Raw genomic sequence first — 72089 nt, 5'->3', positions numbered from 1 at the left:
ATATTTTTATTCTTTATTAACGACCTCCCCCCTGTCCTTCACTTGCTCTTGCTTGTTATACGCCGATGACCTCAAGCTATTTTCCGCTGTTTCATCCCCAATGGATTGTTCCCCCTTCCCTGCAGGCAATCTAGATACTTTGGTCATTGGTGCACAGTTAATAAGTTGGCTCTTAATGTCACCAACCGCCATTCGATGTGTTACTAGCTTGAAACCTCTCCCACCCCTTTCTCCTATTCCCTTGGAGGTTGCTCTCTGTCTTATCTGAACTCGTTCCTCGACTTGAGCATAGTTTTCGACGTTAAACTCCTTTTTGACAGCCACTGCTTCTATATCAACAACCGTGCTTCCAAAATGTCTGGTTTAATACTGCGTTCTTGCACTGATATCTCCTCGGTCCATCCCTTCATAATACTTTTCAACTTCCTGGTGAGAAGCATCCTTGAGTATTGTTCCGTGATTGGGACCCTCTTTTGTAATTGCGATTGTTTTGCTCTAGAGAAGATACAGCGAAAATTCACCCGCTCGTTCTTCTTTAAGATAAGCCTCTGTCGTCTCCCTTACTTCTAACAACGTACAATCTTCCACGATCTTTGCACCCTCTTCAAACTCTCTGCCGGCCTAATGGACTGCTCCACCTCTACTGATATCGTTCCTCGTAATGCGCTTTACAACACGCGTAGCGCTGAAATTTTCGGTGTGGCAGAGCAGGGTGGGCAAGAGCTCGGACGCTAAGCAACATCTGAAGAAAAGTACGCAGCAACAACCAGCCGACGAGCCACGAACTACGAAATACTTCAGTGACGTGGCCAGGAGCCACTTACGTGTGGCGCTGGCGGATTTCGCTTTGGAAACCCTAGGATTCCCGTGGACCACTGGGTTGTTATCAAAGAGAAGCAACCCCAGATAAACAGCCAACCTTTTCTACCTCGTATAAACGGAGAGTACCTTGAGGCACTGGAAATGGTCGATAATAAAGTGCGGTGTGGAGTCAGGAATACAAAGGTAAAAGTGTTCCGCTCTGCAAAACCGCACGGCGGCCTAAATCTAGTCTACAGCACCAACGAGCTGCTGGAAAAGATGAGGATCGACAATCCGAAGTGGACTGACGAACCCCTCACGCAAGCAGATCATGGTGAGGGTAACGCAGATAAATCGAAGTGCACCTGGGAGGCGACCGAACCATCAAAAGGCTCCAAGCAAATATTCTAATTTATTCTATTTATTTATTCTAATTTATTCTAATTTAGCACAGTAGACACTGATTAGGACATGTATCCTCACAAGGAGTTCTAGCCAGCTAGTCGTGATCAAACTGGAGCAGACGGGGCAAAGGACGTGTATATTTCCTCGGTTTACATGGCTCACCACCGATCAGCTCCGCCAGAAGAACTGCAACATTTGACGAACACCATAGCAACAAAGAAGGCCAACCTGTTGGTAGGCTTATTACTACTTCAAACCTATCGGTGTGTGTAACGGGGGCAGTACACCAACCTTCCATTCCCCGGCTCGGCTACCGGCATAAATATTGACAGCCATACAAGGACTGCCTGAAGCAGTAAAAGTCGGTCATGAAGCGGTCCTGGTTGGGCTATTGTCAGAACATCAAAAGCACCAGCGAATCCGCAACGCTCAGCGAGATTCTGTCCAGGAAACATAAGAACTCATCCTTTCTTAAAAAGTCGGAAGGCTCCTTGACGGAATTTTCTGGTGAAACCTTGGAGCTGCTGGTTCAGGTGCACTTTCCCGCCAGCGAGGAGGACTGTAAGTCAGAGCCTTGTTTGGCGGGTTTGCTGCCACCCCAGCCGTGTGAGACTATCAAATCGGTAATTACCGAAGACAAGGTCAGCTGGGTTATATAGCTTCTCCCCATATAAATCTCGGGGCCCAGATGGGGTAATGCCAGTTATGCTATAGAAGCAACAGGAAGGGGTTGTGCTGTGGCTTGTTGAGATTTACCGGAGCTTGTCTTTTTACGATACGTGTTACAGTCTTAGAGCCACGCACGAGTGGTTTTCACACCGAAAGCGGGCAGTCCGCGAAGGACTTTCGACCAATCAGCCCCAGCTTTCGTACTGAAGACCCTAGAGCGCATGCTGGGCATCCACTACCTCAAAGGAAACTCCGCTCTCCACGAAGTAACTGGCACGGTTGAGCGGTCGCTGCAGCAGTATACCCTAGCTGCCTTTCTGGATATAGAGGGAGCTTTCAACAACGTTAGTACCAACGGTACCAAAGAAGAGTTGATCAGTATTGGATTAGAGGGGTATCTTTCGCATTGGATTATATTCATGCTAAGTACCAGGATAATCCAGTCGGATCTGGAAGGCAACCACTTGAGCAGAGCTGCAAATCTCTCCAGTGATCTGGTTAATAGTGATGGACGAAATACGAATATTGGACAGCAGCGGGGTGAGGTGGTCGCATATGCAACGACTTGTTGGATATTAGTGTCGGGGATGTTTCCGTCCATTATGAGCGAGCCTGTGGGCCGCAAGATGCGGACTCATCATAAACTTAACGAAAATGGAACTGATGCTATTCATTACCAACACAAGGATACCTGAATTCCACCTACCACGGCTGAATGAACAAAGATGGGTTTTTTCCTCCAATGTAAAGTATATGGGTTTAATAAATCCTGGAGATTGAACATAGAACTGAGGTTTAGAAGGCCTGTAACGCCCCTTATGCCTGCAAGAAAACCTTTGCAAAGAAATGGAGTCTCCGGCCGAGGATGTTCTTTGGATGTACACCGCTATGGTGCGTCCAATCATAACGTACGGCGCTATTGTGTGGTGGCAGGCTTTGAAAAAAATATAATAGAACGAAGTTTAATAGGATTCAAAGAATTGCGTGTGCAGGTGCTACTAGGGCAGTTGCAGTCCTGCCCGCCAGATGCTCTTAATGTACTTCAGCATGTCCTTCCCCTAGACCTCCGCATTAAATACATTGTAGCGTGCAGTGTCGTCGGACTACGTGAGTCCGGATACTAGACGGCAAGTTCCACGGCCATAGTAACATCCTAGACGAAGTATCTTGGGAAATCTGGGCAGTCCTCATGGGCTATGCCACACGCAAGCGAAACTTCACGAGAAACTTTGCTGTGGACTTTGCAACCAGGGTAAAGTGGAAGACTGGCGGCGTGTTGCAAGGGTATGACACAGTATTCTTTGCCGACGTATCAAAGATGGTCTATGGAGTCGGTGCGGGAGTTTTATCGAATACACACAGTGTATCCGAGTCGTGTAGTCTCCCCAGTTTCATTAGTGTATTTCAAGCGAAAGTATTGGCGATACTTGAAGTGTGTCGACGGTTGGAGCATGATCCGAACCCCAAGCGTAACATAGCCATTCTGACTGACAACCAAACGGACATCAAGGCCTTGTATTGAGGGACGACATCCTCCAGACAATGCGGAGACGCGCTGAAGAATCCGGGCAACTGTGAGAAAAGATCACCCCCTTCTCCGCCCTACGACGGGTACAGTCTGCAGGCCTTAGATGGTGAAGGCTTAGCAGCTGTGCCACGCCAACGAGAATTAGGCCCGCTTATAATCTATATCACAAGAGCTCCTGCGTCAGACGCATGCAAATGCATTAAAAATGACGGCGGTCTGCACCAGCCTATAGCGAACTATGCCGTCAGGCTTGGTATACCCTATAATTCGCATTGCCGAAGTTGCAGAGAAGGGGGAAACGTTCATATACTTTCCTCGCGATTGCCAAGTTCTAGCAAGAGTCAGGCTACGGACGCCGCGTAGACCATTCTTTGCGGACTTCAGGAAGATTTTTAGCTGCAGGGTGGGAGAGCTACTTTCTTTCGTGAATGCTACGGGCTGGCTCTGAAGATGCGAGCCGGCTGGACTCTGCCCCCCAGTTCTCATAATAGCAGTCACGGTCTTAGAAGTTTGTGCCATAAAAGCGACGAACTCTATGAGCGATATCATGACCGTCCGGTTGTGAGTAAAATCCGGCTCAATAGGTTACGGTAGGCGGGACCCTTAATCCGTATGGCTGAGGATGATACCACCCGGAAAGTCTATAAGGGCCATATTTATGGTTGAAGAAGAAGACGAAGCAGACCCTGCCTAAGGTGGAGTGCTGGCGTAGGTCAGGACGCCAGACAGCTTTTAGGGATATCGAATTGGTGGACCTCGGTGCAAAACCGGGATGTCTGGAGTTCCTTATTAAGGCAGGCCTAGACCGGATACCGGTTGTTGCGCCGTTGATGATGATGATAACATCAAAGCGGCGCATCACAACGCTAATTGGGCCCCTCGGAGAGGCCACTGATACCTACCTACCCGATACTCGATCGCTGTGAGTAGGGCTGGGAGATGTCTGGGTGGCTTTTTGGGGACTGTGGGAAAATTTATTTGACGATGGCACTTGCATATGCCGTGGGTCTACTTCCAGAAAAAACGATGTAGATGAGTAGCTCATTAACGGAATTACTACGGGGGAAAGACGTCTTGATACGGATTTTAATCCCGTTTAAAAAATCTTATCAATAGACTTAAAACGTATTTATAAAAGCGTTATCGGTGAGGTTCTTAATTCTACCTTGTCCTTAGGAAGTGGAAGAGTTCAATGGACGATGACATCTTTCCTCAGACACATCGACTATGCTGATGATACTTGTTTGTTCTCTCACCGGGTCATGGATCTTATCAAAATAGTTCTGGATTTAGGAAGAGGGGCAAGTAGATTTGGAGAAGAAGATAAACACGAACAAAACCAAGGTTCTTAGTGTGACGGGTCATCGCGCTCTCCCTATCTCCATTAATGGGCAGAGCATCGAAGGCGTCGATTAAATTGCATATCTAGGAAGCTAGGTTTCCGCGGATGGTGCCCCGAACTAGGTGTTGCCTGATGCACTAACAGCGGCAGATCGGGTTTGCCCTGTCTACAATCTGGAAATGCAGTTATCTCAATGCCGAGATCAAGTGGAGACTGTTCTGTATTAGTGTCCTTTTGTGTTGCTATAGGGAAGTGTCACTTGGAAAGTGAAAAAAAAAAGCTTTAAGCTTTCATGAGTACCTATCTGCGTCGTATCGTCGGAGTGCGCTAACCTGAAACGAGGAACTGCACAGGACTGGCATTCGTATGCCCTGTGATCAGGAAACCGAAGTATCAATGGATAGTGTACACTTTAAGGAGGGGCGACAATTGGGGGTGAGCGACGAATCGGTCGTCCCAAGGGAACGCAGAACAGTGTAGAGGAGGCGTGCGAGAGTCTCAGGATATCATGGGAGAGCGATGATGCGTAGGTGTCGTTGACACACTATACCCCAAAAAGGAGTGAATAGCAACCATGTATGTATATAGGAGGATGAATAATTCTATAGTTTATATATTAACGCAATTAATGAACGACACAGCAACCCTTTGGTCGTGGATAAAATCCGGCCGAATAGTCTGTGGTAAGTGGGTTACTTAACCTGGGTGGTTGAGGATGATCCTACCTGGAAAATCTACGGCCTCAATATCGATGGTAGAAAATGCAAAGTATATTACAATAAATAGGTGGAAACCATTCCCCCTTCTTTCAGAATGCATTTGACTGCTGCCAGGATACTGGCCATTCCATTTCTACTCCCAGCTAACGTAATAAATAGGGCTAGATTAATTGAGTCTGCAATCTACCAACCTAATCAAAATTGTAAGGAACTTCTAGCAAAAGTTTGAAATAATATTTGCTTCTGCGTTTTTTCATGATTGTGGATAACAACACACTCAAAGTGAGTTCTGCTTTCTACCCTCCAAACCTCACAATCACGGAATGCTTCTACAGCTACAATCAATTACATGCAGCCGTTCATTCACTTCATCCATCCTATTGAAACGGTCCGGATGATTTCCCAAGTCCTTTCCGTTTTTTTCCACTTTTGCAAGCATTTAGCCGGTTGATCCCGGCCCATTTACAGTAAAATAGAGCAATTGGGAAAATAAATCACGAAACGCCTCTTTCGTATGAGGGAAAGTGCACCATCACCAATAGAGCCGGAGGCAATTTTTCAAAAGAATACTCGTACACTTCTCACTTTTATAGCCAAGGGGAGGCCAACGAAGGACAATTCAGACGAAGCCAATTCCCCGTAAGTAGGCATGGCCCTGTTCTATCAGAACCAATTATTATTGATTTGGTGTTAAAACGGTCAGTCATTAAATTTTTTCAATTCAGTGCGGATGTCTGCCGTCTGTTAGAACTTCCACGTATGGAGTACAGTGGGGAAGTTAATTGTCTGCCTTTCAGTTTTGACGGCACATTGGCGACGGGCATGATTCCGCAATTTATCCTTTATCTTTCGCCTGGACGCACCGAAATTTTAATTGAGTACTCGGACATCAAGAGGGAAATTAGGAATGGGGTTTAGATAAAATTATTTTTATCGAAGAAGAGATCCAGTGTGGAAATTCTTTAAACAGTCTTTTTACCAAAAACCGTACTCCCTCTCTCACTTCGTACATTGGGAAGGGGCTGACAACGAAGTAGGCACACATAGAATAACTTTTCACATTCAATTACTCGCACAATACACAGAGGAATTTATTGCTTAAAATTCAGAGTGTTCCTTGGATATAAATCCTATTTTCAACAATAAATCCGCAACTTCCAATACCCTCTCCCGAACAAGCAGATACGAGGACACACTCAAAATTCATTTGCCTCTTACAAACCATGTACACGGAATTCCACTCCCAAATGAATATGTTTGGCGCATACACACATTCCAAAAGAGCCACAGCAAACAATGGCTCCAGGAAGAGCTTAATGTCTCGGAACTGTAGTGAAAAAGTTCAATAAAAGGAGCAAACTATAAATCTCTTCCTAGTTTGGGATAGTATTTTTAGAAGTCAAATAAATTGTGCCCATAGTTACAGAGTCAAGATTGATTGACAAAACTTGGCTGAATTTTATGACTTTGAATAAAATGGCCACGCTAGGCAGTCAACTGGAATCCTGTATGGAAAAAATCCCGAATCTAAGTCCTGTAAGCGAATTCTACTGGGTAGGAATTGAGTAATGGTTTTGACTTCAAAGTAATTTAGCTCCAATACTGAGTATGTTAGTTTCATTAGTAAGCATCAATTGGAATCAGAGTTTTCGGTATATTTTAGGTCCTACTTCGGAGTAAATTTGAGGTACAGCGTTGGTTACCCGGGATGCACATAGTAGCTCAAACTAGCAAGGACTGGTAATCCCGCTTACACGTCAATGTCAGTCTGCAGAAAGTACTTCTACCATATGTATGTTAGTTGGTTTTAAGGTTGGCCAGTTTAGAAAGGCAGACCTTAGTATCTCAGAACGATAGCATATTTAGAGCGATGAAGTATGTAATAGCAAGAAACGCAGAAATAACCCGGAAAGTAACGTGGCTCTATGCCGCTGTGAGTTGAAGTTTAAAAATACACTTAAAGTATCCCCTGCCTGCTGTAAAATTCCACTAAAAGGAGTGTACAATTTGCTACCGAAATGTCAACAATACCTCGGATTAGGAGTCATTTGGCGGCTATGACCTGTAGTAATCGAATACAATTTTATTGATTTCTGGAACCAGCAGTCTTCACGACAATGATATCGAGGAACCCCAGAATGCTCGCTTTCTGCAATAAACTGGACATTCTGGACTTAAGTGAAATGAGATGGTGAAACTCTCTCTTACGCCACTGCGCTTTTGTACCCTGGAAATCGAAATGATGACGGATTCGAACCCGGTTTCGCACTGCTGCTAACGGCTACCGCAAAGCCAACTTATGATAAGAGCCTGACTGTACGATTCAGATCCATCGCTCCATCTCAGGTAACATCTGCCTCATCTTCTTTTTCTACTGTAGATATTGCCCTTAGGGTAGTATAGGTCCCAGAGCGAAATGTGGATTGGTACCCACGATGGAGCATAAAACCTGGGAAACGCCTGCTGAACCAACACCAACAGCTCTACTATCAAATCTTATCTCCACTTCCACATGGTGATCGCTGGGAGCTCTTCTTCATGAAAAACTGCAGAAGGAGAAGGATGAAGGTGAGTCTACCGCGTCTAAAAACGGAACAAAATGTACAATTTGGTCCTCCAAGTTGGGGGTTGGGTAGGGCTAACAACCCTACATGGAAAACCAAAGTTACGAAGCCACGGAAGGAGCCTCGAACAGGATTGCTTTCAAAACGACGAACCCGGCAACGACATCGGGTGAACGATTTGCGCATTTTCTCATGGAACGTGCGCTCCCTTTACAGATTCAATGCTGCTGAGCAACTAGCTGATATCCTGTCCCAATATAAGGCTGATGTAATAGCGTTGCAAGAGATGCGCTGGACCGGGACCGGTTTCCTGGAGAAGAGCCCCTACTCCATATATTATAGCGCCCATGCAGTAAACCATGTGCTCGGAGTAGGTTTCTTAGTCAGACAGAAAATGAAACCTGCTGTTATCGGCTTTGAAAACCTAAGCGAATGGCTATGCACTCTGCGCGCTTATGAGGCAAGTTTAGAAATAGAAGCCTCATAAACGTTCACGCCCTACAGAGGAGACTGCAGAGCCGGAAAAGAGTTCCCTCTACGAGACAGTTGAGCGGACCTTCGAAGCCTGTCCCAAGTATGATATCAAAATCATACTTGGAGATTTCAGCAGTCAAGTAGGGACTGAGCCCGTATTGAGGCTATATGTCGGCTTCGATAGCTTACATAAGGATACCATTGATAACGGACTGCGGATTATTAGCAGTATCTCATGAAATGGTTATTGGAAGCATGTGGTTCGCGCGAGAAGCGGTTCACAAAGATACGTGGGCCTCTCCAGACGGGAGCAAATTGAAAACGTGCTAATTCAACACGGCCGCCCCTCAGCCTTGATGAAAGTTAAAACATATAGGGTGGTCAATATAGACTCGGATCACTATTTTGTTGGCACGGTGCTCCGGCCTCGAATTACGACACCACCTACAATCCCTTGTGACAATGAGGTGAAAGTAAATTCTGAAGCCATTCACAACACAGCCTTCCGTAACACGTATAAGGGGGAAATGGATGCCGAAATATTCGCAGATGTCCTGGAGGTAAAGCATCAAAATATAATGAAGACTGCTATCATTGATACAGCCACAAACGTACAACATCCTAGCCGCAAGAAAAGTCGGAACGGCTGACTTGACGATGAATGTAAGCTAGCACCGGAACGGAAAAATGCTGCATACCGAGCAATGCTGCATTCTCAAAGAACGCGGGCACGCGTGGAAACTTATCACGAACTCCGTCGAGTGGAGAAGCGACTTTACAGACGGAAAAAGGAAGCCTGGGAGAACCAACAAGTCTGTGAACTAGAACAGTACAGGGAGCAACCGCACCAGGTGCGCAAGTTTTCCCAACAAGTCAGCAGGATGATGCCCTATACACCTCATCCTGCCGAGACAAAGAGGGACAGAATGGGCATATTGGCGCGATGAGTTGACTACTTTGATGAACTGCTATACAAGCAAAGTATCGGCGAGTTGGAGGTCCCGCCAACTGAAGACGTCGGACAAATGCTGCCACCACAGGAAGAGTACGTGCAATCCATCGGCTTAAAAAACATAAGTCGCCAAGAGCCGATGGTATTACAGCCAAATTGGTTAAATATTGAGGCGACCAAATACACAACGTGGTTCGTCAACTGATGCTCAAAGTATGAGGCAGCGAATCAATGGCTGAAGACGGGCAAGGAGGAATTATCTGTCTCATACATAAAAACGGGGATATCACGCAGTGCAGCAGTTGTAGAGGTATCACGTTACTGCCTACTATCTATAAGATATTCTCCTCTATCTTGCTAGGCCGGATAGCCCCATACGCCCAGAACATCATTGGCCTATACCAAAGAGGCTTCATTCAGGGCAAATCAGCAACAGATCAAATTTTATCTGTGCGGCAAACGATGGAAAACTGTTGGAATATGGACATCAGTCGGACCATTTTTTCATCGACTTTAAAGCGGGCGCGGGCATGAGAAAATTTGGTATCTCAACCAAATTGATAAGACTGATTAGGCTGACCTTACCAAAGTGCGAGGCCAGATAAAAGCAGCAGGATCATTCTCAAGACCATTCGACATTAACAACGGTCTAAGAAAAGGGGATGCCCAAGTATGCATTCTCTTCAACCTGGCCCTGGAGAAAGTAATTCGCGATGCAGACGTAAATGCTAGAGGCACCATAGGTTCAATGCTCTTACTGTACAGGACAATATTATTGCCAGTCCTTATATATTACTCGGAGACTGCGATTCTTAGCAAAGAAAACTGCGAAATCTTCGCCGCGTTCGAGGGAAGAATCCTCCGACGAATTTGTGGTCCTCTACATGAGGATGGACGATTCCGTAGTCTACATAACGACGAAATCTATGAGTGGTACCACGATCGTCTGGTTGTTGAAAAAATCCCGCTCAACAGGTTGCGGTAGGCGGGTCACTTAATCCGTATGGGTATGGCAATATGTATGGTAAAAGAGAAGACGAGGCAGACCGTGCCTGAGATGGAGGGATGGCGCAGGTCAGGACGCCAGACAGCTTTTAGGGATATGGAATTGGTGGACCTCGGTGCAAAACCGGGCTATGTGGAGTACCTTGTTAAGCCAGGACTTGACCAGATACTGGTTATTGCGCCATTGATGATGATGATGGTGATATATTAGGAAAAATTTTGAAGGTAGCCTGCCTGTCCGTCTGTTCATCGCTCCTATTATCTCGTATTGATATCAAATTTGGTAGAAAGGCACTTTGTTGTTTTGCCAAGCTTTTGAAACATCGCTGCTGTCGATCGATTCAAGGTGTCTCCGTCCTGTTCCTTCGATATGCGTGGATTTCCGAATTCGAATTGTCGAGATTGCGTCCCAGCAAAATATGGTTCTGAGCTGGAATCCTGCTGCCATTCTTTTCGCGAATTTCCCCTTTAAGTTATCGTTCACTTTACAGATCATGCCACTTATATGGTTTAATTTCTTCTTTCTGCAGATGCGGTATCTCGTAATGTAATGTATGTAGTTTTATCATCTGGTTCTTGTGGGTCCCTCCTGATATTGTTTAAAGGCAGAGTTTCTCTCATCGATTGCTTCGTAGGACTCTCCGTCAAACTTTTCTTTCGCCTTTGGCCGATGGTTTTATCTGCAGCCGTCTTGATTGCGTCTTCCAGCGCATCATATTTAGATACGTCTTCATATTTGCTATTTGTCTTCGATATCTTCGATGAGATAAGAATCGCTGTCACAATTTTCCCCGTCTTATAAGCGTACGGTGCAACTGGTTTTTCGATGAGGATATGGTCAATCTGGTTGAACTTCGTTCCATCTGGTGTTTACTTTTGGATCCTGAAGTGAAGGAAACAAGACGATGAGGTTGCTATGCGAGCCTGTTTCCATTTTCCTTGGTTATATATTGGAGGCTATAGTACTGTACCGAATTGATACCTTTCCGATCATTGTGTCGAATTGGCCGACTGTTATTTTCGCATCATTTGGAGGCAGTGAATACTGACTCAGTCTAAGGAGTTCAACTTTTACAGAGTTGCCCTTGCCTTCTATTGAAGCATATACATTGGTTGGCGAAATGTTGGAAAATTTACCTTTTACTTGTTGATTTGAAGTCGACGATGTTGCGGGCGGATTTCTTTTGGACGATAGAGCTTATGCCGCACCCTCCTGTTCCAGACTCTTTCCACTTTTGCGAATAGTAGTCGTTCCGGAATCCCCTAATCCCCTAGTAGTTTTACTACCTGGACCGCCATGATGCTTGTCTTGTACTATCCAACCTGCTTAATGAGTACTTTAATAGGTCTAAAATCAGTAGTTCTTTTTCCATTGTCGTAGTCATTGTTGAGCTTCCACTCCGATATGGGAGTCAAGATTTCAAGCCAATGGTGATTAGGTTGAATAAGTTGCCAATCTGTAGCCCTCAATATGGAGCACCAGTTGGCTCATCTCTATTTAACCGTGCAGAGGGTCCGCCCTTCACCTCTCTCATCTGCTGCTTGCTATTGTTCAGTTGTTACCAAAGTGGAGCTGAGGGTAGAATTTGGTAGTGGGACTGTAGGTGTTAGATCAACGTGCATTGCGCAGGTTTTTATTTTGAGGATTGCAATGTCGAATGCGGTTGTCAATTTCCCTATCTTTGGTGATGTACGACTACTCTGTCTTTCCAAGTAACTTCCGGTTTTGGGAGTTCCTAATGCTTTCAGATCAATTACAAATGTCATACCAAAGTATTATATTTTGAGAGAGAGTATATAACGGAAGGATTTTTCCCGGAACCTTTGATATTCACGGATCTATAAAAATACAGCTGGCCTAATGTTGACTTATCAAAATTACTTCTACAACCCATCAATTTTCAAGAAGAACGAAAGGCGATGGAATATCTACCGATATGATTATTCACATCTTCCTCTGTTGTATGTTGAAATCTCTTTTCCATCCCGTTACTCCGTGATTCAATTTGTTTGTGCAGAAGTGATGTGACAGTCTAGTTACACTTACTACGTACAAAAAACCTTCATCTTTTCTCGTCCAGATACCAGAACACGCTCAAAACACTCCGCTTGAACACATCATCAAATCTTTAATATCGTAACGTAACCTCGTTCGTGAAAAGTGCTTTTATTATACCATAAAATAAGATAATCCTTATGTACTTTTGAAGCTTTTACCGAGGTGGATAGAGCAGACTTTATAGTAATTTTCATGAATATATAGAGAGGATGTAGTCACATGTGCGTTCATATATGGTGGCGAGCATAACCAAGGGCGACACCGACAACTTCATGCCTGGTAGCTTTTGTTCAAAGGACGTAATTAAAGTATCAAACAATGTCTTCACGTCACGTGCACAGCATGGGAAAACATTGCAAGTTTTCTTTCCTTTCATGCGACACCATGTCGGGGATTTTAATTACGTTGTATCAGGGAAAATGAGGGTACCGGCAATCGCATGAATGGAGAGTTATGTATCTAGTGGATCTAGAAGTCAAGTAATTTGTAACGTTAGTGATGGAGAATACAATTTTCGAAATGGAAGCTTGGAACGGATTATCAGAATTACGGGTATTTTCACGTCCCATTTAACACTTTCATTAGTGGAAAGATGCAGTAGTTTTGCAAAGGACCTCTATGAGCTTCACACCTCCCTGCCAATTGGTACAGCGCAAGTCTTGCTGGTGACTCCGGCTTTTTTTATCGAAACCTGCATTCGCTAGTGGTTTATGGGGTAGTGGAATTCGAGAGGAAAACTAAAAGTAAACTTGACGTCATTCCACTCAGATTTTAGGTAACTACCTTAATTGTTCTACAACCTAAAAAACCAATTTTTGGTCAGCTTGGTCCAAACTATTTATGGATATCTTGTAAAATCATAAAAACTTGCATAAACGAATAGTCCTACTAGCAATTTTTCTATTAGCTTGTACTGGATCAGCGCCAACTGCGGAAGCATATCGTATCTTCTATTCTTTAAGGTGAGGTGAATGGCTATAGGCAATTTAATATCGCCCCCACCTTCTGCTTCACGTTGCGGAATAAGCTGACCAGTTGGTGCATGCATGTTCAACAATCCCAGCATTAAACCATAATATACGGTTGCTATGCACCCCATGGGGCATAGCGTGTCAACCAGACTTATGTTTCAGCCCTCTGCCCCAGACTACCCGAAAAGCTTGAACTGTTTCTCCACTGCCTTGATGGATCTGGTTATGTCATGCAATGAAGTTGTTATCCATCCTTAATGTGTGACCAATCTGTTATCTTCGGCTTCTCATTCAACTTCAGGTACTTCTTCTTTTTGTTCATCCTTTTCCCCGTTCACAAGCGGGGTCGGCTCATCGTGATCGGTTTCACCATTTGGGTTTATCGAATGCATGATCTGGGTGCAATCTTGAGGTTTTTAAATCCCCGTCCAGCGTATCAAGCCACCGTTCGATGTTCAGAGTAATCTTGGCAAGTGAATTCTTGTTAGCACAAATTACATGACCACGATCGGAGCAACCCGATAACGATCTCGGATATCCTTATCTCGGATGTAATCAAAACGTGTGATGCTACTAGTCCAACATGATACCTTCGTCCCCATTACCGCATTGCCGATGACAGTGATTGTGCCTCGGTATCAGACACACAACAGACACAGGAAGCGGTTTTGATACACCCGCCATACTTCGAACTTTACTTTTCGGATCGTGGTAGAGCAATTGAACCCAGCGCATGAGTTCTTCTGGCACTAAGTGTTGTCGTAAAGCATACCAGATGAGTTCATGTGGTACACGGTCAAACGCTTTCTCTAGATCCAGAAAAGCAATGTAAAGAGGGCGATCCTTCTCACGGTGTTTCTCCATGAGTAACCGCACAGCGTGTATTGCGTCAGTAGTTCCGCAGTTTTTGACAAAACCGGCTTGATTCACGGTTATTTTAATGATACGGATACGGATACGGATATTTTGATGATACGTTTATCAAGAATGCGTTCAAAAATCTTCATGGTATGGGAAAGTAACCGGATCGGACAGTAATTTGAACATTCTGCTGGATTACCTTTCTCAGATGGTGCTCTTCCTTCCTGAATAACTCGATTAAAGAATTGACTGAGCCACAGTTTTGGATCCCAGCTCTTCGCTTTCAAGAGCTCAAATACGATGTCGTCAAGTCCTGTGGCTTTTCCCGATTTCATTCGTTTTATTGCTTCCTCGACTTCAGTTGCGCTGACAGTTAAGTCCTTGAGGGTTTAACGTGAGCACCTGTCTGGACGACTTAATCCCACGGTCTTCTTAAGACACGGATTGATTTTGTGACCCCAATCAGAGCCCCGCTGAGACATACAACGGGAGTTCACACGAAGTATGAGAGTCCAGGGGCTATCCCGGCTCCCATGGTACCAGTATACTCCTGGTAAGGTTTCGTGACCAAATTGCCACTTCAGATGAGTCCCCGTGCAGACTCGGGTCTGATCGCCCTAATTAGGCCTTTGGAGCATTCGCCTACTGCATCACGGCCGGCAAGCCAACGTGAGTACAGCGTCTCCCGGTGCCACCACTATGGAGGTTCTCCTCGGCCACTTGGTTTTAGTTTGGCCGACAGCGTTGCCGCCCCGTCTTCCTCACCGCCACCTCTGAGCACCCGGTTACGCTGACAGGTGGAACTGGTCCAAATGTCGGCAATGGTTGTGGAAGTGGAGGATGAGCAAATTCTTCAGTTGAAATCTGTTCGAAGTGGCCATCTATCCGTTGTTGCTCGACGGTGCAGCAAGCAAAGTACAATTCTTGTGATTAACGCAACAGAAGTGTTCGATATCCTGTGTTCGTTTGCTTCAGCTTTTGCCAATTTGATGCAGATTACTGTCTCCATCCCGAGTATCCAATTTATCGAAAAGATTTTTGTAATGGGCCGGTCGGGTGATAGCGGTCACTTTTTTTGCTTTGCTTTTTGCTCTGCACGAATGCGTTCCTCACGCTGTTTTATCGGTGGCTTAATTCGCAGGACGGCAATCAACGGCCGATGGTCTCACAGGGAACAGCTTTACAATCAGTGACAGTGGTAAAATGTCGGCGTCTTATGAGAATGTAGTCGATTTGCGTTTTACTGTTCCCACTATGGTGTGTGGTACGTACGCGGTGAATAAGTGAATAGTGCGATCAGCTGACATAATGGTGAGCTTCATCAGTCGACCCAGTCGACCATTAAATCGTTCGACTTCTTTAATGACATCAGGAAAACCCTTTGAGATGGCAATGCCAATACCGTATTGAGTGTTTTATAGCCATATGTGCAGATACATATTTGTTTTGTTCGGACTAACTTTCTTACGTCCTGACACCGTCCATGCGTCAAGAACCCTTGCCCTTTTCTCGATTGGACCGGGGCCCGTCCTGCCGTGTCGACTGAGGTGGACGCCCTAGCATTTTTCCGAGGCTTATTACTCGATCCGTTCATCTTGTTTCTAATGACGTTGTATGCATTTTTTTGGTCAACCTGTCGCGGGACCTGTCACCAAGAGAGATCAGGTAGGATGTAGCATAGTGGAAAACTCAAAGTATACTTTATTTATCCCTTTCCCTGATATCAACGTTTCATTTTTGCTTTACTTTGGATAGTACAACGTACGTTGCCTCAAACCTTCCTCCTTTAAATGTTAATATCAGCTGAAATCACATAATATACTACGTACTAATGGGACAAATGCACACCCAAATCTCTTATGAAAGAGATACACAAAACCTTTCATACCTGGAGCGTCCAATGTCCGGTTTCCCGACTTGCTTGTAATTGTTTTCAGTTAGCACTATATATGTATCAATCCGCTTACTAGAACAATAGTTTATTTATTGCAGCAGCGGCCAAGAAACCAACCCTTAAACTCGAAGCCAAACGAACTTGTCTCTATGCTTACTCCTGTGTTCTTACATAAAAGCGAAAAGAAAACTTTGGTTAATTTTTCACTTACCTAATTAGCATATCCACTTTCACTCTCCCCTTTTCCAACTTAATTATATCGAGAACAAAATCTACAATTAATCCCCATCCCTCTAGGCCGCTCATTGTGACAAGTTTTCAAAAACAGGTCGGATGGAAAGTGAATGGCACCAAGTTAATCAACAAAAAAACTTTCCAAACTGTAAAGTGGGAGCTGCAGGAGCTAAGGTGAGGAAAAATATCAAAAATTAATATAAACTCTGAGGGCGCGACAGCATTGCCTGCGAAAAATATTGCTAATAAGGAGTGATGGTGACAGATGTTGGACAATATTCCAAGTTAATTTTTCATCAAAGGAAATTCTAGAGGCACTTTCTCGTTCAACTGGGGGAAAACATTTTTTATGAAGTTCGTTGATGTGCGACATTAGGTGGGAGATAAGTGTTTATTTCTTAATAATCTAGAAAATTGATACTGAACTCGGGAAATCGTTTGGTGACACACTTCCTGAATTGATCTCTGACGATTTATGAATTGGTCTTGTAGACAGATGACTCGGGGGTGATGTGGTCATGTTTTTTCGAAGACATAGCAGCACACGAGGTATAGAAACATTCCTTTCCCTTTAGAGATTCTCAATAAATAAACAGATCTAATTTGAGAAATATCTCCTGGTGATAATTTGAATTCCGTCATATTTTCGGAAAATATGCTTCCCGCCTTATAGATAAGTAGTAATGAGTATAAAACTACGAAATGTATGGATGTAATCAAAGTAAGAATGGTGACACTGCGGAAATTATAAGTTTATAATAACGAAATAGCCGTAGTCGGTCACAGTCCCGGTTGTGAACGGAGGGTGGATGGGTAGCTTCAGTCTGATTGGCTGTGTCCCACCGCAATGTCTTTAGGTGAGGAAAGTGAAAGAACTTTGTAGTCGTGCAGATTACTCCCTGAGGAAGCTATCGGCATATCTGGCAGTTATCACATGCATTCCATCCAAATGAAGAAAAAGAGAAACATAATCGGCTGGAATCGCTGGAATAGCGTCGGAATCGCTAATCGTGACTAGGAGCTATTCTACTTCAGCAGGTTCGAATAGGCAGCGAATGAAGTGAACTGCGGAAACGAGCCTCGTAATCGTCGGCTACAATTACGAAATAACAACGGCGGGGACAGGTACAAGTACAATATGTTACCACCCCTTGTCGCACCAAACATTCGTCGAGCGTTTCCCCGCAATAGGCGTACGCAACTGTCCAGGGTGTGGCAGATCAGTACTGCATGTCCGGCATTAAGGATGGTGTTTGACTTGAGGCATCGCGGAAACTGGTGACTAAGAGCATATGACGAGAGGTGAATGCATCAACAACATCAAGCCACGGACGATAATTCCAGTACTCGCCGAAGCATTCTTCATCACCGTTCAGCTGAGGTTCGGAACGGATTCCAAAGATCGCTTGTACAGCTTTCAGAAATAGGGCGTTTGCATAAACCAGTCCCAGTCTCTATGCAGCTCCATCAACTCCGCGAATTCTATCTCAAATTGATGATGAGTTTGGGTCTCGGCTGCGTGCTGATATGCCGCTACTGCAACTGCAATCACTTACATATGCAGCCTGCAGAGGTTGCGACTCTCAGTTTGCACGGTCAAAAGATTCGCTCTCGCGTTATTGGTTTGGTTAACAGAAGATATCTACCAAATTTGTCTGGAACGTTGATGTAACTCATTATGGCAGGAAATTGCTAGGCTGACTCAAATCTGCACAGGCAATGCCAGCAGACTGGTCAAAAATAAAGCGCGGAAGGTTTACCAGAACTATGCCATTCCCAATGAAAATTTCTGATGCAAAAGTATACATGGTTGATTGGCACATTAAATCAGATCATTAATTGGCGTGATGAATTTCCACCCTTGGTCAATGCTAGGATCTTTCACAGCTGCGGTAGATGTCCTGAAACTCTCACACAGTCTGGTTTAAACCATGTAGGCATACACCATCCCGCAAACGTGCTAGATGTTTCGGGCGGTTCTCGACGGGACTTCCCACTAATCTACCACCGCTATATATTTTCAACTAGATAGCATCGTTCGACCCTAAATGCTTAATACTCAGTATCAGGTCAAGTCGGGCATTTACGGAGATTGAGATAACTCAAAAATAATAATGCTAGTAAATCTACCAATAGAAGTTAGTACTGTGTACTAAAGAACTATTATGTCGCTTCGATTTTTAAAATGCACCTATGGTGGGTCGATCAGTCCCATTTTATCTTCTAGAAGCTTTGGTCTTGCGTCTACCATTACGTATTGCCCCAGATGCCTTCTTTATGCAAGTGCCGTACATTGTCGATGAATATGTATGGGGGTATAACACTTTAACCACAACATCTGATAGTACGATACCTATGGTTGATATTTCCTCATGAGCACCCTGGAGCCTTCATTACTGGTAAGCTAGCATAGTTACACCATCCAATCATGTTTCTTATTTATTGTCATGGTCATGATCTACTTCTCGATTTCAAGCCATTTATTGCCTCATTGCTTTCTAGCCTTATTTCGACTGCAATCATCTAGACTTTATCTATACAAACAAAGCATCTTAACAACATTCCTACATCACACTAAAGTCGATCTATTTGAAATGAAGCTTCCTTCGGAGGAGATTAAAGTAGACATACCTCTCAATGATGTATACTTCCGCATCGGATATACTAGCATACTTGTTGATTGGCTCGAAATACGTACGTAGCTTTCCGCGTTCTCCCTCTGCTAGACACTCCTCCTTTTATATCACTTCAAAGATCTAATTATTTTCTATACAAGTCATCACAAATTAAGCTCCTTTTCTCGAAATTCTCAATATTAACGGAGATACGAGCGCTTAAAGTTTTTGAAAAGATTGCCCCACTTCACGACCATTTTCCCAGCTCCTAGACCCCCAGCCTATACAGCATTTCAAAGGTCAAATTCTCATATATGCATCATCATCAACATCATCATCAACGGCGCAACAACCGGTATCCGGTCTAGGCCTGCCCTAATAAGGAACTCCAGACATCCCGGTTTTGCGCAGAGGTCCACCAATTTGATATCCCTAAAAGCTGTCTGGCGTCCTGACCTACGCCATCGCTCCATCTTAGGCAGGATCTGCCTCGTCTTCTTTTTCTACCATAGATATTGCCCTTATAGACTTTGCGGGTGGGATCATTCTCATCCATACGGATTAAGTGACCCGCCCACCGTAACCTATTGAGCCGGATTTTATCCACAATCGGACGGTCATGGTATCGCTCATAGATTTCGTCATTGTGTAGGCTACGGAATCGTCCATCCTCATGTAGGGACCAAAAATTCTTCGGAGGATTCTTCTCTCGAAAGCTGCCAAGAGTTTGCAATTCTTCTTGCTAAGAACCCAGGTCTCCGAGGAATACATGAGGACTGGCAAGATCATTGTCTTGTACAGTAAGAGCTTTGACCCTATGGTGAGACATTTCGAGCGGAGCAGTTTTTGTAAGTTGAAATAGGCTCTATTGGCTGACAACAACCGTGCGCACATTTCACCATCGTAGCTGTTATCAAAGGTCTTAAAGTTGTATTCTCCTATCTTTATTCTTCCCGTTTGACTAGTGCGATTTAATGCTGTTGGTTGGCTGGTTTTTGGTGCTGACGTTGCCACCATATACTTTGTCTTGCCTTCATTGATGTGCAGCTCAAGATCTCGCGCCTAACTCCTCCTGCTCGATCTGGATGAAGGCAGTTTGTACGTCTCGGGTGGTTCTTCCCATGATGTCGATATCGTCAGCATAGACCAGTTGGTCAGTTGGTTGGGTGTCGAATGGTCTTGAGAGTTATCCTGCCCTCTTTTATTTGGCCTCTAACATTGGTCAGGGTTAGTCAAGTGAGTTTTATCAATTTCGTCGGGATACCGAATTCTCTCATGGCCGTGTACAGTTTTACCCTGGCTATGCTATCATAGGCGGCTTTAAAGTCGATGAAGAGATGGTGCAACTGATGTCCATATTCCTGCTGCTGCTGCTGATTTGCCTGGAGTGAAGCCTCTTTGATATGGGCAAATGATGTTCGGAGCGTATGGGGCTATCCGGCCTAGTAAGATAGCGTAGAATATCTTATAGATGGTACTCAGCAACGTGATACCTCTATAATTGCTGCACTGTGTGATATCTCCCTTTTTATGTATGAGACAGATAATGCCTCATTGCCGGTCGTCAGGCATTGATTTGCTGTCCCACACCTTGAGCACAAGTTGATGAACCACTTGGTGTAATTGGTCGCCTCCATATTTAACCAATTCGGCTGTAATTCCATCGGCTCCAGGCGGATTATGATTTTTAAGCCGATGAACTGCACAGTTTCTTCTACAATTAGACCTGGTTATCTTCAGTTGGCGGGACCTCCAACTCGCCGATGTTCTGGTTGTTCAGTAGTTCATCAAAGTACTCCACCCATCGCTCCAAAAAATTTCCCTCTTTGTCTCGGCAGTATGAACATCGAGGTGTGTAAGGCTTCATCCTGCTGACTTGTTGGTAAAACTTGTGCACCTGGTGCGGTTGCTCCCTGTACTTTTCGAGTTCACAGACCTGTTGGTTCTCTCAGACTTCCTTTTTCCATCTGTGAAGTCGCTTCTCCGCTCGACGGAGTTCATGATAAGTCTCTGCGCGTGCCCGCGTTCTTTGAGAATGCAACATTACTCGGTATGCAGCATTCTTCCGTTCCGTTGCTAGCTTACATTCATTGTCAAATCAGCCGTTTCGACTTTTTTTGCGGCTGGGGTCAAGCATGTTTGTGGCCATATCAATGATAACGTTCTTCAGCTGGTTATGAAGATCATTTGTTGATGCTTCATCCCCAGGATCTCTGTTGACTGCGGTTATTGCGACATCCATTTCCAACTTATAGGGTTCGCGGAGGGCTGTGTTGTGGATGGCTTCAGTGCTAGCTCTCACCTGATTGTCAGAAGGGATTCTGGGTGGTGTTGTTATTCGAGCTCGGAGCAGCACGCCAACGAGATAGTGATCCGGGCCTATATTGGCCCCCCTATATGTTCTGGCATTCATTAAGGCTGAGAGGTGACGGCTTTCGATCAACACGTCGTCAATTTGGTTGAAAGTGGTCCCGTCTGGAGAGGCCCATGTATGATTGTGGACCGCTTTCTGCACAAACCAGGTACTTCCAACAACCATTTCGTGCGACACTGCTAATTGAATGATCCATAGCCCTTTATCATTTGTATTTTGGTCTAAGCTATGGGAGCCAACGTATCGCGTGAATACAGGTTCCTTCCCTACTTGGCTGTTCCCCAAGTATGATTTTGATGTGATACTTGGGACAGGCTTCGAGGGTTCGCTCAACTGCCTCGTAGGAGGTATCCTTCTCCGATAACAGCAGGTTTCATTTTTTGGCTGAATAGAAAACCTACTCCGAGCACATAGTTTACTGGATGGCCACTATAATATATGGTGTAGCGACTCTTCTCCAGGAAACCGGTCCCTGTCCAACGCATCTCCTGTAACACTGCTACATAGCCTTATATTGGGACAGGGTATCGGTTAGCTGCTCAGCAGCATTCGGTCTGTACAGGGACCGTACGTTTCATGAGAAAATGCGCAAATCGTTATTCCTTTGTCGTTGCCGGGTTCGTCGTTGTGTTATCCGTTCAGTCAGAGGCTTCTTTTGTGGCTTCGTAACAAGTAGTTTTCCGAGTAGGGTTGTCAACCATACCCAACCTCCAACCAGGAGAACCAGTTGATACAATTTGTCCCTTTTTAGACGCGGGAGACTCCCCTTCATCCTATTCCCTAGGCAGCTTTTCGTTAAGAAAGAACTCCCAGCGGTCACCACGTGAAAGTGGAAATAGCGTTTGGTAGTAGAGCTGTTGTTGTTGGTTCAGCAGGCGTTTCCCAGTTTTTTTGCTCCATCGTGGGTACCAATCCACGTTTCGCCCTAGGACCTATCCTACCCTTTGACCACTTGAGAGAAGAATCCTCCGAAGAACTTTTGGCGAGGAGGAGGAGGAGGATGGTTGATTCCGTAGCCTACATAACAACGAAATCTATAAGCGAAACCACGACCATCTGGTTGTGGATAAAATCCGGCTCAATAGGCTGCGGTGGGCGCGTAATTTAATCCGCTGGGATTAGGATGATCCAACCGGGAAAGTCTATAAGGGCAATATCTATGGTAGAAAAAGACGGCGAAGCAGACCATGCCTGCGATGGACATCACTCTATCGCGTAGTTCCGGACGACAGGTAGCTTTTAGGGATATCGATTTGGTGGACTTCGGCCCAAAACTGGTGTGTCTGGAGTTCCTTGTTAAGGCAGACCTAGACCGGATACCGGTTGTTGGGTGTTTGATGACGTGTAAGGGTTTAAGGCACGAAGTAAATTGAAGATATGTGTACGATCAATTTATTTACATGTATACGTAAGTGTAGTATTTGGTAATAGGCAATGTTTGTTTAAGGCGAGCACAATTATCGGCTTGTTGATCTATTTTCTGGCGTGTTGAGTAGATGATCAGCAAGTCCCAATGATCCGTGTAGACACCGATGCTGTTCATGTTGGCAATGAACTCTGCATTGACACCCATCACTTGTTTGACGGAGGAAACGCATTCTTTGCTAGCCACTGGCAGGTTGTGGAATTTATGGAGGTAATTCCATGCCATTGCTATTTTCTTGCCAAATCGCCAGGTGTTAAATCGCTTTCGCAGCCTCACCTTGCAGATGAGTAGTACTGGAGCTTCTCAACAGCAGTTAACGCTTCATTGCAGTGAATCAATGACGTGAACATGCCTTTGAACATGCACCACTCGCTATAATTTCAAACTTCGGGATCGACAAACGCTCCAATTGTATTCGATGTGCCGTGTGCCGTGTGAGGTGTGGCGCCATCTTGTTGAAACCACACATCCCTGCGATTCATTTCTTCAAGTTTAGGAGAAAAAATCTTCAATTATGTGGATATAACGGTCAGAAGTAATTCCCTTGTCGTTTTCTTTAAAAAAAAAACAGGGTCCAATAATGACAACTCTCGATAATGCACACCAAATAGTGACAAGTTCTGCATGCAGGAGCTGCTTGTGAAGTTCTCGGGAGTTCATTCACATCCTGGCAGAACCAAATGTGCCTCATCGCTGAAGAACACAAGCGCGTCATGAGGGAGGTTTCGACAAAGGCTTCACAAGACCTTTTCGTGAATCTAAATCGCATGTATTAAGTTTTCTATCACTGCCAGTTTGTATGAATGAAATTTTAGGTCTTCGTGAAGAATTCGTCTTACTGAGTGGTCAAAAATCCTAAGAGTAACTGAATATTTGCGTACAGATCGCTCAAAATCGCCTTCTGTACCTGCCCGACCTTCTTTGGAGTCCTGATGGTTTTCGAGGGTCCTGCCTTTTTCACGCACACTGCTAGTATCCATAAATGTGTCCCTCATTGAACAATCAATTTCCGATCAGTAACAGGACATGCAGGCCCGATTTAACATTTTTTTTATAAATGCACGCTGAGCTGAAATAATCGAACGATTGTTAGAAAAGTAAGTCGAAACCAGGAACAGACGATCTTCTCGTGTCCACTGCATGATCGTTACTAAACTAACCGTAGAAAAAAAAGTTAGGATACAACTTTTTAAATGCGCACGCGTCCAGTTTCGTAAGATTACTGACCGCTGTGTGGCGCGCAATTCCAAAAAGCCCACCGCATTCTATATAGGGAGCCAACACAAAATGATGCAATTCGTTGCACGTGTAGCGGACACAGACCACATATCCTCACCAAATTTGGTGACAATAGCTTCAGCCGTTTCAGATAAACCTCGTGTGACAGACAGATAGATAGACAGACGCATAGACAGACATTAACCCGGTTTTAGTTAAGAAAACCTTTAAAAGGATACAAAGTTATCAACGATTAAAAGAAGCCACAATGACTGAGTTTTTATGGAGGAGCTCTGCCCTCGAGGACAATAATTAGTCCGGCTTGTTAGTGGCCGTTGTTTTCTGAGAACCTTTTCAAAATGCTACTTCCACTGGCCACAATAGCACAGTGAAGGAACATAATTATCATCATCATCATCATCAACGGCGCAACAACCGGTATCCGGTTTAGGCCTGCCTTAATAAGGAACTCCAGACATCCCCGGTTTTGCGCCGAGGTCCACCAATTCGATATCCCTTAAAGCTGTCTGGCATCCTGACCTACGCCATCGCTCCATCTTAGGCAGGGTCTGCCTCGTCTTCTTTTTCTACCATAGATATTGCCCTTATAGACTTTCCGGGCGGGATCATCCTCATCCATACGGATTAAGTGACCCGCCCACCGTAACCTATTGAGCCGGATTTTATCCACAACCGGACGGTCATAGTATCGCTCATAGATTTCGTCATTGTGTAGACTACGGAATCGTCCATCTTCATGTAAGGGGCCAAAAATTCTTCGGAGGATTCTTCTCTCGAACGTGGCCAAGAATTCGCAATTTTTCTTGGTAAGAACCCAAGTTTCCGAGGAATACATGAGGACTGGCAAGATCATTGTCTTGCACAGTAATAGCTTTGACCCTATGGTGAGACGTTTCGAGCGGAACAGTCTTTGTAAGCTGAAATAGGCTCTGTTGGCTGACAACAACCGTGCGCGGATTTTATCATCGTAGCTGTTATCGGTTGTGATTTTCGATCCTAGATAGGAGAAGTTGTCAACGGTCTTAAAGTTGTATTCTCCTATCCTTATTCTTCTTCGTGTTTGACCAGTGCGGTTTGATGTTGGTTGATTCGTCTTCGGTGCTGACGTTGCCACCATATACTTTGTCTTGCCTTCATTGATGTGCAGCCAAAGATCCCCCTTGTCGTAGACCGTTGTTGATGTCGAATGGTCTTGAAAGTGATCCTGCTGCTTTTATCTGGCCTCGCACATTGGTCAGGGTCAGCCTAGTCAGTTTTATCAATTTCGTCGGGGTACCGAATTCTCCCATGGCCGTGTACACTTTTACCCAGGCTATGCTATCATGCTTTAAAGTCGATGAACAGATGATGCAACTGTTGTCCATATTCCAACAGTTTTTCCATCGCATGCCGCAGAGAGAAAATCTGATCTGTTGCTGATTTACCTGGAGTGAAGTCTCTTTGGTATGAGCCAATGATGTTCTGGGCATATGGGGCTATCCGGCCTAGCAAGATAGCGGAGAATATCTTATAGATGGTACTCAGCAACGTGACACCTCTATGATTGCTGCACTGTGTGATATCTCCCTTTTTATGTATGAGACAGATAGTGCTTCGTTGCCAATCGTCAGGCATTGATTCGCTGATCCATACCTTGAGCACAAGTTGATGAACCACTTGGTGTAACTGGCCGCCTCCATATTTAACCAATTCAGCTGTAATTCCATCGGCTCCTGCGACTTATGATTTTTTTAGCCGATGAATTGCATGAACTGTTTCTCCTAAACTTGATGGTGGCAGTATTTGTCCGTCGTCTTCAGTTGGCGGGACGTCCAACTCGCCGATGTTCTGGTTGTTCAGTAGCTCGTCAAAGTACTCAACCTATCGCTCTACTATGCCCATTCTGTCGGAAATAAGATTTCCCTCTTTGTCTCGGCAGGATGAGCATCGACGTGTATAAGGTTTCATCCTGCTGACTTGCTGGTAAAACTTGCGCGCCTGGTGCGGTTGCTCTCAGTACTTTTCTAGTTCACAGACTTGTTGGTTCTCCCAGGCTTCCTTTTTCTGTCTGTGAAGGAACATGCAGATACAAAAGCTCAGCTACATATATTTTTAATAACTTCAACGGAGTGGGCCAGAAGATTTATCAAAACAATTACTTGCGTAACGTATGGGGTTACTTTGAAATATAAATTGTTTCTCTTTGCAGCAAGCAATGCACATTATTTGCGGGAATGAAACTTGAATATTCAATTCGTATGAACACAATTTAACCAAACCTCTTTCTATCCTTGTATAGGTTTAAGTCATTCCAACTAGCTCCTCATTAATTTCCGAGACGCTGATGTATGTATCAAGAAACAGAACTTTCCAGGACTTTCCTCAGGGTAGAATATGACAACCTAAACGGGTCTGAAAGCAAAGTTTACCGGGCAAAACGTTCCTAGAATAAAAGTTAACATACATAACTTGTTCATAACTTTTCCCACCCGATAAGTCGCCGGATCTAGTATGCTTGAAGAACTTCGAAGGCTTGTACAACATTATACTTTGTGAGTAACATAAAGACGGAAGTCTAAGTGGGCTGATTCTAAGAGGGTTCTCATTACTTATGTATAGATATACACACAGCAATGTTTCCACGAGGACTCCAGAAGCTACTCATCGTTAACTACTTCCTCACAAAAAACCGCACATCATTGATCCTTGTTTGTCAATTATGCCTTTTTCTAATCACTGCGTTGACAATGTGATGGATGGATGAATCCCAGTCCTACAATCAGTGCTGGACTATGTAGGACTACCGCAACCATAAACAATGTACATCAAAATAATCTCAAGCCTCCATTATAAATTGCCCCAGCCATGATTAATTGCCTGTTATTGCTGCAAAACATAACTACGTATCCATAATATTTACATGTATGTAATGAAATCTGTAGGTTGGATTTATCGCAGAGACAAACAACACTTACATAGTATGAGTATGAACTCTGAAAAGCAATCAATCGTGCGAATGATGACACAAATGCAATTTAAGAAAGAGCTTGCTGGATCAGATATGCAAAAATTTATTCATTGGAATGGAGCATCCAGAGCGGATGGGGAATCCCAGTAATTTATCGAACGCTGGCGCAATATTGTTTCAAGTTGAGTATGCAAGGAATGCTCATTTGGATACAATTCGCACAACATTATTATTGAACCGTCAGGTTGGTAGTAAATGTGAATATCGAATTGGAGCAGAAGAAAGGGGGGACGGGGCGGTGGGTTGTCCTTGATAGAGGGATGGTGTGACTGGAAATCAGTATTTGAGTATATTATGATTATTCATTTCAAATATGAACTGTTAGCACTTGAATGAAATAGTCGCCTTCAGATCCCTTTGCACATTGAATTCGGTAAGAGAGCAAAACCACAAGAATCTTGCAATCTTCCAATTGCGGTTATCTCTCCTCACGTCAGTGAATCGTCTCTCTATTTTCTCGCCATTACTTCTACTCATATACAAGAAAAGACGCACCAGGGCTTTTCAGGACATAGCCTTAATCTTGTCAAAAAAAAAGATTCAAAATCTGGCTTTTTCCCTTTCGTTTACCCCGCGAAGCTGTCTTACTATATAAGCGGGAAAAGTCGATTATATGTTAACCTGGGGTTTATCTTCGTTGTTCATATTTCCCTTTCAAACGCCCCTTGTCTTCAATGGAGGAACATCATATCAGCAAAAACAAAAATATTGAGCAGCGGCTTACATAGGTGCTACGGTAAGGTACGATTGTTTTCACATGATCCTTCAAAGCACATACTGAAACACATACTCTCTAGGTCATTATCAACGGCGCTTTACCGGTATCCGGTGTAGGCCTGCTTCAGTATATAACCCCAGGCATGCCGATTTTGTGCCGGGCTCCACCAATTTGATGTCTGTCGTCCCATCGTTCCATCTCGCTCAGGGTCTGCCAGGTCTTCTTTTCCTACCATACATATTGCCTTTACAGACTTTCTGGCCTGCATCATCCTCACCTACCTGCTCACCGTAGCCCACTAAGTCGGTTTTTAGTCATAACCAGCTGGTCGTGGTATCACTCACAAATTTCGCTCATATGTAGGCTACGAAATCGTGCATCCTCTTGTAGGGTGGAAAAAATTCTTTGATGGATCCTTTTCTAAAACGCAGGCAATAGTTCACAATTTTGTTCACTAAAGACAAAGGCGTCTGAGGCAAGACCATTGTCTTGTACAGTAACAGATTCGACCCTATGGTGAAAGATTTCGAACGAAACATATTTTGTAGGCTGAAATAGGGTTTGTTGACTGCCAACAACCGTGCGCGAATTTCATCGTCGTAGCTGTTATCGGTCCGGATTTTCGACTTTAGATAGAAGAAATTATCAACGGTCTCAAAGTTATAGTCTCCTATCTTTATTGTTTATGCTGTCTCATATCCTGAGCATAAGTTGGCGCAGTTGATCGCCTTTACATATAACCAATTCTGCTATAATTCCATTGGCCCTTGGCGACTTATTATGTCTAAGCCGATAAATTTCACGGACTGTTTCTTCTATACTTGGTTGGTGGCAGTATTCCTCCGTCGTCTTCAGTTGGCGGGACCTCCAACTCGCCGACGTTTTGGTTGTTCAGTAGTTCATCAAAGTACTCAATCCATCGCTGCAATATGCCCATTCTGTCGGAAATCAAATTTTCCTCTTTGTCTCGGCAGGATGAACATCGAGGTGTGTAAGGCTTCATTCTGCTGACTTGTTGGTAAGACTTCCGCGCATGGTGCGGTTGCTCCCTGTACTTTTCGAGTTCACAGGCCTGTTGGTTCTCCCATACTTCCCTTTTCCGTCTGTAAAGTCTCTTCTCCCCTCGCCGATAAGTGGTGATAAGTCTGTGCGCATGCCCGCTTCCTTTGAGAATGCAACATTACTCGGTATGCAGCATTCTTCCGTTCCATTGCTAGCTTACATTCATCAACAAATTAGCCGTTCCGAATGTGAATGGCTTCAGTGTTATCTCTCGCCTGAGTTTCAGAGGGGATTCCTGGGTGGTGTTGTTATTCGCAGTCGAAGCACCATGCCAGCGAGATAGTGATCCCAGTCTATATTGGCCCCCCTATATGCTCTGACATTCATCAAGGCTGAGAGGTGTCGGCGTTCGATCAACACGTGGTCAAGTTGGTTGAAAGTGTGGACCGTTTTCCGTACAATCCAGGTACTTCCAACAACCATTTCGTGTGACACTGCTAATTGAGTCCGTTATCATTTGTATTTTCATGTAAGCTATGGAAGCCAACGTATCACCTGAATACGAGCTCCGTCCCTACTTGACTGTTAAAATCCCCAAGTATGAGGCTTCGAGGGGTCGTGCTACTACCTCATTGGTACTTTCATTGGTGTACGGTATTGGCAAGCTATTTCGCAGGTCATGTTCTATACAGGGAGCGCACGTTCAGTGAGAAAAAGCCCAAAACGTTACTTCGTTTTCATCGCTGAATTCATCGTTATAAAATCCACCCAGTCCGAAGCTTCTTTCGCGGCTCCATAACTTTGATTTTCTGTGAATGGTTGTCAGCCCCACCCAAACTAGAGAACTAGTAGCTACAATTTGTTCCGTTTATATTTGCAAGAGACTCACCTTCATTATTCTCCGTTTGCAGATTTTCATTAACATGAAACTCCCAGGGTTCACTATGTGCAGATAGAGATGGGGTATAATAGTAGAGTTGTTGGTGCTGGTTCAGCAGGCGTTCTCTCCGGATGTGGCTTGAAATTAAGTCAAGTTTTTTACCAACAAACCAACTCTTCGTATCCAATTTTGGCCCTCCTTCCAAAAACAGTATTCCCAATATTCTGTGCAGCGCCCCTACCCTTTTAAGCAACATAAGCTTTAAAGTGCCTTGTCGAAGGTTTGCTCTAGGTTATATTTTGGATTCTGGATTTTGGATTCTGAGCTTTTCGGGCTTTTGGGCGTGCTTCGCTATCACAGAGGCAACAGGCAGGTACGTTTTTATAGCTTTTATATCCTGATTCAGTGACAAATCTAGCCCTTCCTCCTAATCTTCCCTATACGGCTGTATTTCACTGCGGATGTCTCTGCCCAACACAAGTCCATTCGGTACTTCCTGTGTATAATTGCACCGGCTTAGCACTCTCACCTGCATAAGGAAATCTTCAATTATCGGTTATCATAACTGTTCATTCTTTGTGATAACTTCAATCGCATTATGCTTATCACACCTAACTTTACAATCCTCCACCACGCTCCAGTAACTTGTCCAATCTTCAATTCAACTTCACTAGAAATAACCTAAATCACTCTCCTTATCTTACCCTCTCCAACTTACCTATGCGTTGTGTCCCTCAATTTTCAGATACTTCTCTTTACGGCGTATCTGACGTTCTTCACCTCTTTTGAATTCGATGTCAAATTCTCTGATTTCACTCACAGTAAAGCTTTACGAGTTCTAATATATTCGCTGATAGGGCCAGCAGGAATCTGACTAGTGTCAAGGCCGCAATAGCATGCGGAAACTTTAAACTGTTTTGTCTCACATTAGTAACATTGGTAATTCCGCTCAGACTTGACTTACTTGGATCTAGAGTACAGGTTCCTTAGCTGATAGAAAGACTGTAGTTAGTTTTCCCGGTGTATAGCTCTTCCCCTTTTTCTTTTTCTCTACTCCGACTGATTGCAATCTGTCTCGCATATTTTCCAATACCCATATTTGCATCTTTCTTGATCGAGTTCCAGACCACTTTCGTTAAAAACCGAAGAATACATTTCCCTTCCTCCCTATATAATTTTTAATAACAAAAACTAGGAAGTGGTCATTTTCGCAGCCTGTGAAAGGGCGCACTTATTATCCCTATACACAAGGGTCTTAGATTAGCTGAGAATTACGTCTCTTTCCCCTCCAACTCCTGCTTCAAAATTTTCGACACTTTCACCAATTTTTAGAAGAAGTGGAAGATGACTTCGTGAAACGTCGGTCCATCTTCACTTAACAAACTTCCTGGTCAAATTTCTAAATTCTTGGCAGTAAGTGGACCTCGTCTTTACACTTTTTCTAAGACATTTTATTGTGTTAATGACACAGGACTTTTGTCCAAACTCGCCTCTATTCCCTTGTCACTTGCTATTTGGCTCACCTTCTAACTCTTTAACCGTTCCTGTGGTATTTCGTTTGATGAATGGTTACATATTACGTTTTTTTTCCTCCTCCTCCTCCTCTTCTCATTATTTCACGGTAATCTCCTTTACACTGATGACCTTAACCTTTTGTCATCTATTTCATACGATCACCCTTCTTCAAAAAAACTTCCGCAGCGTAAGCATTCTTACTTTCCCCGACTCCAGTCTATTAAACTCCCTACTCTCTTCAAATTTTCTATTGACCCAATGAACTACTCTGCCTTTGACATCAACTGCCATACGGCTCCGTTTAGCACGCGTTATGTGTGCGATGCGCCTTTCGGGGACCCCTTACCCTCCGCTTTCCTTTCTAGTTGACTCCTGGGAATTCCTAAGTCGTCCATACTCCATACATGGCCTTCACTGTGGAGCTTGCTAGGTCGTAACTTTCGTTTTCTCATTATTTACCTTTAGGCCAGCCTGTTTCGCTGTTTCGACAAGCTTCACTAGAGTCCCTTTCATGCTCTTTTTCGAACCCTCATATTGTCCACATAGGAGACTATCTGAGATGATTTATGGAGTAGCGTGCCCACTTATATTTTTTAAAGCAATATAAAATGGTGTTGAGGTCAGTCTATCTCCTCATATACTTTGTTAGTTGATTTGGTACCACGATTGCCCCCGAGTTTCCCTATAGTGTCGAAAAACATATGACCTGTATGATTCTGATTCACCAAAGGGTTTATCAGTGTTTAGCAACAGGGTTAGTTTTTGGCATTTCCATAGCACGGTAAAAATTCCATCCGCCCAGTATGATTCGATCAGTTCTTAAATTATAGCCCAGTTTCCTTTGAGCTTAAAGGCCTTATTTTTTCCCAATCCTGCTACGAGTCTCCCAGATTTCTTCCCACGCTATTGCGGAAATTTTCGGCCACGTCTCACAATTTCTAGCAGAAGCAGGGTCAGCACATCTCGTTGATATCCCGCTAGAATACCCCCGGAAAATCTTCAGAAATTAACTATGCTATGTAACTCATGGAACTCCAAAATCACCCTTATCTCGCTATCATAACTACTCAGGTGCTTCTCCATGAGTTTGTACCAGCTTCTGCATCTAGACTCGTCCCTCATGTTTCGCGGTAGTTATAGTTAGTTATAGTTAGCTTGAAGTTTTCTCTGACCTTCTTTTAAGGTATGTTCTTCCTCCTCCTGGTTAATCTCTCCTATTGCTCTCTGGAGGATATTGTAATCTTGAAGTATAACATTGCGGTCTTGAATGAAATTATCTTATACTCTTCAAGGCTCTGATCCAATTAAATTGCCGCGCCCACGATTGTTATTATTATAAAGCTAGTTGAATGATGGTCACAAATTTTTATATAGCGCCGTTGCTAGAAGGTTGTGAAGCTTCTCGGCTCAGTTCCTCTCTCTTCAATATATTTCTCTACTTTTTCAGCAATTTCCGAACCCTCTAGGCTGCACAAACGGCCATTACCGAGGTCTTTTTCTCTCGATTTCCCCGGCTGCTTTTCTGGCCCTCACCCCATACCGTGCCCCAGCTTGCTCTTCAGAGCGAGACTACGTAAAATATACTGTTCGTGCTTAAGGCGACAACTTTCTCAAGGCGGGTCCTTATCTTCTACCCATTTCCTTCGCCTTATTTGTTTTTACAAGAGCCAAAATTTCCATTTGTTAATGTCGATTCACTTGCACTGCTTCCGTATGTCTTGCGAGTTATGATAATTGACAACTTTTGCACCGGTGCGATTTTTTTTTCAGCTTTCTCATATTTCAAGGCGTCTAAGGATTTCACCTGATCTTCATTTCTCTCCCCTTTTGACGTGTAGTTGATTGCATCCCAGTCTTCCTGACATGCTAGCATTCTTCGGATCCGATTTTCTGGTACCAGCACCTCTCCTAGGGTCGACCATCTTGGGGAATGAATCCCAGTGCATGGCGTAGACCGCGGTGTCACTGCCGTCGCTCCTTAACCTATTCACTGCCACCTCCAACTTCCGATAGTGCGTACAAGTGGTAGACCTGTGCGCCCACCAAGTTCTTCGTTTGAGATAGTGTCGGGCCACCATACTCCGATTATACGACGCAAACAGGTGATCACGAAGGCTTGGAACTTTTGCGTAACAGGAGGATTCACTTTCCATGAAGAATCTCAATTTAATTATGGTGTTGAAATAGCTGAATTACCAGAGTTTAGACAGGGTGGTGATAGTGGATCTAGCGCAGTTAATGTGTCATCTAGTTCGAGGCTGTCGTCCGCAGATACCATACTTCCTAGATATACAAATTGATCGACGTTTTCCATGTTCTGCCCATTAATGTAGATAGGGAAAGTGCCATGACGCGTCAGAGTGAGAACCTTGGTTTTGTAAGTGTTCATCTCCAGTCGAATTCTACTTCCCTCTCTTTCCAAATGCAGAATTATTTAGCCAAGATTGTGAGAGATTGTGAGAGAGCAGACAAATGTCATGACCATATTCGCTCCTCCTTGGAGCAAAGCTTGAAGAACGTCGCCGATAACGAGAAGAAATAATATCGGTGGAGGGATGCAACCCTGGCAGACTCTACTTTGGACTTCAAAATCTTCTGACCGCGGTACAGCACGTGTGTTGCGCTAACTGCATTTCCCGTTTTTTGAGAGGACAGCAGAAGTGAATCTTTTACTATTTTGGGCGACTTTAAATTTGGTATATTAACGAAACTGTCATTGTCCCATGCTTTGGGGGTCTGGCAGTTAATATAAATAGGGAAAATACGATGACCCATTAAACGAATGACCTCCTTTTTCTTGGTATTTGCTTTTAATCCAATTTTGTCAGCCTGGTTGTTCAGATCCAGAGATAATTAGGCAAGATGTATGACTTTGAGCGAGGTTAGAGGAAATATCTACTGCATTGAGCTCTTCCATGTTCTACGTCCAAGATAGCATGAAGGATGCCACCGGTAACTAGAAGTCTAGCAATCAGAAGGATATATAATTCTGATAATAGCTATTAGTCTCTGCAAAATATCATTCCAGCATTAAGCACCTCGTATACACTCATTGTTAATGATGTCAAAAAGTTTTTGAAATTCGTTGAAAACTAGGCGAAGTGGACAGTTGAACTCCACATACTGTTGCTGAATAACCCTCAAAGTATTGATCGGATCAGCGCCAAAGGGAGGATAATTTTGAGAACATCTTTCTTCTTCTTTAATATGGAACCGACCATTAATATTCTTGACTAGACCATTAAAAGATTTTGAGTTCCCCAATCATTATAATTGACGTCAACTTTTATTTCTCAGACCAGCGCAGTGGCGCATTTCTTTTTGTCATGGCTCAGGCTGACTTAAGTTCTTTGCGCTCATTAATCCATTTCGATAATCGCCGAGGTTTCATAATGTCCCTTCGAAACATAATGAACGATAACCCGAGCAGTACCATTTTCGTTACCGATCGACAAAACTACAACTGAACTTTTGGCAAGCTACGTACATAAACAACGTAGCGACAGTTACAAGTTTTTAAAAGCTACACTGCGGAACGTATTTCTGGAGTATTCACTCATTGGCCACCCTGGGATATTGGAGTCTATTATGTGGCATAGGGGAGCTTTCGCAATTTATGACCTACCCACTACTTTCTATGGCAACTAAGCCCTGAACTCAAAATATGTTAAGCGAGACTCTTACGGTAATACCACCCAGACAAGTGTTGACCAAGGCGAATAACAGGGGTAGCATGATTGCAGTAATCCTCTCTATTCTCTCTCTCTCTTTTACCTTTAGTTCGACCTACAGTTTGAGGAGCAGCGAGAAGACGGTTAGGCTTTTATTTACGTCTCGAAAGATTTCTGACGACCTGTTTTTACAATGATCTCAAGTCATATATGGTTCCTTACGTAAACCTTTTTAAGTTACTGCCGATGTGTCGAATTATTCCACTATTGGTGTTAAAACTTCAAACGATTCTCGCTGGAAATTCTATTTGAAACTTTCTTCCCTTCATAATATTTTAGTGCATTTTACATCTAATTGCGAGATGACATGGTAGTGTCCTTAGCAGCGCAACAAAGTTTTATACGTTTTCCACAACAGTGACCTTTAGCCATTCAAATTTGCCTAACCCGTTACTAACCCGTCTTTCCTTTACAACTGGATTTACATTCAAGTACTGCGAAGTCTATTTATATATGATATTTTGATGCAAAAGAAGGCCAACGTAATCAGAGAACCCGAAAACCACCCAAAATTCATCTAATTTTAAATGGGAGGCTATGGAGAAGCACGCATATAAGATTTTATAATGATCTTTATTTATATTCCTGATCCGATTCTATTCTCATGCTTGCATCTACTTCCGAAATAAATATTCTTCCATTAAAAGCAGAATATACTACGAATCCATGGTAATGGGGTCTTTCGGAAATTTCCATAATGCCACAAGACCTCCATATAAATATCATATTGCGTCTAATAATATTTGCATCCAACCGCGGCGCTGTCTCATCTGAACTAAAAAAAAAATTCAATTTGCACATCATATCATGTTCCCGCGATATCTTTCAAAGGAACCCAATATTCAGTAATATTAGAAACATAAATTTGTAGGATTATGGGGAGGCTGAAAATCGATTAGCAACAACTTCTTAGAAAAGGAACCAGTCGTCCATAAGCTCGGGAAAATTTGCGGCCTATTAATATCTAGAATAACAAGAAGGAATGAACTTTAGTCTGAACAGAATATGAAGGTTCCCAGGAGCTGCTTCAATTTCATTTCATATTCATAAGTTATTCCCCATTCCCTTTAAAAATCAAATTAACGCGGGATCTGTACCAGTTTTTCCCCTTTCGGGATACAGAGAAGAAGATAATAAACGTCGTAGAGAGCAACGAAGCGTTATCAGGTGGTTGTTCAATTTTTGGTTGGTAGACGAATTTTCACTACAAAACAAAACAGAATGTTTTTTCAAAAAACAAACCTTGGAAATTTCTGACATCGGAAAGAGCGAAAGTCCTTGTTTTCTTTTTAAGGTTTTGTATAAACACAAAACCTTATTAAAATCGGTTTACCGTCTGTCTGTCTGTCTTTTTTTTTTTTTTTCATCGTTGGAAGGTGGAAAGGTTCAAAACCTACTGCTGGCTCCTGCCAAACAGTTATTTGAGACTTCTACTCAGTAAAACCACCTCTTTCTTGTTCCACTTTCCCTACGGGACTGCTATAAGCATTGCATCGTGGGGCTGGATCAGTTCTTAACTGCGGCGCATTATTGTTCGCTCCCTTTCTTGCTTTCTTCGCAGTTCTTCATGCCTTAGCTGTTCATGAATCATTTTCAGCTCAATTACCACTTCCAAGGCTCCGTTGATTCCAACATAAACTCCACTATATTTCCAGGTGTTAAGCGCCTGTCTGCGATCGCCTCCAGCCTAGTTCGGTGTGCTGTAAACCTTGGGCACTCAAACACAACATGCCCCACATTCTCAACCACGTTACCACATCTTGGGCACCATGGTGACTCGTCGTGTCCAAATTGATAAAGATAAGCCCGATAACCTCCATGTCCACTTAAAAACTGTGTTAGCTCGTAGCTTAGTTCCCCGTGATTTCTTTCCATCCATCTTCGAATGTGTGGAATGATACGGTAGGTCCAACGGGCAGTTTGTGCCTCGTTCCATCTCTTTTGCCATTTTGCGATGGATTCTCGCCGTGCTAGTTGCCGTCGAAGTACAATAGACTCACCGATTGCATACATTTTGTCGTAGAGATGCCGACCTTCATCCGCCAAGATGTCTATGGGGATTGTCCCTGCCAGTACATATGCTGCTTCTCCTGATGTCGTTCTGCATACCCGGAGTGCACTTAGTCGATACGCCATTCCTAGTTTTCCGCAGTTTGATTTGTTTTCCAGAACGGTTGCCCAAACTGGAGCTGCGTAGAGTAGCACGGAACTAACTACCCTTGAAATAAGACGACGTCGACTTTGTCTTGGTCCACCAATGTTCGGTAGTATCCTCGAGATCGTTACAGCGATGGAAGATGCTTTAGTTGCAGCGCACTCAATGTGTTTTTTAAAGTTGAGTCTTTTGTCAATCATTACTCCCAAATATTTAAGCGACTCTTGGGAGTAAATTGTTTTTTCACCAACTTTAATTTTCAGGGTCGTGTCTTTCCTTCTTTTGCTGATTAGCACTAGTTCCGTTTTATGTTCAGCAAGTGATAGACCGGACTTTTTCAACCAGGAATTGATCTCCCATATCGCTTCATTTGCATAGATTTCGATCTCGTCTAAGCGTTTTGCCACTATTGTTACCCCGATATCGCCCGCAAAGCCAATAGTTGTCACGCCGTTAGGAAGGCGTAGCGTCAGCACTCCATTGTACATAATTAACCACAGTAAGGGACCTAAGACAGACCCCTGTGGTACGCCGCACGTCATTGGGAATAATTTCTCTCCATCGTCCGAGTCGCAATATAATCTTCTTCCAGGAAGAAATGCAACAACGATACGTACAATGTACTTTGGAACCTTTAGTCTGGTTAGAGCCTCTACGATTTTCGTCCACTTTGCAGTGTTGAAGGCATTTTTTACATCGAGGGTCACCAAAAATCAAAGTGGCACTAGGTGAGGCTGCAGCAATCAAAATGAGCAGAGATTCAGTGGTGATAGAATGTAAGGACTTGGATGAAATCGCCACGAAGTCGGATATCTGTGAAGCCTTGCAATCTCAATTGGGACTACAGTCAGTGAGCGAGGCCAACGTGCTACGACTTAGGAAAGCGTACGGGGATACACAGATAGCGTCGATAAGTCTTCCTGTCGAAGCAGCAAAAAAGGCGATAGCAGCAGGTAAAGTTCGTATTGGATGGGTGGTTTGCCGGATACGAGAGCAAAGTCAGGTGCATAAATGTTTTAAGTGCTGGCAGTTCGGCCACATTGCGAAAGCCTGTACCAGCTCACAAGACAGATCTAGTCTGTGTCGCAAGTGCGGAGAGCAAGGCCATTTTGCGAAGGATTGCAACGGAAAGCCCAAATGCGTGTTCTGTGTCGAAATGAAAAGTAGCGACAGCGCCCACATTGCAGGAAGCAGTAATTGCCCAGTATTCAGAAAGGCGTTCATAAATAAGCACAAATGAAGTTTATGCAACTAAATGTGAACCACTGTCGAGCGGCCCAAAACCTGCTCTCCCAGAGCGTGTTTCAAAATAATGTCGACGTAGCTATTGTATGCGAACAATATGAAAATCTTCATAGCGGAGTATGGGTAGCTGACAAAAACAGCAAAGCCCCGATATGGAGCTGCGGAAGTCGTGCTATAGACGATGTAAAAAAACATCCAGAGAACGGATTTACACGTGCCAAAATAGGAGGTATATACATCTATAGTTGTTATGCAGCCGCGAGCTTCACGCTGGAGGAATTCACTTTGTTGCTTGAGAAACTATCTTTTGATGCCAGGCGCTATAATCCCAAAATAATTGCCGGTGATTTCAACTCATGGGCAGAAGAATGGGGAAGCAGAAAAACAAATGCAAGGGGGCAAATACTGCTAGAGGCATTCTCGCGTCTAAATATCGTACTTGCGAACTCTGGGGGAGCCAGCACATACCGGAGGGGAGAATTACAATCGGTAGTAGACCTCACTTTCGTCAGTGACACCCTTATCAAAGACTTACAGTGGCATGTTAGCGGAGAGTACACACACAGCGATCATCAGGCTATTGTCTTCCAAACCTCGCCTAGGAATTATATGAAGCCACCAAAAAGAATAACGATGAGCTGGGTAACTAACAAATTCGTTGAAGAAATGTTCAAGGAGGTACTTCTAGATGACACATTAGTATCGGGAAGCGCACAAGAAAAAGCTTTACAGGCCGCGGAAAAATTGCAGCGGGCATGCGATGCCTCTATGCCACGGCGTAGCGCTTTCCGAAGACGAAATCCCAATTTCTGGTGGAATTCAGAAATTGAGGAATGTCGGAAAAGCTGCCTCAGAGCTAGGAGATGCTCCCAGCGCAGAAGAAATCAACCTGAATTCGTTGAGCTGCACATGCAATACAAGAACACGAGGAAAAAATTGCAAGTAGCTATCACGAAGAGCAAATCCGAACATTTCAAGCGGATGTGTACCGAAGCTGATTCTGATCCATGGGGTGGCGCCTACAGGTCTGTAATGTCATCACTGAAAGGCAAGCGCTCCCCACCGATTACCTGCCCAAAATTACTAGAAAACATAGTGGACACTCTCTTCCCAGAGGATGTGAACTACACAAATCTGCCTAAAGTGCATGTAAACCCCGACGAAATTCCTGAAGTGGTAGAAGAGGAAATTTTTGATGCAGCAAGGAAATTCGCTGAAAATAAGACCCCAGGGCCAGATGGAATCCCGAATATCGCCCTAAAAGTGGCAGCCAGGTCAGCACCAGGTATGTTTGCCAAAGTTTTTACGGCATGCCTTAGAGAAGGAGAATTCCCCGAGCAATGGAAGCTGCAAAAGTTGATACTTATTCCGAAGCCAGGTATACCATTGGGAGACCCCTCCTCATATCGACCGATATGTTTGGTCAATACCATTGGTAAACTATTTGAACGAGTATTATACAACAGGCTGCTCGCTGTTGTGGAAAAGGAAGGAGGCCTATCCGACAAGCAATTCGGGTTTCGTAAGGGGAGATCAACCATCGATGCAATCAGCATGGTGACTGGCCTGGCTCGCGCTGCTATACACGATGACAAATGCTGTCTGTCTGTCCGTCTGTCTGTCTGTCTGTCCGTCATACGCATTTTTCTCGGAGATGGCTATAGCGATTGACACCAAATTTGCTATAAAGGTGGGAACTGTGAACGCTCATGCATACAGTGAGTTACATCCTGTTACGTCGAATTTAAGGGGGGGTCCCCATACATCCAAAACGGGGGTGTAAATTTTTTTTTCATCGAATATAGTAATGTGGGGTATCAAATTAAAGGTCTTGATTAGTACTTTTCAAAGCCGGTCTTAGTTTTGACATTTGTTGGAAAGGTGGGGAGTGCGGGGGCTTGAAAGTGATCATTTCTTTAAGGGGGCCATTCTCAAAAACTACCCACTCGAAAAATCTGAAAAAAATCAGGAGGCTGCCACTATATGGTGCCTTGGCTTCGAAATACCTTCCATACCGATATCTGTTCAAATGAAGTTAATAATAGTATATAACTATAATTTTTAGTAATTCGCTGCAAAATCCCACTTAAGTTCATGCTAGCAGTGATGTAGGCTATAATATAGAGCATGATCTTACCAAGTTTGGTAGAAATCGCACTATTATTAACAAAGTTATAATACTTCAAAGTTGTTGCTTCTTTCCAAATTGAAGACTATGAATGTCAACATCACTCGAAAGTGGATACTCTCACATAATATCATATATGGATATATTACGTGCTACGTACTAAGAAATACACAAAACCTTTCGTACCTGAAGCGTCCAGCTTCCGGTTCCTTGACTTGTTTCTAGGTTCTTATCGGGACCCATTAACCACCATTAAAAGGAAGAATACAATTTCAAGCCCACTTAAAGAATGGGCTTTAAAGAAGTTTCCACTGTCAAGATATGTAGACGCTATTGCTTGTGTATTTTTTCCGTTGACCGATCTGATGCATGAAAAAGGGAAGACAAACACAGAGATGGTTTTAATTTTGCAAAACTAAATATGTTCCACTACTTTATTTTAGTTAAAGGAGCTACGGGGCGGTCAAAGGGTAGTATACGTTCCAGCACAAAACATGAATTGGTATACACGATGGAGCATAAAATTAGGTAAATGTCTGCTAAACTAACACCAACAGCTCTGCTGTTAAACCTGCCATCTACACCGCCACGTGGTGATCGCTGGCTCACGCCTAAAAATAGGACAAATTGTATCAACTGTTGCTCCACGTTGGAGGGAGGGTCGGGCTCACAACCGTGCATGGAAAATCGACATTAGGAAGCCACGCAAGGAGTCTCGGAGAAGATGAATTTTACAACGAACCCGGCAAAGAAGATGGGCTAACGATTTGCGCATTTTTTCATCGAAAGTACGCTCCTTGTACAGAAAAGGAGTTGCCAACAAGCTAGCCGATACTGGGCTGTTGCGTTGGACAATAACCTGGATGGTTCCTGGAGAATAGCTTGGCCCTAGTCGCAAAAAAGTCGGAACGGCAGATTCGATGATCAATGTAAGCTAGCAAAGGAATGAAACCAGGCAGTGCTGCATTCTCCAGGAACGCAGAGACGTGCAGAGGCCTATCACGAACTTTGTCCAATGGAGAAGCGACTTCACAGAAAGAAAAAGGAAGCATAGAAAAACCGACAAGTCAGTGAACTCGAGAAATACAGGGAGCAGCTGCACAAGGTGCGGAAATTTTACCAACAGCTTATACACCTCGATGCTAATCCTGCCAGGACAAAGAGGGAAATCTGATTTCCGACTGAATTGTCATATTGAGGCGATGGGTTGAGTACTTTGATGAACTGCTCAACAACCAAAATGTCGACAAGTTGGAGGTTCTGCCAACTGAGGACGAGGAACGAATACTGCCACCACCAAGCGTGAAAGGAACAATTCGTGCAAGCCATCGGTTTCAAAATCATAAGTCGTCAGGAGCCGATGGAATTATAGCCGGACTGCTTAAATATGGATCGATTGACGTCAAAGCCGCCTACGATAGTATAGCCAGGGTAAAACTATATACGGCTATGAGAGAATTCCGTACCCCAAAGAAGTCGACGAACTCTTGAACGTGCTAACAAATACTGGAATACGGGTCCAGGGTTATGCGGACGACATTGTTTTAATCTTTAGGGGCAAATATGAGGATACCCTAACCCTAACCCTAACTGGACTAATGATTACTAGGACCTGGTGCAGGAAGGTGGGATTGCGTATCAATCAAGCCAAAACCACCATAGTATCATTCGCTAGGAAACGTAAGCTTCATCACATGAGAGCCATAAGGTTGTATGACATGGAGGTGAAACTACAAACAGAGGTTAAATATTTGGGAATTACGCTAGACCAAAGATTACTCTGTAAGACCACCAAGCCATACAATATACCACGGGTAAAGCGGGTAGTGCCTTTGTGTGTGCAAAAATAAGCGGTATATTTGTATACAGTTCATACCTCACCGAGCCCCACACTGTTTGAATTTGAAGACCTACTAGATTATATTATTCTCGACGCAAAAGGACCAAAGATAGTAGCTTTTGGGTCATCCAGTAGAGTAGCAAAAAAACTAATGCGAACAACTGATGCTTATTAGAAGCATTCGCCCAATTAGATATACTTTCTGGCAAGTGGAGATGTTGTCCCAAAAGGGAATCTGGTTCAGTTGAAGATCTGACTTTTATCAGCCCTGCCTTCGCAAGTCTTGGTAAGTTAGCGAGGACTTCACATACAGCGACCACTAGGCAATTTCCTATGAATTAGGGACGAAACCATAGGCAGGGGACCCAAATGCCGAGGGCCAAAATCAAAAGGAACACCAGCATAGCTAAACTGGCCTGGTTGGGCAGGCACCTTCACAAATAGAACCCTTATACCATACAATACATCGATATAGCATGTGACGCATCCATGCCTAGGAGATGCTCACTTCCCATTAGAAGAGTCAATTATTGGCTGGTGGAATAGTGAACCGGCCAGCCTTCGGTCGAATTGCCATCAAATCAGACGATCGTCTCAGAGAGCAATATGCAGGACCGGTGAAGAGCAGAAGGAGCATGCCTATAAGGAAGCCCGCAATAGCCTCAAACTCGCCATCCAACGGAGCAAGAGTGAATGTTTCAAGGAGCTTTGTTTGGAGGCAAACATAAACCCGTGGGATAGCGTTTATAAAATAGTGACGGGACGATTCAGAGGCCTTTCATCTTCGCAGATCACGTGTCCTACCATCTTGATGAAAATCATCTTAGGGCTATTTCGCCAGCCCGAAGGGGGCGGTAACGTCGATGTCGGCAGTCGGACGAACTGCTGGAGATCTACGATCAAAGGCCCGGGCTTGAACGGCATACCAAATAAGACCCTCATGCTTGTCGTCCAATGTAGACCGGATATGTGCATGTCCGACGGGATCCTTCATGCATCATGAAAAGGCAGAAGCTGCTAGTGCTACCTAGGTCTGGTAAACCTCTTAGTGAACCATTCTCTTATAGACCCATACGTCTTCTGGATACTATGGGAGAAATGCTGGACCGGGTAATTTATAATAAATTACTCGCGGTCATGGAGATCCAAGTAGGTCTTTCAGATTGGCAGTATGGACTCCAAAAGATCAGAGCAACAATTGAGGCTATCAAAATTGTTACCGGCTTGGTCGAAAATGTATTTCATAGAAGGAGCTATGCCAGCAAATATTGCATCTGGGTAACCCTGCACGGAAGAAATTCGTTCAATTCGGCCATTCGGAAATTTATACGAAATTTTCTGGCGACCATTGGTGTTCCCAAATACTTGGCTGATATTGTCGATAGCAACTTGCGAGAATGGACTTAAATAATCATGGAGGTAAAAAGTACTTTGCCACGAGTATCTCACAGCGCAATGCAATCCAAGATGAGAAAAGTTATTTGATTTCATCACTTCAGCAAACGTAGGGTGCGCCCCTACATTCGTGGGACCGGGAAGAAGCGAATTAATTGACCTAACAATCTGTACCTTAAAAGTGTTAGAGTTGATTATACGCTGGCGAGTGCTAGACGAGGTCTCACTTTCAGATCATCGATACCTAGAACTCAATCTGACTATTGCGGGCAGTCTGCAGTACAAAGACGGAATCCTAGGAAAGCGGATTGGACAAAGTTCAATGAACTTTCTGGTAATAAAGTATAGTTCCCTAGGCGACTAAAGACTCCTTTGGCGCTGGAAGATGAATTGAAAACTCTGAACTGCACACTTTTAGAGCCTTAGGAAGAGGCTTGTCCTATTTCCCGGAGCCAAAGCGGTAAAACGGTTCCTTGGTGGAACCGGCAACTGCAAAAACCCAGGAAATCAACCAGGCGACTTCTAAACCATGCTTGCAAAAATAACAAGAGCGAAGACTGGTTAAATTTCAGGAACACACAGCGTGAATATAAGAGGCTCGATAGGTGTTCGAAACGAGACTCCTTTATAGCGTACTTTGAGGAACTGGAAGGAGAAGAGAGACTTCAAGGCTTTGCAGAGTCCTCAAAAGTGATGAGTCGGCCAAGTTGGATTCTCTTAGAAAACTCGACTCCAGACTGGATTCAGTACACACCCTCCTGGAAGTATACCACCCGGGAGAATGGGTAAGAGAAGTAACAGGGGGAGCATTGACGGTTCTTACAACCCCTTCAACACGCAAGTACTGCAAGGGGAACTGGAACACAGCGAAAGCGGTTATTACAAATGAAAAGGTGAGAGCTACAATACTGTCCTTTGAACATTTAAATATCCGGCAATGCTAAAGGAGGGTATGGAGCACTTAGAGCGACCTCTAAGAAATATTTTTCGAGGATGTCTGACTCTGGCCTACGTGCCTTCCTCTTGGCAATAGGTTAAGGTAGTCTTCATACCGAAACCTGGGAAAGATGACTATTCTAATCCAAAGAACTTCAGACAGATCAGCTTGACTTCATTTTTGATGAAAGATTTGGAGAGACTGGTGGAGCGTCACATTTGTGGAAACGCACTTAGGTCGCCCCCACTTATTGAAATCCAACATGCTTACCACCGTGGAAAGTCCTGTGAGTCTGCTCTTCATTCTTTGGTCACAAAGTTAGAGAATGCAATTTTCGTGGATATTGAAGGACCTTTGCCTCGACATGGGAACTTAGGCCTCATGCGGTAATGTGGATATACGTTGCCATCATTAGGCCGATGTTCGTATATGTATCCGTAGTGTGGTGGGTTAAGGTGAGACAATACATTCCGATTCTCGTGTCGCCATACATCTGTTTGGCAGAAGATATGAAGTTACCCTGAAACGTAGAGAGAACTAGGAAGTCCCAGAGGAATGTGTGGCGGGATATATGGAAATCTTCTACGCCGATGTCACAAAAAACAGAAGATGATTCTGGAGCCGGAGTCTACCTCTCGAATAAAAGTAAGAATACGGTTTTTCAAGTCGAAGTTTATGCGATCCTAAGGTCGGCAAACTAGGTGATTGATGAACGGTTGAAGGGCAGGCGCATCGCAATCTGCAGTGATAGCCAAGCTGCATTGAAGGCGTTGAGTAGTCCTTTGATCACCTCGAAAATCGTTCAGGAATGCAGAAACCGTTTGAACTCTATCCCTAGATTCAATACGGTGGAACTACTCTGGATATCTGTTCACTGTGGCGTAGAGGGAAATGAAATCTCGGATACTTTATCGAAAGAGGGGTCAATGTCCCCTACGCCGGGACCGAAACCAGCAATTGGAGTATCAGTAGTATTGGCTAAGTATGTTCTCAAAAACTGGGAATAAGCTTCCTACAATGACAGATGGGAGAGCCTAAATGCTGCTCGACACACCAAACTTTTCCTGCCAGCACCGAACATGCGCACCACAAAGTTTATCCTGTCGAAAAGCAGAGGGAATTGCAGGTGTATTGTGAGCATTCTGACAGGCCATAATTCACTAGCTTGACATATGTTCAGAATGGGAATCACTCAAGATAATACGTGTCCCTCTTTCACGGAGCATATCCTATGTGAATTCCCCGCATTACATCCACTAACGGAAATTCTGCGATACGTTAACGAATCCGGAATGTTCCGTTAGACGGAGGTGGCGAGTACAAATGGGCCAACACGGCCTGAGTGCTCAGAAGGTGTAGCTTCTCCCCCACCGTACACACACACACATGTGGAACATCACGTAAAATGATATACTTAATCTTTCGGTTACAAATGAGGCCACGAGAGTAGGATACGCCGGCGACATAACACTGGTTGTGGTCACAGAGCAACTCGGAGATGCTATTAACGCTTAGTTAGAGAGTGCTGAACTGGCACTCGAGGAGGAATAGACGGATGGGGTACTCATCAATAAGCGCCCCAAACGAAATTCCATCTGTACTAGAATTGGGAATCATATCATCAAATACTTAGGATTGATGATAGACGAAAAATCCGATTTTAAACGGTACACAGAGCGTACTTGCGAGAAAGCATCCATAACGAGCATGTCCCTAGTAATAATGATGTCAAACATAGAAGGACCGCGCATTCTTGCAGGCTGCTCATAGCGAGTTCTATCTTGCTGTAGGTGGTGCGTTCAGCAGAAGAAGAACGTTTAAGGTGCTTTCTGCCTTCAAGACCGTCTCAGACTATGTGGCGTTCGTCATCTTGGAAATGATGCCGATTGACATCCTGATATCAACATCAGGTCCATTTCTCCTTTATCGCAAATAAAAAAAACCGAAACGGAGAGATTCATAAGCAGATGGCAGCAACGATTGGACCAGTCAGAAAAGGGTCGTTCAATTTACAAGTTGATCTTTTCCATTGGAATGGTCACATTGCGATGGGGGACTCAGCGGAAGTATTCTTCCAATTTCCGAGGTTCGTGGAAGAAAGGAAGAACCCTCAAGTGGAGTATTATCACCAGAAAATATTGTCCGGAGAATGATAGCTTAACAGGAGAATCGGGATTCGCATCTATTTAGGATAACCTGCGAAAAGCGGAAGAAGTCAGGGAGGCGTTGTGACGATAGAAACGGATAGAAAAAGGAGTCCTAGCTAGTGACGTAACTCCGTCCTGTGATGTAATGGCGGTTCCGCAGGACAGAGCAGGAGGTAGCTTTAGTGGGTAATAATCGCATACCCTGGTGCGTCTAGGACAGAGACTTTTGAAGATGTCCACCTCTTTAAAAGAGAAAGAGACGGACAGATAGGCAGAAACCCCATTTTGGTTTTGTTTGCAACAGAACCTTAATTACTGAACAGAGAATATGTAATAGTTTTTATGTTGTGTAATATCTTATTGGATCGATACTATGGGTGATAGACTTATTCACTATTAGAGGGATAATACATGCAGGGATGCATGAAAAGTGTATTCTGATAGCAAGCGTACATAGACAATCAATTTTCCGGCTGTACATGCTATACATAGTCTGTTACCCAGAGAGAAAGCATCATCCCCTAAAATTCTCCTCGGGTTTCTTGTCATGCAGGTTCTTTGCAGGTTTCTGAATTATTTACAATTATGATGTTATTCATTGGGAATACAAGCAACAAAAGTTAATAAAATTCTGAATCGAAGAACTGGAGAAATTCCATTATTTATTCATAATTATACGCAGACGTAGAACAAGTAGTTCTTAAGTATTTTCCAGGCACGTAGATATCATTTCGACGGGCGTAGCAGGGCTTATGGTTCGCACTGAAGTAAACTTAAGTGCGTGTATAGGAATGTAGTTCAGAGTGAAATCATGTTTAATTGGGACACGTACAATAGGTGCTTAAAGCAAATGGTCCAACCATTCTGTATGAACCCGTGCCATTATACACGTACATTTGAACTGTACATTATTGATATTAGCTGAGTTGATTCTTTCCAAGTAGATCTAATGATCAAGATTGATGTTTAATGTAGCAGCATCTCTATAATGGCCAATGATTTTAATGAGGGTTATGTGGTGGTATTTTTGATGCAGTTTTCGGTAAATCTTCAAAATTGAATGATCTAGTTTTCAGTTTTCATTCGAACTCTAATAGAGCTGTAAGGATTCTAACTCCGAAAAAATGTTTCTGCATTTTCAAAGGGCATACAGAATGCATCATATAATTTTAATCCTACACAGATATACCATCAACAGAGACCCGCCTTCCCTTCCATCTTCCAGAACGGAGAGCAAATTTCAGAAAAATTTCCCACAAACTGTCATTTCGTATTCTAATAAACCAAACAGACCTTTTATTTGCTTCCTGTCCTGAAGATAACGTAGCATTTAGAGTTCCAAATCACCTTGAATCTAACTTTGGCTTGATGCCTTAGACTGCTCAAGGGTTAATTTCTTCAGCCAATTAGTCCTCCCTTGAACTTGCTGACCAAAGTAGTTTCAGCTTCGAATACCCGATGAATGATTACCCCCACGACTTTCCGAGGAACTTGCGCTTTTTCTCTAAATAATAATAATAATCGTTGGCACAACAATCCATGTTGGATCAGGGCCTTGAAGTGTGTTAGAGCACTTCATTCAAGACCGTAACGGTACACTAGGAGGCAATGTGGTCAGCATTGCGCTTTTTCTCTAAAACAAAACTTTATCAAAGTCGGTTTACTGTCTGTCTGTCTTTTTTTTTTTTTGAGGTGGTGAAAATCTTGAAAAGACACACCAGTGTGTGGCGACGTTTTCTCCTTTCCTCTGCCTTTCGCAGTTTATTTTGGATAGATGCGATCATAGAGTTAACTGCATTCAAATTCTTTTGTTGTGCTACCATTTTCGGCACCAGATTTTCTGGAACCAGCACCTTTCCTAGAGTCTCTTCTAGATTGCTCCTTTCTTCCACAAATCTCGAACAGTGGAAGAATACATGCTTTGGGTCCTCTGGGACTCCATCGCAATTTGCCCCGTGAGAAACTGGGTTGAGATACCCAGATACCACTTCTTGGTGGCAGGAATGAGCCAGTGCGCCTACCGACCCTTTTCCGAGCGTTCTCACTGCTCTTGTCATCTATTTATGGATCTTTCCCTCTCAGAGTTCTTCGTCTGCGATGAGAGAGAGATTGCGTTCGCATTGTATATGTTCGCCATCTTATCTGCCAAGATGTCAATCGGCATCATTTCAGAGATGACGAATGCTGCATCATCTGAGACAGTCCTGAAGGCAGAGCATACCCTCTATCTGGCTGTCCAACTGCAGACTGCACTCAGTTTGTTCGTGCTAACTGACATCGACAACGCCTCCCTCCAAACTGGGATCGCATAGAGCATGATTGAGGTCACCAGCCTGGCTTTCGTTCGGCATCATCCTTGCCAGGGCCATATTTGCAGTGACACTGAGTCGTCCTATCACGATTCATTAGGCACTCCCCCACGGGTTTACGTCTGCTTCTGAGCAGAGCTCCGTGAAGCATTTCTTCTTGCTTCGCTGGATGGCGAGCTTCAGGATTTTACGGGTTGCTTTATATGCGCGCTTTTTTTGCCCCTTATCGACTCTATCTACCGCCCTCTGAGCCGCTCTTTTGGCTTGGTGGCAGGCTGATTGAAGATCGGCCAGTTCACCATTTCACCACTAGTTTAGTCTTCTACGGGGGGATGAGCGCTTCCTAGGCATGGGAGCGTCACATGCTTTGGCGATGTATTGGACCACATGGGCGACTCTTTCCGTAGAGGCGCCTGCTTGATCAGGTTGATCTAATCAAACCTCTATGAAGGTCTGCCCGTCCAAAGATTTTGCAGACCAGCCTGAAATCTTTCTCAATTTCGGGCTTGATGGGTCTTTGCCCTGTAGCTGGACACATGTCGCAAAGAAGATTGCCTGGTGATCGATGTGGGTGTAGCATTCGCTGACGTGCCAGGACATACCACGCGCCAGCGGAGGGCTGACAAAAGTCAGGTCTGCAACCGAACCTGACCTTTCTTTCTGTTCACAGCATCTTCGTTAGTCAAAACTATGTCCATCTGGGCTTCCAATAAACTGCGCCCCTTGGCACTTGATTTTCTGCTACGGCGCTCAAGGGCCCAAGCGTTTGAATCACCAGCAATCACCTTTGAATTTCTTCCGCTTGTGTTAAGAACAATATTACCAAGCATTTGCGCGAATTCTGACGGCTCGCCCGTATAGGTGTTCTGGAAGGATTTGTTGTAGATAGCTTCAGTGCTCACTTCCTTCTGATTGTCAGAGGGGATACTAGACCATTTCTTGCGATACTGCGAATTGAATAATACTCAGTCCGCTACGATTTTGGCGCAGGCTTCGGTGGTTTATTTTACTGTTTCGTAGAAGGTATTCTTCTCCAACTTTGTATCCTCCTCTGTAGGGGCATGTTCATTAATGATGCCGATGTTTTGAAATTTGTCACATAACCGCAGTGTATAGCTCTACAATTATGTTTTCAAAGCCGATAACCGGAAGTTTTATTTGGCGACGTGGAGCTGGAGATAGGTAGTAGTAAAGCTGTTGGTTTTAGTTTCGTCAGTCCTGCGATCTATACCACCCTTTGGTGTGGGTTTTATGGTTCCCGTTAATTATGCGTTATCTATTTGTTTTAATTCGTCCCTCTTCTTGAAAAAGAGCCAGTCTACCCTTTCTTAAAGGCAAATATTGGGCCGACATCAAAAGTATATTTTTCTGTGACGTGGGGGAAGTTGTCGGCTTCGTTTGAAAAGGACGTTACAAGATCTGCCTGATTGTGGAAACCTATGGGACCTATATGTAAGAGGTTTAAATGGCTGCGAGATGCACGTGACACTTTAGAGTTTCGTACCGCTTCACAAAAGAAGTTCCATCAATGCATTGGTCCAGGAAACAGAACTAACCGCAAATAGCAAAGATTTGGCTGCATTATACCCCATCTTGAAAGAGCTTATATATAGTTGTTAGAATTTTGATGATCCTGTGGTGTTCAGCGCTGCTGGTTCTATTCATTCGGAAATCTTGAGGAGATGATCGTTAACATTATGAAAAAGGAAACCCACCTAGAGGAGTGATTGCATATCTTCCTTTCTAATGGAGTTTTGACCCGGTTTTACTAAGATCTGATTTCTACCATCGTTAGGAACTTCATACTTATTTTCTCAGTTCTAGTTTCGAATCCGTAGGTAGAACGAACCGCTGCTCTGTAAATGCGCACTCGTGGTTTCCCTGTTTAGCTGGTAGCTGAAGACTGATATAGTCAAGTCAACTGCAGATTTTAAACTAATCACCAAAAGCAGATTTAGCGTTTTTAATATATTGAACGACATGAAATTCGGCAGAACTGGCGTTACCTAGATGTACAAACGATTTGACGTTATCGATATTCTACCCATTAATGCAAATAGCAAGTTTGCGATTAATTTTTACTGATCAAAGTGGGGAGTAGAGTCCGTTCATGGAACTCATCAATTCATAATAATCGGTCTTTGGCCAATATCCATTACAGCAGTACAAGAAGGATACTGTAACCCACCTTCATCTGAATATTTTTATCCTGCAACTTTAGTCAACAAATTCCCATTAAACATCTCCAGCGCAGATTTCTAAAAGACGCTCTAACCTTTATTCGACTCTGGGAGATTCTTACCACATTGCTGGGCCACATGCGTCGAATAGTCCCATATTCAGGGCAAGATTAAAACACGTACTACAACAAATTACATCAGAGTTTACTGCAGGGACCGACGTCTTCAAGAATAAACACCCCCTCACAAATAGATTGCGGCATCCTTTCCTGGACAATTACGGCTTGCTCAGATTTGGCGGTAAGCTGCGGAATGCCGACCGGCGTATCCCATTCCCTTTCCGAAAGAACATCACGAGACCTTCCTTATCATAAAGGAGGCTCATCGCAGCACTTTGCATGCTGGCGCTTCTACAAATCGAAACTAATTGCAAATACAGTATTAGATTCTGAGGATCCTTAGTAACCAGAAAGTAATACGCATCGAGCTGGAACATTCGAATCCGCGGCATCAACGAGAGTATAACTTGCCTGCCGCTCGGTTCTCACCCAGACCCTCCAACCTATATACCAGTTTCAGGCTTAGACCCTCCTCCAACAGTAGTGATCACGAATTAAGCTCCTTTTTGCGAAATTCTCAATATTAACGGAGATACAAGTCTCTAAAGTGTTTCCCAAGATTCCTCCAAAAATCGTAAATTTTCGTGACTTCCAGACCCCCCGACTTATATGCCATTTTGAAGCTCGGACCCTCCCCCAAGAGGGGTGATCACGAATTAAGCTCCTCTTTGCGAAATTCTCAACCTTAACGGAGATATAAGCTTTTAAAGTTTTCCCCAAGATTCCCCCAAAGATCAGCAATTTTCGTGGCATCCAGACCCTCCAACCTATATACCATTTCGAACCTCAGAACCTCCCCCAACAGCTGTGATCACGAATTAACCTCCTTTTTGTGAAATTCTTAATATTAACGGAAATATAAGCGTCTAGAGTATTTTCCGAGATTCCTCAAAAAATCAGCAATTTTCCTGGCACCCAGACCCCCCAACCTATATATAATACCATTTTGAAGCTCGGACCCTCCGCCAGCAGTAGTAATCGCGAATTAATTTCCTTTTTGCGAAATTCTCAATATTTACGGAGCGTTTTAACTTTTAACCAAGGTTCATTCAAAAATCAGCAATTTTCACAATTTAAATATGACATACGTGCTATGTGCGAACTGATGTACTTAGATAACGCTTGATGTACTTAGATGACATCATAGATGCAGGATCTCCACATCGAAGCTATGACCGAGACAGACTTCTACAAGTACCTAGGAATTCTGCAAGAAACCCATGCTCGAGTTGGTGATCTGAAGGATGCTCGGCTGTGTGAATTCCGGCGACGTGTAAAGCTGATACTGAAACTAGAGAAGTAGCAAGAAAAAAATAAACATGGAATGTTTTTGCTATCCCTTCATTGGCTTATGCATTTGAAATATTGCCGTGGACGAAGACCAATTTAGAAAGCGTCCAGCGGCGGATACGGACAACACTGTCCAAATTCCGAATGCATCAAAGTCCTGCCATGGAGCGGATGAAGCTGCCTCGTGACATCGGAGGTAGGGGCGTGGTTTACGTGACGGCACAACATCATCGCCGCCAAGTCGACTCGCTGCACAGTTATTTTTACAGCAAAGAGCAGGCCAGTCTCTTGCATGCGGCTGTCTGTAAGGCAGACTGTGGGCTGACTCGACTAAACTTGAAGAATCGATTTTTCAATCCTCTGAGTGGGGTGAAGTCGGACCAAGAGCGGATCGATGAATGGAAGTCGAAGGCAATGCCCGGTAAACACGTAAATTGTCTTTGGCAGCCGTTGGTCCATTTGCATTTGTCGAACAGATGGCTATGTGTTGGGGAGCTCTTTGCTGAGACGGAGGGGTCATGTGTGCCATTCACGACAGCGTGGTCGTCACCCGAGCTTATAAAAAGCTCATCATGAAAGAAAGGGTGGAGAACGACCACCACAAATGTCAGCCTATTAAGATCTCTGCTGAATGCCCTGGTAGAGGCATATGGTTTATAGGTCTCTAATCCACTGAAAGAGTTTGATGAAAACTAAACTTTGTCATCCGAGCAGTCAACGAAATAAGGGGTCGGTTTAGGCAATTGACTCAGCGAGCACTAGTATCTAGATGATGCCTGAATGCTGAATGGCAGTAGATTATTATGATGAGCAGATAGTAAGTAGTTAGTACATTAGAATTTTAGCCCCAGCCGACAGTCGTGGGTATCTCGTGGACCTGGGGGTGGGCCAAAGCACTGGATGAAGTTTGTAACAAAATAGGACCTACGTTTGAAGTCTTGCAAATACCGCTGGAATGGATGTGGTTCCTTAGAAACGACGATCAGATGAAAATCTTCAGTTTTGGGCACTTCATTGTAAACCTCATTCCTTTCTTTCAGTGTACAATTTTCTGCATTTCTGCGTTTTATACAGCTTTTGCCCAATGGGCTACGGGGTTTGCTCTATTTAGTTGCTTACAAATGTTTGAAACAGACATTATTTCTGTATGACGTTCTACTATGTATGGAATTTTTGCGAGCCTGCATTACAATTTACTTTTTTGTTGATATTAATTGAAATTTCAACTAAAATTCCTGCAATATATATTTTTAATAATGATTGACAAAAAGCAAGTTATTATTTCCATATTAAAAGATAAAACTCGTGTACGAAACTCATAAAATTCCTATCAAGGAAAAAAATCTTGTTCTTTCTATTCTCCTTCCTAACATAAAATGTCTGTAAAGTTTCCTTTTAAGCTCCAGCAGACAGAGGACATTATCTCTCGACGCACATAATTTAAACCCCCTCTGAAGTTTCTTTATTCCATTTTATCTTAGAATATTACATTGAAAATTTGCATAATTCGCAGATAAAGAATTCCGGAAAGTACTACTACCTAGTTAAATGTCCAAGGAAGTGAGAACGAAAAACTTTTTTTTGTGTAATATAGTATGAACCGGGGAATTCCTAGAATTTATAAACCTTTTAGAAAATGAAAAGAGAAGTGAAATGGCTCTAGAGGCGTGTATGGTCGTGTTGTATCTGATGTTCAACTTAGTTTTTTTTATTCATGAAATGAAATACGGGAGTGAGAGGTCTCAGATATTAGCATCATTTTGGTATACCTCAGTTAGAATTCTAAGAATTCGCTTGCATTTCTCTAGGCCCCAATGTATATCAAGGGAATGAGAGCTTTATTCTGTTACTATTTTCTTGTCTTAAAGGAGTTTTCTTTTCAAATACAGTTTTGAAATTAACATTCCAGTAGGGTTTCATCCCTATGTCAACACCATGTTGTACATCGACCGAATATAATGACCCAATGTCGGAAAGATCTGAAAAGAAAAATTTACCAAAATGTCAAAACAAGACTCTGCATTTCTCGAATATTAAATACATGCAGAAACCATCAACCAGGATAGAGTGACGCGGAACATAGCTCCCTGAGGCCAACCTATCTCTGTCTGAGGATGAGCTGTCTCTCCTCTAGGTCGGTGCGTGACTTTTCAGGGGTCTAGCCTCTCGTCTACCAAGACCGTTAGTGAGTGGTGATAGCCACAATTAGTACGAGGTGACCCTACTATTAACAAAACGCTACGGATCTAGACTGGGGAGTCGAAAAACACCCCCGAATCCAGGGTGTTTTGCGAACCATGCCCAATGGATAGTTTGCAGTTGGGGGTAACTGACTGTATTTGAACGGTGCCTCACTGATACCTGGTCGCTTCAGTGAGAAAGTTAGATCTTACCGTGCTACCGGAGGCTATGGAACGGCGGACCTCCTAACCCTCATACTCGTCGGAATCAAATGATCACAAACAAAAAAGAAAAGAAAACGAAAACTAACAAAGCGGGGCCCCGTACCGCACAAAAACTGGTTCATCAGGCGGAGGCACATCTCCGAATTACTGACAGCCAGGTGATTGCACCCAAGAAGTGAGAAGTTGGGACGTCAAACAGTGGATCCAAGGTTAACATTGGTATACTACGTGGACAACGACCAACGAACGCCACTGCCCAAAGAGCAGGTACCAACAAAAGCACGTCTGAGATATATAGAAATATAAGAAGCCAGGAAAGAGACAGGTCTCAGTGGCGCGGGTGTTAAATGGTACCTGCGCTATCTGAAAGAAGGCCTGAAACCAGAAGAGGCACTTAAAAAGGCTCAAAACAAACATCTCTACCGGAGCCGAGACGGCGGGGAGCAGCAGAGATCAGCCTGCATGAAGGGGAAAAAAAATCCACACCTGAACCCAAGGGGGGAGAAAATCCGGGCAGGTCAGCAGTGAAGCCAGGACTCAGGAATCCCCCATTAGCTATGCTAGTGCGGTCAAGGACATTCGACTGGCCAAACTGCCAAAAATATTTCCCGAGCAAATACTCACTCGTGAGGAGCAGCAAACCATTGAGGACCTTGTCGTCAGGCACATGATCAAGAGATGGACTTCGAAACTTGTGTTCATCGGGATACGCTTTCGACCAGGCCTTATATTGGTAGACTGCGCGACGAAAGATACTGTAGAGTGGAGTAGAACCATAGTTCCTAGATTGCCAGGCTGGGAAGGGGTGGAACTGTCAACTTGTGCTGGGGATGATATACCAGGAGCCCACATGGTGACAGTTTTTCTGCCAAAAGCCGCGACAATAGAAACGGGAGACGTTATGGGTGTACTAATCACCCAGAATGAAGATCTTCCTACCGGACTATGGAGAGTTTTCAGAAGCAAGGTGGAGGGAAAGGGTAAACTTCTCATGATCGGGGTAGATGACCGATCCATGGAGGCAACCAAACGTCGGAGTTGCCTTATCAACTACCGATTTGGCAACATACCTGTGCATGTACACAGCGAAAAGCCGAGGAAAGATACCTCGGAGGAGACACCTGGTGAGGTCCCCGAAGAAGTCTCGAAAGCCATAGAGGCGGAAAGGTCTGGATCAACAGGGAAGTAGACCTACGGCTAATGAAGAGCAGAAGCTGGACGACCTAGACCAAGGACTCCTAGGGCCCAGGGTGAACAGCGATGCGCAAGAAAGCGCCATGTCTGAGGTGGAGAAGAGGTCCAAACAATAACCGAGCCAATGGTCAGCACTAAGATAGCCCAGATAAACCTCCACCATGCGAAAGCTGCAGTAATTGCAAGGGCAAGTTCCAAGGAGAACATTGGAATAGTGCTGGCTCAGGAGCCCTGGGTGTACCGGGGGCAGATTCGCGGTCTGCAAGGAGGAGACATGCAGGTAATTTGGGACTCCTCTTGTGCAAAACCAAGAGCTTGCATAATTCTCAAACGTAATTTAAAATACATATGTCTTTCAGAGTTCTTAACCGGTGACCTTGTGGCTATCCAAGTCTCACTGGAAGCCGGGAGGAGCACTTGTGAGGCAGTTGTAGCATCGGGATACTTTCCAGGACACGAGAGCCGGGCTCCACCGGAACACGTCACAAAGCTGACGAAGTATTGCGAGGAGAGGGCGTTACCACTTCTTCTCGGCTGCGATGCTAACGCCCACCACGAAGTCTGGGGAAGCAGCGACACTAATCGTAGAGGTGAGTACCTTCTCGAATTTATTCTCAGCAATAAGTTAGAAATATACAACATAGGGAACACTCCAATATTTGTGACCAGCACCAGACAAGAGGTACTAGATATAACTCTAGGAAATACCCTAATGAACGGGATGGTCAGGAATTGGAGGGTGTCGGATGAACCCTCAATGTCTGATCTCAGGATAATCAGATTCGACATTGAGGGTAACTTTGAAATAAAAAGAATAATAAGGAATCCCAAGAGAACGGATTGGGAATCCTACGCAACGCACCTGAGCAACAACATTGCCCACCTTCAAGGGGGCGGTGACATCAGGAGCGAACTAGAACTAGAAACAGTGGTAGAAAACCTCAACACAGTCGTCATTGACGCATATGAGGCCAGTGTCCGGCAAAGATAATTAAGTCATCACGGGATGTACCCTGGTGGAACGGGAACCTGGCCAGAATGAGAACAGAGGCACGAAAACTCTTGAACCAGGCAATACAAACCGCACTGACTGTGTAAAGCAACGCGATCAGGGAAGCGAAACGGAATAGTTTCATGGAATTCTGTGAAGGGATCGAACAGATCATAGAATCAACCAGGCTGTACAAGGCTGTAGCCAAAGAAGGGGGAATATCCTGTGTCTGTTTGAAGAAAGAAGATGGGACATTTACCGAGAATGAGAAGGACAGGGTACACCTGCTTCTTAGAACTCATTTCCCGAGGTAATACCCCACGATTGCAGGCGTCAACATTCTGCCTGACACCCCAACAACGAATAAAAGGAGAAGAAAGGAGAGCTGGAAACAAGCAAAAGAGGTATGCTCAGAAGCTAGGCTAAGGTGGGCAGTGGGAATTTTTAAACCACTGAAATCTCCCGGAGTAGATGGAAATTTCCCAGCACTAAACCAGAGAGGCTTAGGAATTAGCTTAGAGTCTCTTCTGAGGGTGATAAGGGGGAGCATATCACTGGGATACATACCAAGGGCATAGAGAAGCGCAAAAGTGGTCTTTATTCTGAAAGCGGTTAAAAAGGATCCATTTCACCCTAAATCTTTTAGAATTAGATTTTAACCGCTACAATTGGTCTAAAAGACCAATTTGGCTAACATCGTTCGTACTCAAAACGGTGGAGAAGGCCATAGACAACTATATTAGAACAAATGTTCTAAACCGTAATCCCCTACATCACTGTCAACACGCTTACCGGGCAGGACGGTCAACTGAAACTGCTCTGTACCACCTGACAGAGGTACTACGGGGTGCCATAGAAACAAAAGAAATTGCACTGTGCGCGTTTTTGGATATCGAAGGAGCATTCGACAACACATCGCACACACCAATACAAGATGCCCTGAGCTGCAAGGGAGTGGGAAACACACTGGCATTCTGGATAGGAAAAACACTAGAAAGCAGGCAAATAAAAGTACCGACAGGTACAAATGTTAATGTCATGAAGACCACTCAAGGCTGTGCGCAGGGTGGGGTACTACAGCCGCTGATGTGGGGTATGGTAGTAGATGAACTCCTGGGCATGTTAACAAATACTGGAATACAAGTCCAGGGACGATATTGTTGGAATTGAAACAACCTAAGTTAACCCCATTGGTACTCACGATGAAGCACAAAACCTGGGAACCGAGTCTAGCAGCTCTACTACTAAGCCCTATATCCACCCCCACGTGTTGACCGTAGGGAGCTATTTTTTAAGGAAAAACTGCTGATGCTGATGCTGCTGATGAAGGAGGGTCTATCATACCGAAAAATGGGACAAATTGTAGAAATGTGTCCTCCAGGTTGGGAGTTGGGTAGGACTGATAACCCTACACTGAAAATCAAGTTTCAAACCCACGGAAGGAGCCCCGGACAGGATAGATTTCAAAACGACGAACTCGCCAACGAAAACGGAGTAACGATTTGCCCATTTTCCCATGGAACGGGCGCTCCCTGTGCAGAGAAGGAGTTGCCAAGCAGTTAGCCGATATCCTGTTCCAATATCGGTTGATGTAATAGCGTTACAAAATATGCGCTAGGCAGGACCGATTTCCTGGAGAAGAGCCACTACACCATATATTATAGTGGACATTCAGTAAATCAAGTGCTCGGAGTAGGTTTCTTAGTCAGCCAAAATACGAAAACCAGTTGTTATGGGCTTTGAAAATATAAACGAACGGTTATGCTATTTACGCTTGCAAGGCAAATTTAGAAATATAAGCCTCATTAACGTTCATGCCCCTATAGAGGAGACTGCAGAGTTGCAGAAGGATAACTTCTACGAAGCAGTAAAAGGAACCGTCGAATCCTGTCCCAGGAATAATATTAAAATCATACTTAAAGAGGAAGAGAGAGAGAGAGACTTTAACAGGCAAGTAGGGATGGAACCCCTATTCAGGTGATACGTTGGCTCCCATAGCTTATATAAAGACATCTGGTATGTGCGGAAAGCGGTCCACAAACAAACGTGCGCCCCTTCAGATGGGACCAATTTCAACCAAATTGACCACGTGTTGATCACACGCTACAACCTTTCAGCCTTGATTAATGGCAGAACATATAGGGGGGCCAATATAGGCTCGAATCACTATCTCCTTGGCATGGCGCTTCTGGCGCAAATACCAACGCCACCTAGAATCCCCTCAGACAATCAAGTGAAAGTTGACACTGAAGCCATCCACAGCAAAGCCCTCCGTCACATCTACAAGGGGAAAATGGATGTGGCAAGACCCGCAGTCAACAAATGATCTTCACGATTACCTGAAGAAATTTATCATTGATATGGCACCAGTCGAGAAAAAAGTCAGAACGGCTTGTTTGCCGAGGAAAGTAAAATACTAACAGAAAGAATCAATGCCGTATAGCGAGTAATGTTGCATTCTCAAAGGATGCGGGCACGTGCGGAGACTTATCAAGAACTCCGCCGAGCCCAAAAGTGAGTTCACAGACGGAAAAAGGATGCCTGGGAGAACCAGCAGGTCTGTGAATTCGAAAAGTGTAGGGAGCAACCACACCAAGTGCGGAAGTTTTGCCAACAAGTCAGCAGGATGAAGCCTCCAAGTTCATCCTGCCGAGAGAAACAGGGAAGTCTGATTTCTGATATAATGGACATATTGGAACGATGGGTTGAGTATTTCGATGCTCAACAAACAAAATATCGACAAATTGGAGGTCCCGGCAACTGAAGATGACAGACAAATACTGCCACCGCCAAGTATTGAAGAAACAGTTCATAGGCTTCAAAATCATAAGTGGCCAGGAGCCGATGGAATTACAGCTGAATTGGTTAAATATGGAGGCGACCAATTACACCAAGCGGTTCATCAACTTATGCTCCAGGTGTTGGACCAATGCCAGAGGACTGGCAATGAGCTATTATCTGCCCCATACATAAAAAGGGAGATATCACACAATGCAGCACTTATAGAGGTATCAGGTTGGTGGGTACCATCTATAAGGTATACTCCGCTATCTTTCTTGGCCAGGACATTACTGGCGCATGCTAAACAGGCTTCACTCCCGGCAAATTAATAAAACATTAGATTTTCTCTGTGCGGCAAGCGAAGTTGATACCAGGCTCTCTCGAGACCAATATTAACAACGGGCTAAAACAAGGGGATGCCCTAACATGCATCCTCTTCAACCTGACCCACGAGAAAGTGATGGGCGATGCAGACGTTATTGCAAGAGGCAACATCCTGTTGAAGTCTACCCAATTACTGGCCTATGCTGACGATATTGACATTATGGGAAGAACAATCCGAGATGTAGGGTCTACCTTCATCCAGATCGAGCAGGTGGCGCGGCTGTACATCAATGAAGGCAAGACGAAGTACATGGTTGAAACATCAGCACCGAAGAACAAAAGCCCAACAAAATCAAATCGCACTGGTCACACGAAGACGAAGATAAGAGACTACGACTTCGAGATCGTTGAAAATTTCTCCTATCTAGGGTCGAAAATCACAACCAATCACAGCTGTGACGGTTGTTGGCAGCCAACAGAGCCTATTTCAATTTACAAAAATTGTTCCCCTTGAAACGTCTCACCATAGGGTCAAAGCTCTTACTGTACAAGACTATGATCTTGCTAACCCTTATCTCTTCGTCGGAGGCTTGGGTTGTTAGTAAGAAAAATCTATTGGCCGCATTCGAGAGAAGAATTCTCCCAAGAATTATATGAAAATGGGCGTTCCCGCAATCTCCATAACGACGAGATCTATGAGCCATATCACGACCGTCTGGTTGTGGATAAAATCTGGTTCAACTGTTTATGGTGGGCGGGTCACCTAATCTGTATGGATAAAGATGATCCAGCCCAGTCTATAAGAGCAATATTTATTGTAGAAAAAGAGGGCAGGCAGACCCTGCTTGAGATGGAGCGATGGCGTCAGACAGCTTTTAGTGATATCAAACCGGAATGCCTGGAGTTTCGTACTAAGGTTGGTCAGATGCCGGTTGTTGCGCCGTTGATGATAATAATGGTGCCAGACGATCCTTTTTGGTCGTAAGAAGTGCTTCTCGTCTTACTTGGCCTATGGGCAGTCAACCATGAGGAGTTTGGGTGGGAGAACCCAAAAATACATTTTCGGAGGCCACTTCAACCACCATCGGACGGACCTCACAAAGTTTTTGAGTAAGGGTGCACCACTTTACCCTTGATGTCCCACGCGGGTCTCGATATATCGCCTAAAACCTTTCTTCCGGGAGAGAAATACTCGGGTTCGACTTACTGAGCTGAAGGAGGTACGTCTCGGACTCTCATTGAAACCCCTTGGTTCCATATGGGGGTGGAGTGCTGTGGGGACCACTGTAACAAAATCGACGGCTGTGTGAATTTGCTTGAAATGAAGTAGTGGAGCAGCGCACACTCAAAACGACCGGTCCAACGAGGAAAGCTTCGTTGGATCTAGCGGTGAGGCTGCGCACCACCATTAACTTTCTTGCTGTGGCCTCCACTCCTTTTCTCCCTCTTTGTTTATTTGACTTTAAAGTCAATCGCTTTCTAGATATTTGCCCTCATTTTCAACAAACACTTGATAGGTGGGAGTGCGGACCCACAACAGAAGACAAAAGAAATATGTTTGACAGGAGACATCCAATTATATGATACTATCCGATACTATTAGTGCATATCTACCCTATTTTTTGTGTTCAAAGCTATGAAATCAAATTTGCTGATATTGTTCCCTTTTCAAAGTTCATGAGTACGTCCTCACTCATTGTATTTTTTTAATACACTTCACACATATCCTGAAAGGGTACGTGCATTTGAATTACAATTGCTAAATACAAAGCCTAAAGGAAATCGAGTACATCTCGATGAATACGTCAGTTTGAGGGCATGGATAACTTCAGATCTGATCAGATAATATGGCGGAAGAGACTCATTGTAAAGTCATTGAGAATTCAGCGCCCGTCATGAAAGCATTTCCGTATGCATTCAATGCACATCACCGTCATAGCAGAATGGTAAATTGTCCACGTTCTGTTTGCCAGCACCAGCATACATACTCTTGCATAGCAGAGTCCAAGGAAAAGAGCAAAGGGTTGCCACAGGAGCACACAGTTCTGGGCCACATTATCACATACATATATGCGAAAATACAGGAACGACAGGAAGACATTCCGAATCGAACAAGAGCCGTCACCGTTCCTATGATTTCCATTCCCTTTTAGTCCTTGTTTGCATTCATCCCAATTTATCATATATCAAAGTAATGTGACAGCAAGTTCTTGTTACCGTGAAAGCTATCATTTCTGCAAAACGTGTGGATGTACGTTTCCATTCTGATGTAACGAGACCGACAACAGGGAAAATTCGTTACATAAATCAGATGTTACCTTGTATCGATAAATTTGGAATTCAGACGTTTATAGTTGAATTTGACTAGAAGTAATTGGGCATTTCTTTGCTTCAATATGGGAATAGTCGCACCAGCTACATATGTGGGTGAATTGTATTAATGGATGAAGTCCTTTCCCGTTTAAGATTGTCAAATGAAATACCAGGAAGTTATTACGTTTGTCTGCCATGCTGTATACAATATCTTCGTAATGAAGATTGCAAATCATAACTGCGAAGGTCTTTCTACTTACACTCGCCAGGCACGTAGGAAGTATCTCAGTAGCCTTCAGAACAACCCAACTCGTGCTCATATTTTAAACTCAGATATGTATGTGAAACTCCTACTCACTAACTCCAAAGTAATTTTGGCTGAAAGTCAACCCCGTGTTTTGGAGTCTTCACTGGAAGAACTAAGGAGCAAGATTTCCATGTTCTTTGATTCATAGCCTAAGTACGAGTAAGTAACCATGGAAAGCATGCACATATGTATATATATGTATATGACAGAGGATATACAAATAGGATTATGCCGCTCCTCTAAGAACCTCATGATTTTTCCACGAGGTTCACCTTCTAGTGGAGAATCCAAAGAAAGAGGCTTGAAGAAAAGGATATTTTACTATCATTGCCAGTTATACCTTATTCTCGACTGTACAAATAGCATAATACGTTCAGTATATTATCCATTTTAATGTTATATATCCTGCCATCATTTTGCCGGAGAAATGGCAAATATTGTAAAATTGCGATGTCACCTAACGAAGCATATTCCGCCAGCAATGTGCAAACTTCGGTAGTTACGTGCATGCCCACATTCACCATTCATTTCTTGGCAACCGTTCTGCATATAAATTTCTCACTACCACCTCTGCACACGACAAGTGAAAAGAGAACAGTGAACGGAGAGAAGGATTAACGCTCTTTTCATGGTACCAGGACTCAAATCAACCTACATATGCGTATATGTATAAATGCATTACGTTATCGTATGTTTTCCGCTATTTACAGCACAATTTCGGGAAGAAAATATGGAGGAAATTCATATAGAGTTCATAGTGTACTTCGAGGTCATAACGGAAATATAGATACTTTTCTACTACTACTAAAGATGCTAGTAAAAAAGGAACAAATGGAGATTTATTTTGAAATATTTTGCTCCATATTTCATACTTAACATTCAGATCGGAAAACCTGCGTTTCGCCTTTTTAAGAAGTCAGTAGCGTACAATGCAGACCCTTAAATAGACAGTCCATTTGGCGCAAACACCGAGTGATTGACTGTTTCATTTATTTATTCGTCGTGAAAGTCACTCAGTTCAGTAGTACCGCCAAGATATCTGATATACTTAAGTGTCCTGAACTTGACCCCACCTCCAGTCGATCTACTTCGTTTTTTTAATTCGTCTGGAAACGAACTACTCAATCTTTTAAATAACAGATACTTAGTTGACATGATTGATTCTCAAAATACATTTCATGCTCCCTCACCGTTGTCCTCGAGGTATTGAAGCATTCAACATGGACACAAGATTGACATTAGAATAAAGGATGAATTGTGTACTTCTTTGTTAGTGTCTGAAGAAAACCCTTAAGACTGAACAATTGGTTAAGTTGTTATGCTTAATGATTTACAAGGCAAAGGTTTACTGCTCCATTATATTCGTATTGAAGCGAAAGTGAGGAATGACATGCGTAGGACAATTGAAGATGAAGTACAATGGGATGGTATCACCTTTGTGCAGCACGTGTAATCATATTTGAAAAGAGATGTCTGTTAAATTTTGCCTTGATCTGCTCTGGGTAATGCCAACAAATTATGTAAGGCTGTTTATATTGGAAAATCTTTTGGGAAAACCAACGACAAAAATCTGAATAAATACTTTTTCCAAGAAAATTGTCAAAAAAGACCTCAAAAAACTTGACCAAACAAAAGCGAATTATATCTCAGAAGGTTGTCAAAGGGAAAAATCGTTTCCATTTGAATTATTCACAAACATCATTGTCACGCTGAAGATTTTTCTTTCTAATGAATTCAGGATATTTCGCTACTTTCACCCCTCTCGAGCTTTCAAGGCTTACAAATGCTGAAATTCATTGGATTTATTAAACGTCCTTCAAAACCAATGCTACAGTCTGAGTGAAATTATGCGGTGTTTCCAACGATTAATTATTTGAAATAATAAAAACTTGTTGTTTCTTTTTCGTTGGTGTCAATGTTTATTCTTGCAAATACCGATATTTCGGGAACCACTGCACTGTTGCACTTGTTGCAACTTGTTAGCACTGATGAAGGGAACAAGTGGTTCCCGGAACATTCACACCAACAAAAAAAACAAGTTTTTATTATTTCAAACAATCCTACAGGTTCACTTTCATTCAGGTACAAGTCACATATGATTGACAGAACACGTGAACTATGGAGCTGGCATGCCTGCGAATCCAAGAAATGACCACTATCATTTGTATCTTTTTCGCCACGGAATACATAATTGGCATTAAAAAGATACGATGCGATTGAATTGTGTTTTGAGAGCCATAAAATTGAAGCTCCCAGTGTGGTGCATCAGAAAAATACTTTTCATATAGCTTATGCACCATTACTATCGCTGTTGACCACAAACTATAGCAATGCAAACTGTCTTAAACGAACGTATTATAGTACGCAATTCACGTGAAAAGGCATAGTTATTCGGGAGTAAAGGGAAGAATATTTATTATACCCTATGAGCTGGGGCTTAAGAATACACTGAAAGTCTTTCATGCCTGTCGTAAGGGGCGACTAAAAGGAATAGAAATGTTTGGGCTGACAACCTGAAAATTTTTCAACTTTATTGGTACCGAAACGTCAAAAACGCCTCGGATAGGGGCAGACCTCACACCTACTATCTTTGGCTATCGAAATCGGACTATAATTGGTTACTAGTGTGCGGACACTTCTAGCGATATAAACTGGGCCTAAGCGAAGTAAGATGGTGATACTGTGAAAAGTATTCCTCTCCCCTGGATTTTTCTACCTTGCCGGGTTGCCTTTGACGGGAACCGCAAGGCGCGCTCTCTTGACCTGGGAGCCGGTTTCTGTGAGACTTCTAACTACTAGATTTCTGTCCAGGTTAAAGAGCATCACAGTTTTACAATGCTACCCACCAACGGAGACTTCTGATACAGCGGAAAAGTAGGCTCTCTATGAGCAGTCAAACGCGGTTCAGGAGAAGCTTCCTAATGATGAAATTGTGATTTGAATGCCAAAGTAGGATCTGACAACAACTTGCTCGGGCATCGGATGGGGAAGTACGGTTTTGGCGACCGTAACGGTAGTGGCGAAAGGTTCACGGATTTCTGCAACTTCTATCGGAACATAATTGGTAGTACATTATTCGAGCACAGGCCTACCATAAGGTCAGTTAGGTTCCTGTTAAGGATGTCAACGGTCAACTTCTCATCTACGGTGATGAACAACTGAAGAGGTGTAAAGAACACTTCACCATGGTTCTTAACCGTATTACATCCTGAGAGCTTCCTCCTCGTGTGGACGAAATGGCTAATAACTGTAACATGCAGATACGAATTGTTCCTCCAAACAGAAAAGAAATCATTTGGGCCATCAGTGTCCTCAAACGGTCTCCTCGCAAAGTTATTTATCGTTGCGCTTTCAGTTATCGCATATCTGTTGCTTCCGTTCGAAAGGAAAACTAGGGAACCGCAGACCTTTCCCAGAGAGTAGAAGAAGGGGATGAACGTTAAGATTCCAAAAAACGGCATCCGTTTTGGGTGTGATAACTGGACGGGTATCTGCGTGCTCACTGCCGTCGCAGAAATAATGGCTAAAATAATCCTGGAACGTATCGAAGAAGGTCTAGAAAGCTTGACCGACAGAGAGCAGGCGAGTTTCCGCTTGGAATCCTCCTGCGTTGACCATATCACCACCCTACTCATCATTTTTGTACAGTGTGTGGAATTTAGATCTTCGTTGCTGTCACCGATATTATTTTTTTTTCTTATCGGTGACGTTCGTCATGCTGCCTTGTCTAGAGGACGTGGAGGAATTCAATTGACGATGACATATTTTCTCAAACACCTCGATTACGCTGATGACATCTGATTACTCCCTCACCGGGTCAAGGATCTTGGCCAAATGTATCTGAAATACTTGCTTTTGGACTGAAGATAAACATGAATAAAACCAAGGTTCTCAGTCTGACGGGTCATCGCGCTCTCCCTGTCTGGGTTAATGTACAGAGCCTTGAAAGCATCAGTCGATTTCCATATCTAGAAAGCGTGATGTCTGCCGACGGCGACACCGAACTAGATGTTGCTCGACGCATTAACGGTGCTAGATACGCTTTAGCTGCCCTGTTTAAAATCTGGAATGCATTTATATCAACAACAAGAGCAGGTTGAAATTTTCCTATGCCACTGTTCTTCCTGTATTGCTATATGGGAGTAGCACGTGGAAATTTAACTCCACTGTTACCCAAAAACTCCAAGCTTTCGTCAACACCTCTCTGCGTCATATCATCCGAGTACACTGTCCTGACACTATACCAAAGAACAACTTGATCGGCGTACAAGCTTATCACTCGTATGCCATGTGACAGAAAGACGAAAGTGAAGTGGAAATGTCACACATTAAGGAGGGGCGACAATTGCATTACGGCGTTTGACATGCAGTAGCATCCACTCTCACAAGATAACCGACGAGTGGGTCGCCCTAAGTTAACTTAGTGCAGAACAGTAGAGGAGGAGTACGAGTGTCCCAGGAAGTCGTAGTGGGAGCTGAAGGGCATTTTAGGTAACCGCGAGCGGTGGCACGTAAATGTAGTTGACACGCTATACCCTACCAAGTAATGAAGGGAAACTATATATGTAAGTTGTTCCTAAGGTCCCATTGACTTACATGACTTGGCGGGCAATTTGACTTCTACATTTAAGTGCGTAAACCTCACAAATTTGTTTGAAAAACAAAAACTAGCTCCGGGTTTCAACTGGCGGAGGGGAAAGCTTTTCAAATGCTGCTTCATCTGTTGTTTCGGCGATATCTTGGGGAATCGGGAACGTCTTGCATTTTCACCAAATGACCGGAACAAAAGATTAGGAATTCCCAACTGAACTAGGCATTGATTTATTTACAGATTTCTACATTATTTATTTTAAGTGAGTAGGGATTCTCCTACCCAATCTACTTGAAAAAAAAAAAATAATGTATAAATCTATAAATAAATCAAGTTTACCCACAGAGTATTGGACTCGTACAACGGTACGCATTCGCACTACGAACTAAACACCTTTCCATCATCGGAGAACCCTTTTCGTATACTTCGGGCTGACCTCTTCACTCTCCTGCTTAAAGGAGCCTTCAAGTTAGGAATTCTTTTTCGCCACGGGTGGGCAGAGACCGGAGGGAATTGTTATGCCCCTCGGTGCCTGTAGTGGTCAAGCTTCACTTCCTTCGCAACAAAGGTAGTGTTTAATATGGCTCAATCTATCATCGCTCATCAGCATCTCTCTGACAGTATTGTTCGCAGACAAATCCCATTCCATCTTTCACAAGAAAAGAAAAGTGTAGTCGGAGTTATGCACAACCTCATAACCGAATGGAGGTTTAAGGGTTCTCAATTTAGCATGTCTAGAAGCACCTTATCTAGCCTTCTGGCATCTCTTACAGTGTCTTTCCATCTTATGGAATTAGAGGCGTTTCTCACATCAACTGTTGTGAAGAGCACTACTCGTTAAAATTGGCGGCAGTGTGCATTGGCTCGATAAACCACCCTAACTACGTTCATGATAGCATCCACCATGGCTCTCCATGCTCTGAAACCAAACTGTCTTGGGGGTAACCCCGGGCATGGCTTCAGCGAGATGACTCCGATCGAACACTTTTGCCGGCCATGATAAGCATACAGATTAGTGCAAGCTTCGCTACCTTCCCGCCGGAAGGAAAAATACCCTCTTTCAGGCAAGCGTTCAATGCACCGAGCAGTAAGTTTGGCCGACGATTGCATACCACTATCGGAATTATATCGAGTACCTTCTTGTACTTTGTGAACTGGTCACTCGTCCACTAGGGGGTGGGGGACTTACCTAAAGTAGCTCCGGCCACGAAGCTTCACCAGAGGTTACTTGGGAACCTTTGATAGAAAACGTCTCAAGACAATTCCTGGTGGTTGTGTTCTTGGTCTCGCTATTTTCCGTTAACTCACTTGTGGCAGTTTCATGATGGTAGTAGCCATATTGGGGTTATGCTGAACAACTAGGGCGTCGTACGCCTTCATTGCAATAGAGGCTTTAAGTAGACTTTATATCCACCGGTATGAATGCTGTGCCAGTCATAGCGGGGCTCTTGGACAAGCTCGCCACGGTCACCGATGAGGCACACAAAATGGGTCCGAGTGTCTGCATAACTTTGCTGCCACTCTCACGGCTGTCGATCGCCTCCATTGACCGAGGGTCCTCCAGCCCCGCTCCAAATCAGTTAAGATATAAGTTCGTCACCCTGCACCCGTCTTTTGTGCACCGTACGTCACTCACCAGACAGGCACTTCAGCAGTCTCCAAACACCATTGATCCCCAGCGAGACCGTTGGAATTCTCGAGGACGTCATCAAACGCGTGATCGCTCCATTGGCGACTACCGCTGGCCGCTATCCATCGGAAAAACGCCTCTACATTTCGGATCGCAGCGCTAAAACTCCCTTCTTGGTATACTCTGGTTCTGCCCTCTCCATCATTCCGAAGTGGTTTGTTGCCAAGCCGAAATTAACTCGCGTCCTGCAAGGCACTAACGCACGCCTATTACCACTTACAGCACTCAACAGTTATCCTTGGACCTCGGCCTATCACCCGTCACCTTATAGTTGATTTCTGCACTCGACAGAACATGCTCATACACGAATTGCACGCTCTGTTCCACCCATTCACTAGATCAAGCATCCGAGACGGTGTCACTGGCCTTAACTACAAGCAGGTGCTTACCCAATACTTTAAAACTACTTTTCCACCTGACGAAATGTCCTGTATTCCCACCTTTTTACGACTTCGCCGGTGAATGAATGACCCAGGGTGGCAAAGAAGGAATTCGACGTCTAGTTAAAATGCGACGTTATCCGATAATCATCGCGTCAATGGGCCAGGTCTCTACATATGGTTCCCAAGGAAACCGGTAGCTGGCGCGCCAATGGGGACTCAAGGCGTGTACCCGCCTGAACGTTGCCCGCCACCAATAATCAAGGACTTACTGTACGACGCTAACGACTCAATGTTCTCCGTCATCAACCTCCAGCGGGCATTTTACCAACTAACCGTCACCTCGGAAGACATATGCAAAACTGCAGTTATTATGTCTTTTGGCCTATTTGAGCTTGCGAACATGTCGCTCGGACTACGGAATGCAGCGCAATCAGTGAAACGCACTGTAAACCATCTGCTCAGGAAGCTACCTTCGTCCGTGTCCACCAAGACGACGTTCTTTGTTCTCGGATAATCACGAGCACCATCATAATCATCTCCAGCAGCTCCTGGACGTTCTCCATGTCTGAAAGCTTCAGCCCAACAGGGGTAAATGCCAGGTTAGCCTATGAGAGGTTATATTTGGGGCTATCCCGTCAACGAAAGAGGCGTTCGGCCACCAGCGTCCAAAAGAGAAGCTATTTCGGAGTTACCTAGACCAGTGAACTATTCACAACTTAGGTGCTTTCTTGGAATGCTTAACTACTACCCTCGCTGCATTCCACACGATAACGAACTCGAAGCGCTTCACGAGCTTCTGGAGGGTTGTTCTACGAAGAAAGCCGCATTAAATTAGATACTTTATACAGAGGCTATATTTGCACGATGCAAGTAGAGCATCCTTGCAGCCTCGACTTCTGCATTCTTGTCATCGACTCAACCGTTAGCCTATCGCACGGATCCATCCAACATCGCCATTGGGGCAGCGTTAGACCAAGAGCGACCTGATAAAGTTTGGGCTCCGCTAGGATTTTTCTTCAGAAAGCTATGGGAGTTCGAACGACGATACTCCACCTACTATCGTGAGCTTCTAGGAATCTTTGCAACTATAAATAGTATTCGTATTCGCCTTAACGCAACGTTTAGACAAAACCTCACCGCGTGAGAGCAGGCAGCTCAACTTCATTAGTCAATTGGAGACCCGCATGGAATATACGTCAGGCGTTAACTGCCGCCAATGCTCTCTCACGGGCGGACACAATCACCATGCCTACCGCTACCGTGTTTCGAACTATCACCGAAGTCAAAGCAGAAGACGTTCAACTACTTCATCTACTAGCCAACTCACTACTTAAACTCCATCAGATGGAAATTACCGGCCATTCGGCGTACTATTTATAATTCAACGGCGCATTTAAGCCCTACATATCGGTTCCGCTTCGTCGTCAAGCCTTTGACACCGTGCATCAACTGTCACATTGCAACGGCCATGCCACAGCCAAACGCGTAACGTTGAAGTTCTTCTTCCTGAGTCTACTCAACGATGTTTTCCGCTGGGCAAATTAATGCATCCCATGTTAGCTGACTATAACCGTGCTGCAACCATGAGAGCACCAGATGGCCAATTTGACCACATCTACATCGACTTAATCAAGTTGTCCAGATCACCTCTGATCGAGGGAAACTCTTTGAGTCGGGTCTCATTGCCGAACTTGTTCAACTGGTTGGGGCTCACCATACCCACCCAACGCCACACTGTTCTCAGGAGAACAGCATGGTTGAGCGCATGCACCGGACACTTAAGGACGCGCTTAGGTGCAATTCGGAGACACCTTGGCCCAGGCCATTTCTGCAGTACTGCTCGACATGCGTACCACCTTCAAGAAAGGCCGAGATTGCACTCGGCACATCGCTGCGTATCCCGGGAGAATTCATCATATCGCAGGGTACTTCTGCCTGCAGTCCACATAACTTCGGTTTCTCAAGGCGATTGGACTAATGCCATCTGCCGTGCAGTGCACCATCCTTTCGTTCTTAAAGACCTCATCACTTACCGCTACGTCTTCCGCCGCATAGACGCCGTTAAGAAACCTCTGGAACAGCCGTACATTGGTCTTCACCGTATCATAAAGAGCGTCGACCAGCCCACCTTCGGCATAGAAATCAACCGGGTTGCTAATACCCTCTCTATGGATCATCTAAAGCCAGCCATTCGTAGCCATCTCAGCCTTCGGAGCCATCTCACGATCACTGACTTAGATCGTCACACCAAGAGCAGCCGGATTTGCCGACCGATCTTCAGCTAACTTTAGATCCACAAGCATGGCTTCTGTTCCCATGGAATAAGATGTACCACGAGATTAGCCCAACATCCGGACCAAGTCATCATCATCATCATCAA

The sequence above is a fragment of the Hermetia illucens genome, chromosome 6 (assembly GCF_905115235.1).
Source record: "Hermetia illucens chromosome 6, iHerIll2.2.curated.20191125, whole genome shotgun sequence".
NCBI lineage: Eukaryota > Metazoa > Arthropoda > Insecta > Diptera > Stratiomyidae > Hermetia > Hermetia illucens.
Note: the sequence above shows the minus strand (reverse complement) of the source record.